This window comes from Lissotriton vulgaris, chromosome 5 (assembly GCF_964263255.1).
Source record: "Lissotriton vulgaris chromosome 5, aLisVul1.2, whole genome shotgun sequence".
Taxonomy (NCBI): Eukaryota; Metazoa; Chordata; class Amphibia; order Caudata; family Salamandridae; genus Lissotriton; species Lissotriton vulgaris.
Genome location: NC_141693.1, coordinates 1,651,574,362 through 1,651,646,450, shown reverse-complemented (window position 1 = coordinate 1,651,646,450; position 72,089 = coordinate 1,651,574,362).

The window sequence follows — 72,089 nt, the reverse complement described above, 5'->3', positions numbered from 1 at the left end:
GGCAGAAATTCCATGCGGCAAACCACCATCAGTCAGCAGGTTTGGTAGAGTGCTATAATGGCACCCTCAAGCTCAAACTGGCAAAGATTCAGGCCAGCACGGGTCTTGCTTGGCCTGATGCTTTGCCTTTGGCACTTTTATCTACATAGTTGTACATTCCCGTTTAGGTTTCAGTCCATAGGAGGTCGTTTTTGGGCGCCCAGTCAATGTCTGGGGAGTCCCTCGACCTAAAAAGTTCTCTGACATTCCGTATCCTATGTTGATTTACTACTTGCATGACCTCACCACTAAATTGCGTGTTCTTCACCGACAGGTTTAAAACACTTTGCCAGAGGCCTCCACAAATCTAGGTCATTCCATCCAACCCGGAGACTGGGTTTTCCTGGAGAATTTTCAGAGGAAAAATAATTTGGACCCACCTCTGCAAGTTTTGCTAGAGACACGTACAGCAGTGAAAGTCGTCGGAAAGAAGAGTTGGATCCATGGTGTGCACTGCAAAAGGGTACCTTTGCCTTTGCCATTTAACCAGTGGGTCCGCAAGGGTGTAGGTGATAGTGTCCCTCGGTGGGTACCTTTCAGTTGTGCATGTCTGGATCGGACGAGGTCTGAGAAAGAAGACGACAACGTGTTGCAAGAAGCTGTACCATCACATTTGTGATTGAATACAACAAACTCAGAGACTTTGTTTCGAGAGCAAACGGTACCTGACAAGACCCTTTACAACCTAAGACCTAGACTGATTAAAGACAATTGAACTTTCTACATTTTTAAGAGACATTTCTTTTCACTATCCATCAAGTTGCAGGGTCACCGTAGGAGTCTTAGGCTGTGACCTGCGTAGTGACAGTAGGTCTGCAGGACTTGCAGTGTCATAGGATGGCTAACAACCACAACTAAGTGATCTAGGAAGATTACCGTGAGCAACGCTTTAGAGAATGGATATTAAAGTGGAAAAGAATGATAAAAAGAAAGAAATGAAAAGTAAATATAAGAAATTGTTGTTTAGTCCATGTGGCATAACCTTATGTATTTTAATATGTTCATGTATTTTATTGGCTTGTGTGGGTTGGGTTGTCCACACTATGCAGCAAGCACCTGTTTCTACTTCTTTGCCATTTTCTACTATTGCCTCTCCGCATCAGTTCCATACACTCCCAGAGCACGAGTAAATTAGGAGAACAGAATACTTTAATAATTCATTTATCCAGCTGTTGCATCAGCATGAACTGGTAGTCAATACTACTGACTGTTGGGTTTGTGGACTTATGCCTCATAACACAGAGAGAGGGATGCCATATCTGGTCCTTCCGTTTTCTTATGAAGGTTCCGCTTGGGCTTATTTGGCCATGTTTTCTAATGCATACCAGAATCAACTTCGATATCCTCCTGGTGGTTTATACGTTGGTGGAGGAGATTTTAGTCATAGTTCTTTGATAAAGGGAATAGTGGCCATGGCTAGAATTGCCTAAATTGGTAGATTCCCCTTGATGAGAAACAAGCGTATGACGGTTGGAACGTGACTCGTTACGTTACTAGCCTCACAGATAAGGCTAGACGAAGGAGATCCCCACCAATTTGAACTGTACCTCATCGAGGTAATTTATGTCTACAGATAAATGGACAAAATATTAAAAACCAACAGGAAAAGAGTGTTTGTTCTCAAACATACATCTATTCACCCCAGATTTCTTCACCGCTAGTAAAATCTCAAGACACATATTTTGTCTGCCACGACAGAGCCTATACGTGGCTTCCAACCTACTTTTCGTGAACATGTTATGTGGCTTTTCTTCTCCCTCCGACATACACTGCTCCTTCAGGTCATCCCAGAAAAAGATATGGCAGAGGGGGCATTGATTCCAAAGACACGACAGGACAAGAGGGAGGAAACTTTATCAAACGGTTTCTTCCTTTTTGGGGCCCAATGACCAATAGCAGAAATATTAGACAGTTAGTTTGTGTTGTTGAGGCTACCATAAATCTGACTTCTGGAGCTTTGAGTAATCTACCAGCCGAACTTCAGGCCTTATGACTTTGCAGAACCGGATGGTTCTAGATATTGTCCTTGCAGATCGTGGAGGAGTCTGTAAATTGATCGGGTCTAGTTGCTGCATTTATATTCCTGACAATGCCCCTACGGTATACCAAGCAATCGCTAAATTGCACGTAATTTCAGAGTCTATACACCAGGACACAGGAGATTGGTCTGTGATTGGATGGTTTTGGGAACTACTGTCCACATGGGGATGGAAGGTTTTAGCCATCATTTTTTTTTTCTCTTTGTCTTTGTTTACAGTGTGGCCCTGCCATCTGCGGTCTTTGTGCCACCATGTGTGTTCCAAGGTCTTTGTCACAGAAAACAAAGAACATTAAAATGATGTTGCAGCAACAGCTCGACGACCTAATGGCCATTGACATCGACTCAGACTAACTTGAGTCCTTTGTGTTTTGCCTGAGTAATGGCAAAAGGAGGGTCTGATGTTCTTTGGTTTTCGACTTCGTCCCGTATTCGGCCACCATTTTGTGTTCCATCGCCATTTTGTGTTGCCCTCACTCAGGCAGCACGGCGAACGCAGTGTTTTTGCCTTTTCCAGCTGCTTCGTGTCTCATTTGTTAAAATGTAACCTCCTGCCCTTGTTTACGAAACCAATGTCAGGGTCTGGCCGAGTTCACTAATCCATGTCTGGGTTGATTGATCCCTGTTTCGACTGACTATTTGGCTTCCCCTATTCTTTCCTTACTTTATCTTATCCGATTGGCCTTCGCTATTCTCTCCTTGTCTTCTCTTGTTACATAACTATCCTTTGAGTCACACAAGTACGTCCTGCCACCTGCAAATTGGATTGTAGGCACTAGCACTGATTAACTCGAGAGGAGGGGTGAACACAGGGTCTGAAAGAAGGGCGTATTTGAGACACTTGATAACTTGTTTTCCAACTTTTCTTATTGGCTAGCCTTGTATGTATTGGGAGTATACGTTGTAAATATGTGTGCTATAAAAAATTGTGCGCCACGGAAGAAAGTGGCAGTCTCCTGAAAACGTACTCTGTACTTCTGTGCAACTGTGCTTAGCTGCAGCTAATAAACCTGGTTTCTACGCCTAACAGAGTGTCTCATGTCTCTGTCCAACAAGGCAGGTGAACTCGGAGATTTAAGGCGTGCCCTGCGCCGCCAGGCCCATAAGGCACGGTTCTCCAGATTTTGCAGTGGTTGATACCCCATATTGAAAGGAGCAAACTAAATTCCACTGACACAAATTAATGACCATTATCTGTTGCTATGTCAGCAGAGCAACACCCTTTTCTGAAAATGTCTTCACAAAAGCTTTTCACATTGCTGGATTTTACTTCAGTCATGAATGCTAGTTCAGGACATTTTGAAAAATAATCTATCATCACAATCACACCCTGACCCATAAATGGCCCACAGATGTCCATCCCAACCTCTGCCCATGGGCCTTTGGGCAAAACCACAGGACTGATTTGTGTTTCCTGCATCATACGCAATTTGTTGCTGCACGCACAAGAGATTCAGTCATGCCTATCAATGCCTGGCCACCAGAAATCCACTTGTGCTTTCCTCTTCATAGCTGTCATGCCTCCATGCCCTTCATGAATCAAGGCCAGCAACTTATCTTTCAGGTCAACATGTACCACCAGCCTTCCTTTCCTAACTCATGATAACATCCTCTACTGACAACTCAACCCACACCTGCTTAAACATAATCAGATCCTCATTTCCTCACTTAGGTACATGCGGTAGAACCTCCATCAATTTGACTAGAAATGAATCAGCCAACACAGCTTCATTCCCCTCTTCTCACCAATAGCATCACAAACACTCCGCTATTACCCATTTTTTTTTTTTTTAACCTTTATTATTACTTCAAGCAGATACAAATATGGGCCTAAAACCATCCCGGCCGGCCGCTGGCCAAGTCATAAGTACAGCAATCAATGTAGAAAAAACATAGCAGCCCAAGAACCGGGGTCTAACAAACGTCCAGGATATGACTCGTATTCAGGCGTAGTGGCCGGTATTCAGGATTCATGAAGGTTCATTTTATGATAAGAAAAACTAAGGATCAGTGCCGTACAGTCATACATGGTCCTACACTAAAGCCTGAATCAGGGAATCTGCAAATAATGCATACACAATTTAAGTATTGGGAGTAAGGTATAAGAGTCAGGACAAATGTGACCACAAACCCATTCCATAGCAAGCTGCGCCCCTCCCCTCAAATCGAAACATATTGCAGGAAATATGAAAAATGACGACACCAATAAGGAAGAAAGACAAAAGGGCCATAGAAACAAATAACGGACAAAGTAACAACCCCATCCCCCTACCCCCCACCCTGCACGCCTGCAGAAGGCCACGGCCTACCCCCCCCCAGCAGCGTGCCTGTCGCCCTAAATGAGAGACCCGAAATATAGTAAAGCAGGAGAAAGAAGAAAAGGAGGAAAGAAAAAGTGGAGAAGGGCCCTCGATCTCGCCACTCGGCCCCATCCCCCGCCCCCGCATCCGGAAAACATCCTAGAAGCACAATCAGAATAGCCACGGAAAACATTAAGCATTGAAGGCACCATCAATAAACTCCCCTCCGAATGTCCCCCAAATCACCATCAGCCAACAATAAGTCCACCGGATCATAGGCAGTGTCACCCTTGGCCTTTCCTATCAATAGCACCAACATACATCCATTTCACAATCGGCAGACAAAGCTGCGTGTAGGGTCCAGGCGATCCGGGCGGACCGAGCCGCGTAATTACTCCATGGGTCTGCAGCAACCAAAACCCAGCCGAATGTGCATGAGGAAAATCCATCTGAGCCGGTATCGACACCGAAAAGAGCTTCAAGTCCGAACACAATCTCACCATCCAAGGAGAAAGAGTCTTACCACACGGCAAGCACTGAGATGTCACCTGGGCAGCCCAAGACATAGACCGGCGTTGTTTCCCCGGCCGCTGATCAGGTATACGCCCCAACGAATCACTCATGCGTACTACAAAGCTGTCCAAGATGATGTCTTGAGCCGGGTCTTCCAGCGTCTCAACGAACATAGGCATAGCAGAAGCATTCTTCCATGACATTGGGGCAGGCACATCGGCGTTTCCTTGAGATCGAGATGTGTCTGTGTGGAATGTCGGGACAACAATGGCGGCCATCCTTCTTCCCAGATCTTGGGCGCCATGGATCAGGGCCGCATGCAGGGTCGTTAGAGCAACTAATATATCTTGGGACGAGGGCTCAGTCTCGTGCCGCCAGACCCCTGAACACTCCCGCACAGCGGCTTTTTCATTCAGATGTAAGCTGTGTAGGAGGGTGACAGCCGCCATCTTAGCTGATCCGGCCTCGTCCTTCTTCACCTCACCCCGGGACCAGGCCCTACACCAGGGCTCAAAAGGATGCACAGTGCGGACCCAGAAAGTCTAGGCAGGCCATCCAGCGAAGAACCACCAAAGGGCTCAACAAATTCGCTGCCGCTCCTCGGGAGCCGCCCGCCGATTCCGGGGGAAGCCTTTTGTTATGCCTGGACACAGGACCGAGAAGGGGGCCAAATTTCACGTGCCCCCCTCGATCCTGCACTGCCATGCACCCACACAAGGCACTCCGCTTGACGGACTGAATCGCCGCCACCTCCATCGGCCCAGCATACCTCCGGAGCCCACCGTCCGACTCCACACCTCCACCAATGGCCGCTGTTGTGACAGTAGCGGCCGGTTGCTCCTCTCACTCGACACCCCGGTCCCAGCTCCGTGAAGGCCGCAGAACAGTCAGGGACATTTCTTCGGGTCTGCCGCACGATAGAAGCCCCAAAAGCAAACGGTAAGGGAGAGTTTTCCTTTGTCATCTGAAATATGCTGTTACGGCTCAGGATACGTGTCAGGATGTATGTGCGGGGCGAGAGGGCTCCGGGAGCCGAGCGTCTATGCGGCCATTTCGGTCACCCGCTTGGCTCCTCCCTCCCATTCTTCATTGTTATCCGGGTTCACATCAACAGTCGGCAACCTGGGCGAACAACCAGAATTAATATTTCTTATGCCAGGAATGTACTTCACAGAGAATGTATACTCTTGGATACAGCACCATCATTTGGCAATTTGAAGTGTGGCTCTCCCAGCTCCTTGTGTGGTGAACAAATCCACCAATGGTTTGTGGTTTGTTTGCAGTACAAAATGTATCCTACAAACACAGATGCAAAAGTGTTGCACTCCCACCCAAGCTAGAGCCTCTTTCTCCACCATGGAGTACATGCTCTCCGCTCCTTTTAAAGTGTGTGAAGCAAAAGCAACTACTCTTTGCTTTCCCTCATGCACCTGCATAAGCACAGCACCCAATCCGCAATTGCTTTAACTGGCCACAATTATGGTTTTGTCACAGGGGTCAAAACTTTTGAGAGCTACAGCCCTTATATCCTGGCACTCCTTGGACAACTGAAATCAAACACCCTTTTATTTTTCACCTCGCGCAATGAATTCACCATGTTAGAAAAATGAAGAACAAACTTGTCATAGTATTCCGCAAGACCAAGGAACAAACTTAACTGATCCCTGTCTTATGGACCAGGAGCCTTCCCAACCGCCTCAACTAATGTCATTTTGTTTTCACCTCTTTGAAGGACAATCTGTGACCCAGATAATCCACTTCTGTATGCTAAATAGGAGTTTTTTCTAAAATGATGTTAAGCATTCGACAAGTCCAATGTGGTGAAACATCGACCCACCTTCATGCTCGCCAACATTTCACTTATGTAGGGAAGAAGGTGGCTGTCCACACACATGCAGATGAGTGTGAGGTCCACACACATGCGGATGTTCCTAATCAGCTTTCTTGCGATTACAATCGGACTTACCCACTCCAAAGCTTTAATGAGTTCTATCACTCACTCACTGCATAGCCTTGCCAATTTCTCTTTGAGTTAACCCCTTAAAGCCAAAGGAACATTGCTCACCTTATGCACCTTGGGTACGGCCCATCTTGTAACACAATTTGGTGCTCAAAACCCTTAAGACAGACTAACTGCATTCTGAATAACTTTGGAAACATGCTAAACAATTGTCCACTACACATGAACCAGTCAACTAAGCGTGGGTGCAAAATCCGTAACGTTCTTGGAATTTGTGGATTTTTTACAAAATCGCAGTCCCCGAATCACGCGAATTTGCCCCAAAATTAGCAAATTTGCAAGCTGGGGAATTTTTCTGCTTGGTCACGCTTGAAAAATACAGTATCGCGCGTGCAGCGTTGACTCGCCGTGATTCTGTGTTCGCCGAGTGGTTTTTCTCCCGGTTTGAGTGTGCTGCGCCATTTTTGAGCTTGCTGTGTGATCGCGCCAGAGTTTTTCAACCGCGATTACGTCATCGCGGCCCGCCATCTTGCACAGCGAGAGTTTGACAACGCAAGTACATCATAAGGGCCCGCGATCACGCATCGCCGTAGATGCGGCAAGCAGTTGACTTCCGGCGGGAGATTTGAACAGCCTGCGTTCCCGAACTTGCAAAAATTGCAATTCTGCACAAGAAATCCACCACAGGCACCATAAACCTTCTGAAATTCATGATTTCGATCAGAATAACTCCTCAGATTGACATTTGGGTGCACTTTTTTGTGCAAGGAGTCCATTTTTGGGGGGGTGGGAGGAAGGAAGTGCCTAGAGTCTCCAACCTTCTGTTCCTGTCCAGCAAGCACCTCCCAGTGCTTTGTCCATGTCCTGGTCACTGTGGCTGGGGGACAATGAGCCATTTTGAAGCCAGGCAGTGTGCTTTGAGCCATAGGCCCAGCCTACTCTGCTTTCACCCATTATGCCTAGTGGTAGTGAGTGGTTCATGGACCAATGCTTTGTGTGGGGCCTCTGTCTTGAATTGAAACATCATTGAGGGCATGGATGGCATTGGATTGTGGTGATTTTTTTGTGTTTTTCAACTTTTTGGGGTGTTGTTGGGGCCTGGCCATGTGGGTGGGGCCCATTTTGAGGCCTGGTCCAGGCAGGGCCTGGCCATGTGGCTGGGGGACAAAGGGCCATTTTGAAGCCTGGCAGTGTGCTCTGAGCCATAGGCCTGCACCCAGCCTGCCCTGATATCACCCATTATGCCCAGGGGTAGTGAGTGGTGCATGGACCAAAGCTTTGTGTGGGGCCACTTGAATTTAAACATCATTGAGGGCATGGATGGCATTGGATTGTGGTGATTTTGTGTGCTTTTTGACTTTTTGGGATGTTTAACTGATTTTCCTCTCGCTTCCTTTGCTTTTAGGTGCACAAGAGAACCACCAGTGACAGGAAGAAGTCCTGCAGCGGTGTGTGCAGCACAACGCCACATGACGTCACGTGTGGCCACAGACAACTCTGCAACTCGTGCAACTGCGGCCTGCTGTTCCTACATCTGAAGAAGATGGGTCCAAAGAAAGGTGGCCGTGGCTCCTCTACAAAGAAAGTTGCCAGTGCCACTGCCAGTAAGAAGGAGCTGAAGAAGCAAGTGGTGCCACTTACCAAGGAGACTGGTGTGCCCACAGACACTTTTTTCGGGAAAAAAAAACAAAGCCTGCAGCAACGGGGTCCGCCGGGGACCATGCTGGGAGCAAAACCTCCGCTTCATTGGGCTCAGTGCCACCACACCAAGTTAGGTCCAAGGCCATGAATGCTGCAGAGGCAGCCACTTTAATTGTTCAATCACCATCGAACAGTGATGTTGGCTCATCTCAAGAAAGTAGCATACAATCAACGCAGGGTGTAACTCAGCTGACCAGTGTTCAACAACCACAGCTGCAATGACAACCGCAAGTGCAACTAGTACAAGCGCAAGTACATGGGCAAGGAGAGGCACAAGTCCATGCGCAAGGAGAGGCGCAAGTACATGCGCAAGGAGAGGCGCAAGTACATGCGAAAGGAGAGGCGCAAGTAGAGGCTCAAGGAGAGTCGCAAGGAGAGGCGCAAGGAGAGGCACATGGGGAGGCGCAACTAGAGGCGCATGGAGCAGCACAACTGCCCACAATGCTTGTTCCTCCAGAAGTAGGGGCACATCAGGAAATTGAGATTCAAGCGTAGGTATCATCTGAGGAAGTCACTCCTCCTGAGGATGATCCATTGTCTTCCAGATCCCCAGCAAGAAATAGGTCAAGGAGGGCTACTGCAAGTTCTTCTTCAAGTCCCCTTCCTTCTGATGATCTTGATGTTGATTGGAACCCACCAATGCAGTCTGAGAGTGAGGCACGCCATGAGCAGACAAAGGTAGCTAAGCCTAAAAGGAAGGTTCCCACAAGGCTTTCAGTTATGGGTGTTGACGACAAACAAGAAGTGTATTCTGCTGCTGATGAACAGGCAGTCGTCACTCCAGCCCCTGCGGGCATGCAGCAGCAGACATTTTGACCCTATCCCGAATGGCTTCTGAGCGGGATGTGGGCGGCATGGCACTGGTACACCATCAACGCAGTTAACTACAACACCAATACAACCTACAGCTTCCATATTTTCTCGTCAGAAGGGACCTCCATCCAGCTCGACCTCCATTACCTCAAGCAGTGGTGCTGTAAGTGAACAATAGAGTCAAATTCAGCCACGCCCATCCTCCACTTCATCTGGCATTGAAACTAAAAGTAGCACCTCCACCACCAGCAGACATCTGCAGTCCCCAGTTTAGGACTTCTTTACTGTTAGCCAATAGGCGGAAAACATGGTCATTTGTTCGATTTGTAAACAAATAGTTAGTCGGGTTAAGCTTGGCACCAACTATGGCACCGGAGGCCAGAGAGGTCATCTGAAAAAACACCACACTATCGTTTGGGATGTGCACCTAAGGAAGATCCAGGGAGCCAAAAGTACAACAAATCCAAATATATCCATTGATATTGCATCTGATGATGATGATGAGGGGCTTATCGTGCAGGGGGGGGAAGTGAAGAAGCGACAGACATTTTTTCTGGTATACACAGTACCCCTAGCAGTAGCACTGCAGTGGTAGCGCCCACACCCTCCACCCCTGCAACATGTTTGAGGCACACTAAGAGTCTCGGAGAGACACCAATGCGAAAAATCACATCAATGAGCCTAACTGGTTTGAAGAAGTCTGCATCATCTTCATCACGTAAAAAGGTCCAGACCACCTTTTGCAGAATGTTTTGGTCAGATGCGCCATTTCAACGCAACCACCCAACGGCACGTCTGTATAACGCAAAGCTGGCTAAAATGCTAGCGCTGGACCTTCTCCCGTTTTCTTTCGTGAAAGGGGTGGGTTTTCTAGAATTTGTGGCAACAGTCTGCCCTAAATGGAAGGTTCGTAGCCTGTCCTATTTTGCCAGAGTTGCTGTTCCAGCACTACAGCAAGATGTGCTGGAGGTGATTGGCGCAGCTATTCAGAAGAGTGCTGTTCACACTATCCATCTGACAACAGACATGTGGACCAGTTGCCAAGAGCTTGATTACATGTGCATCACAATCACATACTTGTCACCAACACCCGGACCCATAAATTGTCCACAGATGTCCATCGCAACCTCTGCCCATGGGCCTTTGGGCAAAACCACAGGACTGATTTGTGTTTCCTGCATCATGCGCAATTTGTTGCTGCACGCACAAGAGATTCAGTCATGCCTATCAATGCCTGGCCACCAGAAATCCACTTTTGCTTTCCTCTTCATAGCTGTCATGCCTCCATGCCCTTCATGAAGCAAGGCCAGAAACTTATCTTTCAGGTCAACATGTACCACCAGCCTTCCTTTCCTAACTCATGATATCATCTTCTACTGACAACTCAACCCACACCTGCTTAAACATAATCAGATCCTCATTTCCTCACTTAGGTACATGCGGTAGAACCTCCATTGATTTGACTAGAAACGAATCAGCCAACACAGCTTCCTTCCACTCTTCTCACCAATAGCATCACAAACATCTGAGACCTCCGCTATCACCCATTCTTCATTGTTATCCGCATTCACATCAACAGTCGGCAACCTGGGCGAACAACCAGAATTAATATTTCTTATGCCAGGAATGTACTTTACAGAGAATGTATACTCTTGGATACAGCACCATCATTTGGCAATTCGAAGTGTGGCTCTCCCAGCTCCTTTTGTGGTGAACAAATCCACCAATGGTTTGTGGTTTGTTTGCAGTACAAAATGTATCCCACAAACACAGATGCAAAAGTGTTGCACTCCCACCCAAGCTAGAGCCTCTTTCTCCACCATGGAGTACATGCTCTCCGCTCCTTTTAAAGTGTGTGAAGCGAATGCAACTACTCTTTGCTTTCCCTCATGCACCTGCATAAGCACAGCACCCAATCCGCACTTGCTTTAATTGGCCACAATTATGGTTATGTCACAGGGGTGAAAAATTTGAGAGCTACAGCCCTTATATCCTGGCACTCCTTGGACAACTGAAATTGAACGCCCTTTTATTCTTCACCTCGCGCAATGCATTAACCATGTTAGAAAAATGAAGAACAAACTTGACATAGTATTCCGCAAGACCAAGGAACAAACTTAACTGATCCCTGTCTTATGGACCAGGAGCCTTCCCAACCGCCTCAACTAACGTCATTTTGGTTTCACCTCTTTGAAGGACAATCTGTGACCCAGATAATCCACTTCTGTATGCCAAATAGGAGTTTTTTCTAAAATGATGTTAAGCATTGGACAAGTCCAATGTGGTGAAACATCGACCCACCTTCATGCTTGCCAACATTTCACTTATGTGGGGAAGAGGGTGGCTGTCCACACACATGCAGATGAGGGTGAGGTCCACACACATGCGGATGTTCCTAATCAGCTTTCTTGCGATTACAATCGGACTTACCCACTCCAAAGCTTTAATGAGTTCTATCACTCACTCACTGCATAGCCTTGCCAATTTCTCTTTGAGTTAACCCCTTAAAGCCAAAGGAACATTGCTCACCTTATGCACCTTGGGTACGGCCCATCTTGTAACACAATTTGGTGCTCAAAACCCTTAAGACAGACTAACTGCATTCTGAATAACTTTGGAAACATGCTAAACAATTGTCCACTACACATGAACCAGTCAACTAAGCGTGGGTGCAAAATCCGTAACGTTCTTGGAATTTGTGGATTTTTTACAAAATCGCAGTCCCCGAATCACGCGAATTTGCCCCAAAATTAGCAAATTTGCAAGCTGGGGAATTTTTCTGCTTGGTCACGCTTGAAAAATACAGTATCGCGCGTGCAGCGTTGACTCGCCGTGATTCTGTGTTCGCCGAGTGGTTTTTCTCCCGGTTTGAGTGTGCTGCGCCATTTTTGAGCTTGCTGTGTGATCGCGCCAGAGTTTTTCAACCGCGATTACGTCATCGCGGCCCGCCATCTTGCACAGCGAGAGTTTGACAACGCAAGTACATCATAAGGGCCCGCGATCACGCATCGCCGTAGATGCGGCAAGCAGTTGACTTCCGGCGGGAGATTTGAACAGCCTGCGTTCCCGAACTTGCAAAAATTGCAATTCTGCACAAGAAATCCACCACAGGCACCATAAACCTTCTGAAATTCATGATTTCGATCAGAATAACTCCTCAGATTGACATTTGGGTGCACTTTTTTGTGCAAGGAGTCCATTTTTGGGGGGGTGGGAGGAAGGAAGTGCCTAGAGTCTCCAACCTTCTGTTCCTGTCCAGCAAGCACCTCCCAGTGCTTTGTCCATGTCCTGGTCACTGTGGCTGGGGGACAATGAGCCATTTTGAAGCCAGGCAGTGTGCTTTGAGCCATAGGCCCAGCCTACTCTGCTTTCACCCATTATGCCTAGTGGTAGTGAGTGGTTCATGGACCAATGCTTTGTGTGGGGCCTCTGTCTTGAATTGAAACATCATTGAGGGCATGGATGGCATTGGATTGTGGTGATTTTTTTGTGTTTTTCAACTTTTTGGGGTGTTGTTGGGGCCTGGCCATGTGGGTGGGGCCCATTTTGAGGCCTGGTCCAGGCAGGGCCTGGCCATGTGGCTGGGGGACAAAGGGCCATTTTGAAGCCTGGCAGTGTGCTCTGAGCCATAGGCCTGCACCCAGCCTGCCCTGATATCACCCATTATGCCCAGGGGTAGTGAGTGGTGCATGGACCAAAGCTTTGTGTGGGGCCACTTGAATTTAAACATCATTGAGGGCATGGATGGCATTGGATTGTGGTGATTTTGTGTGCTTTTTGACTTTTTGGGATGTTTAACTGATTTTCCTCTCGCTTCCTTTGCTTTTAGGTGCACAAGAGAACCACCAGTGACAGGAAGAAGTCCTGCAGCGGTGTGTGCAGCACAACGCCACATGACGTCACGTGTGGCCACAGACAACTCTGCAACTCGTGCAACTGCGGCCTGCTGTTCCTACATCTGAAGAAGATGGGTCCAAAGAAAGGTGGCCGTGGCTCCTCTACAAAGAAAGTTGCCAGTGCCACTGCCAGTAAGAAGGAGCTGAAGAAGCAAGTGGTGCCACTTACCAAGGAGACTGGTGTGCCCACAGACACTTTTTTCGGGAAAAAAAAACAAAGCCTGCAGCAACGGGGTCCGCCGGGGACCATGCTGGGAGCAAAACCTCCGCTTCATTGGGCTCAGTGCCACCACACCAAGTTAGGTCCAAGGCCATGAATGCTGCAGAGGCAGCCACTTTAATTGTTCAATCACCATCGAACAGTGATGTTGGCTCATCTCAAGAAAGTAGCATACAATCAACGCAGGGTGTAACTCAGCTGACCAGTGTTCAACAACCACAGCTGCAATGACAACCGCAAGTGCAACTAGTACAAGCGCAAGTACATGGGCAAGGAGAGGCACAAGTCCATGCGCAAGGAGAGGCGCAAGTACATGCGCAAGGAGAGGCGCAAGTACATGCGAAAGGAGAGGCGCAAGTAGAGGCTCAAGGAGAGTCGCAAGGAGAGGCGCAAGGAGAGGCACATGGGGAGGCGCAACTAGAGGCGCATGGAGCAGCACAACTGCCCACAATGCTTGTTCCTCCAGAAGTAGGGGCACATCAGGAAATTGAGATTCAAGCGTAGGTATCATCTGAGGAAGTCACTCCTCCTGAGGATGATCCATTGTCTTCCAGATCCCCAGCAAGAAATAGGTCAAGGAGGGCTACTGCAAGTTCTTCTTCAAGTCCCCTTCCTTCTGATGATCTTGATGTTGATTGGAACCCACCAATGCAGTCTGAGAGTGAGGCACGCCATGAGCAGACAAAGGTAGCTAAGCCTAAAAGGAAGGTTCCCACAAGGCTTTCAGTTATGGGTGTTGACGACAAACAAGAAGTGTATTCTGCTGCTGATGAACAGGCAGTCGTCACTCCAGCCCCTGCGGGCATGCAGCAGCAGACATTTTGACCCTATCCCGAATGGCTTCTGAGCGGGATGTGGGCGGCATGGCACTGGTACACCATCAACGCAGTTAACTACAACACCAATACAACCTACAGCTTCCATATTTTCTCGTCAGAAGGGACCTCCATCCAGCTCGACCTCCATTACCTCAAGCAGTGGTGCTGTAAGTGAACAATAGAGTCAAATTCAGCCACGCCCATCCTCCACTTCATCTGGCATTGAAACTAAAAGTAGCACCTCCACCACCAGCAGACATCTGCAGTCCCCAGTTTAGGACTTCTTTACTGTTAGCCAATAGGCGGAAAACATGGTCATTTGTTCGATTTGTAAACAAATAGTTAGTCGGGTTAAGCTTGGCACCAACTATGGCACCGGAGGCCAGAGAGGTCATCTGAAAAAACACCACACTATCGTTTGGGATGTGCACCTAAGGAAGATCCAGGGAGCCAAAAGTACAACAAATCCAAATATATCCATTGATATTGCATCTGATGATGATGATGAGGGGCTTATCGTGCAGGGGGGGGAAGTGAAGAAGCGACAGACATTTTTTCTGGTATACACAGTACCCCTAGCAGTAGCACTGCAGTGGTAGCGCCCACACCCTCCACCCCTGCAACATGTTTGAGGCACACTAAGAGTCTCGGAGAGACACCAATGCGAAAAATCACATCAATGAGCCTAACTGGTTTGAAGAAGTCTGCATCATCTTCATCACGTAAAAAGGTCCAGACCACCTTTTGCAGAATGTTTTGGTCAGATGCGCCATTTCAACGCAACCACCCAACGGCACGTCTGTATAACGCAAAGCTGGCTAAAATGCTAGCGCTGGACCTTCTCCCGTTTTCTTTCGTGAAAGGGGTGGGTTTTCTAGAATTTGTGGCAACAGTCTGCCCTAAATGGAAGGTTCGTAGCCTGTCCTATTTTGCCAGAGTTGCTGTTCCAGCACTACAGCAAGATGTGCTGGAGGTGATTGGCGCAGCTATTCAGAAGAGTGCTGTTCACACTATCCATCTGACAACAGACATGTGGACCAGTTGCCAAGAGCTTGATTACATGTGCATCACAATCACATACTTGTCACCAACACCCGGACCCATAAATTGTCCACAGATGTCCATCGCAACCTCTGCCCATGGGCCTTTGGGCAAAACCACAGGACTGATTTGTGTTTCCTGCATCATGCGCAATTTGTTGCTGCACGCACAAGAGATTCAGTCATGCCTATCAATGCCTGGCCACCAGAAATCCACTTTTGCTTTCCTCTTCATAGCTGTCATGCCTCCATGCCCTTCATGAAGCAAGGCCAGAAACTTATCTTTCAGGTCAACATGTACCACCAGCCTTCCTTTCCTAACTCATGATATCATCTTCTACTGACAACTCAACCCACACCTGCTTAAACATAATCAGATCCTCATTTCCTCACTTAGGTACATGCGGTAGAACCTCCATTGATTTGACTAGAAACGAATCAGCCAACACAGCTTCCTTCCACTCTTCTCACCAATAGCATCACAAACATCTGAGACCTCCGCTATCACCCATTCTTCATTGTTATCCGCATTCACATCAACAGTCGGCAACCTGGGCGAACAACCAGAATTAATATTTCTTATGCCAGGAATGTACTTTACAGAGAATGTATACTCTTGGATACAGCACCATCATTTGGCAATTCGAAGTGTGGCTCTCCCAGCTCCTTTTGTGGTGAACAAATCCACCAATGGTTTGTGGTTTGTTTGCAGTACAAAATGTATCCCACAAACACAGATGCAAAAGTGTTGCACTCCCACCCAAGCTAGAGCCTCTTTCTCCACCATGGAGTACATGCTCTCCGCTCCTTTTAAAGTGTGTGAAGCGAATGCAACTACTCTTTGCTTTCCCTCATGCACCTGCATAAGCACAGCACCCAATCCGCACTTGCTTTAATTGGCCACAATTATGGTTATGTCACAGGGGTGAAAAATTTGAGAGCTACAGCCCTTATATCCTGGCACTCCTTGGACAACTGAAATTGAACGCCCTTTTATTCTTCACCTCGCGCAATGCATTAACCATGTTAGAAAAATGAAGAACAAACTTGACATAGTATTCCGCAAGACCAAGGAACAAACTTAACTGATCCCTGTCTTATGGACCAGGAGCCTTCCCAACCGCCTCAACTAACGTCATTTTGGTTTCACCTCTTTGAAGGACAATCTGTGACCCAGATAATCCACTTCTGTATGCCAAATAGGAGTTTTTTCTAAAATGATGTTAAGCATTGGACAAGTCCAATGTGGTGAAACATCGACCCACCTTCATGCTTGCCAACATTTCACTTATGTGGGGAAGAGGGTGGCTGTCCACACACATGCAGATGAGGGTGAGGTCCACACACATGCGGATGTTCCTAATCAGCTTTCTTGCGATTACAAACCGACTTACCCACTCCAAAGCTTTAATGAGTTCTATCACTCACTCACTGCATAGCCTTGCAAATTGCTCTTTGAGTTAACCCCTTAAAGCCAAAGGAACATTGCTCACCTTATGCAACTTTGGTACGGCCCATCTTTTAACACAATTTGGTGCTCAAACCCCTTAAGACAGACTAACTGCATTCTGAATAACTTTGGAAACATGCTAACCAATTGTCCACTACCCATGAACCAGCCAACTAAGCGTGGGTGCAAATCCGTTCTGTTCTTGGAATTTGCGGATTTTTGAAAAAATCGCAGTCCCCGAATCACACGAGTTTGCCCCAAAATGTGCAAATTTGCAAGCTGGCAAATTTTTCTGCTTGGTCGCGCTTGAAAAGTACAATATCGCACGTGCGGTGTTGATTCGCTTTGATACTGTGTTCGCCGAGTTGTTTTTCTCCCGGTTTGAGTGTGCTGCGCCATTTTGGATCTTGCTGCGTGATCGCGCCAGAGTTTTTCGACCGTGATTACGTCATCGCGGCCCGCCATCGTGCACAGCGAGAGTTTGACAACTCGAATACGTCATAAGCGCCCACGATCACGCATCGCCATAGATGCGGCGCGCAGTTGACTTCCGGCGGGAGATTTGAACAGCCTGCGTTCCTGAACTTGCAAAAATGGCAATTCTGCAGAAGAAATCCACCGCAGGCAGCATAAACCTTCTGAAAATCATGATTTTGATCAGAATAACTCCTCAGATTGACATTTGGGTGCACTTTTTTGTGCATGGAGTCCATTTTTGGGGGGGGTGGGAGGAAGAAATCGCCCAGAGTCTCCAACTTTCTGTTCCTGTCCAGCAGGCACCTCCCAGTGCTTTGTCCATGTCCTGGTCACTTTTGATTTGGATCTGGAGCTGGAAGGATTACTTTTTGTGGCTGCTGCTGGATATTTGTATTTGAAGACTTTTTGGACTGTGGTGTTTGGATCACTTTTGGATTTGAGATTTTACAAGTAAGTTGGTGTTGTTTCTTTGGGGCATTGCAGTTGCTGCAACTAATATTTCAAAACTTTTTCACAACTTTAGAAAAAATATATTGTGGGTAGCCACAGTATCCAGTAGACCCAGGGTTAGTCATGGGTGCATGATACAACTGTTTCTGTGAGTTTTTTTTAACTTAAATCTCATTTATGTCATGGAATTTTAGCTCACTGTTATATGTGGCTTTTTATTATTTTTGTGTGGTGCCTCTAAAGCCTCACTAGCCAGTAGGCCCAGGGGTCGTGATTGGTGCATGGACCAAGTCTTTCTGTGGGCCTCCTGAATTTAAACATCATTGAGGGCATGGATGGCATTGGATTGTGGTGATTTTTGTGTGTTTTTCGACTTTTTGGGGTGTTGTTGGGGCCTGGCCATGTGGGTGGGGCCCATTTTGAGGCCTGGTCCAGGCAGGGCCTGGCCATGTGGCTGGGGGACAAAGGGCCATTTTGAAGCCTGGCAGTGTGCTCTGAGCCATATGCCTCCACCCAGCCTGCCCTGCTATCACCCATTATGCCCAGGGGTAGTGAGTAATGCATGGACCAAAGCTTTGTGTGGGGCCACTTGAATTTAAACATCATTGAGGGCATGGATGGCATTGGTTTGTGGTGATTTTGTGTGTTATTTGACTTTTTGGGGTGTTTAACAGATGTTCCTCTCGCTTCCTTTGCTTTTAGGTGCACAAGAGAACCACCAGTGGCAGGAAGAAGTCCTGCAGCGGTGTGTGCAGCACAACGTCACATGACATCACGTGTAGCCACAGACAACTCTGCAACTCGTGCAACTGCGGCCTGCTGTTCTTACATCTGAAGTAGATGGGCCCAAAGAAAGCTGGCCGTAGCTCCTCTACAAAGAAAGTTGCCAGTGCCACTGCCAGTAAGAAGGAGCAGAAGAAGCAAGTGGTGTCACTTACCAAGGAGACTGGTGTGCCCACAGACACTTTTTTCGGGAAAAAAAACAAAGCCTGCAGCAGTAGGGTCCGCCGGGGACCATGCTGGGAGCAACACCTCCACTTCATTGGGCTCAGTGCCACCACACCAAGTTAGGTCCAAGGCCATGAGTGCTGCAGAGGCAGCCACTTTAACTGTTCAATCACCATCGACCAGTGATGGTGGCTCATCTCAAGAAAGTAGCATACAATCAACGCAGGGTGTAATTCAGCTGACGAGTGTTCAACAACCACAGCTGTAACGACAACCGCAGGTGCAACTAGTACAAGTGCAAGTACATGGGCAAGGAGAGGCGCAAGTACATGCGCAAGGAGAGGCGCAAGTACATGCAAAAGGAGAGGTGCTAGTACATGCGCAAGGAGAGGCGCAAGTAGAGGCACAAGGAGAGTCGCAAGGAAAGGCACTAGGAGAGGCACATGGAGAGGCGCAACTAGAGGCACGTGGAGCGGCACAACTGCACACAATGATTGTTCCTCCAGAAGTAGGGGCGCATCAGGAAATTGAGATTCAAGCGGAGGTATCATCTGAGGAAGCCACTCCTCCTGAGGATGATCCATTATCTTCCAGATTCCTAGCAAAAAAAAGATCAAGGAGGGCTACTGCAAGTTCTTCTTCAAACCCCCTTCCTTCTGATGATCTTGATGTTGATTGGAACCCACCAATGCAGTCTGAGAGTGAGGCACGCCATGAGCAGACAAAGGTAGCTAAGCCTAAAAGGAAGGTTCCCGCAAGGCTTTCAGTTAAGGGTGATGACGGCAAACAAGAAGTGTATTCTGCTGCTGATGAACAGTCAATTGTCACTCCTGCCCCTGCGGGCATGCAGCAGACAGACATTTTGACCCTATCACAAATGGCTTCTGAGCGGGATGTGGGCGGCATGGCACTGGAACCCCATCAACGCAGTTAACTACAACACCAACATGACCTACAGCTTCCATATTTTCTCGTCAGAAGAAACCTCCATCCAGCTCGACCTCCATTACCTCAAGCAGTGGTGCTGTAAGTGAACAACAGAGTCGAATTCAGCCACGCCCATCCTCCACTTTATCTGGCATTGAAACTGAAAGTAGCACCTCCACCACCAGCAGACATCTCCAGTCCCCAGTCTTGGACTTCTTTACTGTTAGCCAAAAGGCGGAAAACATGGTCATTTGTTCGATTTGTAGACAATTAGTTAGTCGGGTTAAGCTTGGCACCAACTATGGCACCGGAGGCCAGAGAGGTCATCTGAAAAAACACCACACTATCGTTTGGGATGTGCACCTAAGGAAGATCCAGGGAGCCAAAAGTACAACAAATCCAAATATATCCATTGATATTGCATCTGATGATGATGATGAGGGGCTTATCGTGCAGGGGGGGGAGTGAAGAAGCGACAGACATTTTTTCTGGTATACACAGTACCCCTGGCAGTAGCACTGCAGTGGTAGCGCCCACACCCTCTACCCCTGCAACATGTATGAGGCACACTAAGAGTCTCGGAGAGACACCAATGCATCAATGAGCCTAACTGGTTTGAAGAAGTCTGCATCATCATCATCATCACGTAAAAAGGTCCAGACCACCTTTAGCAGAATGTTATGGTCAGATGCGCCATTTGAACGCAACCACCCAACGGCACGTCTGTATAACGCAAAGCTGGCTAAAATGCTAGCGCTGGACCTTCTCCCGTTTTCTTTCGTGAAAGGGGTGGGTTTTCTAGAATTTGTGGCAACAGTCTGCCCTAAATGGAAGGTTCTAGCCTGTCCTATTTTGCCAGAGTTGCTGTTCCAGCACTACAGCAAGATGTGCTGGAGGTGATTGGCGCAGCTATTCAGAAGAGTGCCGTTCACATTATCCACCTGACAACAGACATGTGGACCAGTTGACAAGCCCTTGATTACATGTGCATCACTGCACACTGGGTCTCTTTTGCAGGGGTTAAAGGCAAGTTAAAAGCAGGTGTTGACACAGACACAGTTTTTCAAGCTACTCAGAAGCATGCAACAGTAGCCATGTTTGCCATGGAGAAAACTCATACTGCACCTAACCTTTTGGAACAGTTTGATAGGAAGGTGTATGAATGGCTGCATCCAACAAATCGCATGATTGGTTATGTTTCCACGGATAATGGCAGTATTATAGTTAGGGCCATGCATCTTGGTGACTTTTTCAGAGTGCCGTGTTTGGCGCACAGTATTAACATTGTTGTGCAAGATTTCTTAAAAAAAAGAAACCACAGTCAACTAGTTACTGACCACCTGCCGAAGAATCTGCACACATTTCAGCCATTCTTTTAAGGCCCGGAAGAAGCTGAGGAGCATTCAACATGAACATAGACTGCCAGTCAAAGGACTCATCCAGGAGGTGGCAACACGTTGGAACTCAACCTTTTACATGCTTGAGCGTCTGTCTGAGCAGTGGGTGGGAATCAATGAGTATGTCTATAAACTGGGTTCTACTATGAAAGACATGAGGCTAGAGTTATAGGAATGGAAGCTGGTTGCAAGCCTGACAGACATGCTTCGTCCTTTTGAGGTCTTCACGTGTGAAGTCAGCAGGGAGGACAGTTCTATGGGCAAAGCTATCCCATTGTTGCGCATGCTAGAGCACCAACTGAAGGCGGTGTCTTCAACATTCTGAGATGATGGTGAAAAGCAGGACGCATATCAGTTGGCAGAGAGGTTATTAAGCCGCCTAGTTAACAATGAAAGGCTTAAAAAAATACATACAGAACAACATTACATTTGTGCCACTATTCTGGATCCATGGTACATTCATTCCTTTTCATGAAGCAGATGTTTCAAAGTACAAACATTGGCTAGCTGTGTCAGCCACTCGGTTCGAAAAAGAGCGGCAGAAAATTGAAGGAGCTTTCAGAAGTACAACTGAATCAGAAGGCCATCCGGCGTCAAGTTCCACTTCTGAATCTGTGGCCGAAGGGAGTCACTTTCCCTCACAGCCGTTAACGACATCAACAACCGTATCATCATCCTCACCTGCACCAGGCCCAGCCAAAATATTGTCGGAAGCGGATTGGCTAACTCATCAAGGGTTTGTTCGTTCCAATGATGCAAAGGCCACAGATGGTAAGCAAAGTGGAGCAACCCTGGAGAACCTTCAGTCCATGGTGCAGGCCTATCTGGATGACACAACAGAGGTCTTCGTTAATCAGAACCCATTGCTGTATTGGTATAGTAAAAGGGCTCTATGTCCACTGGTCACCAATCTGGCTATACATTATTTGTCTTCTGAATGTGTTTTCAGTGCTGCTGGTGCCATTGTAACTTCAAAAAGGACCCGCCTCTCACCCAAAAATGTGGAGAGGTTAACATTGATCAAGATGAATCAGTACTTCATACCACCAGATTACAAAATATGCGAATGCACGCAGGAAGAAGAGGACACCGACTTAGGTGACGGAAGTTCTTCTCTGTTACCTGATCTACTCCCGTCTCAATTCATAGAGTTTGAGGACAAGCTATACTTCCCTGATACCGAGGCCTGAAAATGACTTCCTTTTTTTTCGTCCTTATTCACTTTTATTCCTGTGTGTCTTTTTTTGTTTTTCAACTTTTACCACAACAAAACTCTAATACCTCATCACAACAAGTCCATCAGCAGCACTGTCTTCATCCTATTTCCTTAAAGATTTGAAGGTGCAGCAGTCTGCATTCCAGAGGTTCACAAGTTCACAACTCAATCATGCTCCTATATCCTCCTCCTCCTGACTCCCCCTATCCATTTCCCTCAAGGCATATGGCTGGATTACGCATAATAAAGAAACTTTAGCTTCGTAGACGAGTCCCGTCAAGTGGGATTGGAATTACAGACTACATGCTTGCTGATTGCTGACAGTTACTTCTGAAATCAACAGAAGAGGCTGCCCTGTGGTCCCTCACTTTCAGAAGAAGATGTAGACAAAAAAAATGGAACAGGTAATGAATAATGAGAAGAAGATGGCATGCAGTGAACAGCAAAGGCTGTCTGGCTCTGATGAAAGCAATTGCTGTTTGTTTGTTGTGCATGAAATTAATCATATGTCTTCTGTTATTATTTAATCTTTTACACGCTAAATGTAACTCAAGTCATTTTTTTACCTTGTTTAATTCAAATTATACTTCAACTGCAGGGGCCACTATGTTGCCTTTTGCAATATGCAAAATGTCCTTGGACTTACTGTTTGCCAATATACCATGATGATTGATTAAATAATATATATTTTTTCTTTACAGTCACTCACTGGGATGGATGGATGGATGGATCATCAGCGTCGGTTTACGGAAGAACTATGGCCAATTCGTGAGTGGCAAACAGATAAACAAGTCTACAACAACTACTCCAGCAGAACTACTTGTCTGTCTAGTCGTGGCATGGAGTGGTTGAGGTAGTGTAGTGTTGTTATGCCAGGCAGAGTACAGAGTACAGCAGTTAATGTAAAATTGGGGGTATGTGGCTTGATACATACAGTTAGATATGCTTTGTCTGTCTGTGTCAAAGAGCTTAGGTATTCTACATCATGTTGCTTCACTCAGTGGTGCCTGCCTTGACCGTCTGCATGGCCCTGCCACAAGCATGGGCCAAAAATCTGTTTCGCTCAAGAACTTGCGAAATTTCGGCAATATTGCAAGATTTGCGGATTGCAAATTTGCTGCCGAAAAAGAGCAAATTTCGTGAGCGGAACAGATTTTTGGCACATGCTTGCGGCAGGGCCATGTAAACGGTCAAGGCAGGCACCACTGAGTGAAACAACCTGGTGTAGCATAGAACTAGGGCTTTAACCATTTCTCACATGTCCAATGATAGTCGAGGAGATCAAATTACTAACTGTCTCCTTATTAACGCTAGATCCCTGGTAAAGCACAGCGTTGAGTGTGCTGAGCTTATCTTGGATAGAAACATTCAAATAGCCTTTATCACCGAGACGTGGACGGATGCAGCGTCCGGCCCCGATCTGGTCAAGGCTACTCCTCCGAATTACCATAACTTTGTTCTGGACAGACCTCGCAAAAAGGGTGGGGGTCTGGCCATCATCTATCAAGCTTCCCTTCAGGGAACCTTTTTCCCAGTGAGCTCTGGGGCGTGTGAAGCTCTGGGATTCAAGCTGGAGCTGTCCAGCCACCATTCCTTTAAGGGGTGTCTCTTGTACAGACCACCAGGGACGAAGTCTACCTTCCTGGAAGCAGTCGGTAGTATCCTGGAGGAAGCCATGTGCACCAATTATTTCACAGTTTTGGGCGACTTCAATTTCCACTTAGAAAGAAACACCGATACAGACACTATTGCCCTAATGGAATTGATGACCACAATGGGTCTGACCCAGCGAGTCGTCGGGGCAACGCACATGGCTGGCCATACATTAGATGGGATTTTTCAAATCATCCCAATTTGATATTTAGTAAGGCTGAACCTATGCCTTGGTCAGACCATGGAGCTGTGCTATTTACCATCCTTAGTCCATTGGTTAGAAAGAAGTTGAAAGAGGGGCAATCATCCAGGATGTGCAGGGCCTGGAAAAACTCTGATGGGACAGCGTTGGAAGGCTTGCTTATAGCGTCCAGGCCACTCTCACAAACTAATGTGAACAAAGCCTCAATACACTGAATGGCTTGATATAGCCTGTCACAGGTTAGTCCCACCCAAAAAATGTCGACCTACTAGGCAGGTACCCTCGTCCCCATGGTACTCAGCAGAGCTTAGAGAAAAGAAAACAATATGTAAAAAGCTAGAAAGGACTTGGCGAGTGAATTATCACGAACTGGACAAAGAGAGATTAAAAACTAGCCTTAGCTCATATAAAGAGCACATTTGGAAAGCCAAGAGCGATTTTTACACAGAGAAAATCGAGAAAGCTAAGAACTCAGCAAAGGAACTTTTCGACACGGTGGTCAGTTTAACCTCCCGGAAATTGGTGGCTGTACCTCCTAAGATCGAATTCGTTCAGTCACTGGCTGACTTCTTTTTAAATAAAGGTCAAGTAATTTTTTCCACACTTGAACGGAACGTGACTTTGAGCAGGGCAGAGGATCTACAAGGTGTCCTCCCGGCCGGAACATTGAAAGAAACTTTTGCGTCCTTCAACCCAGTAAACTCAGATGAGGTCTTAAAACTTTTGATGGAAACCTAGTCCGGCTCACCTCAAGATCCTTGCCCTACGTCAATTGCAAAGCTGGCAGCTGTCACTATTGCAGACTCTCTAACCGGTATTTTTAATTTAATGTTTGAAAAAGGTGACTTCCCCTCAGTATGGAAGCGGGCATCCATCAGTCCACTACTCAAAAAACCCTCACTGGACACTATGGACCCGAACAGCTATAGACCAATTGCCAGACTTCCCCTACCTGCAAAACTGGTTGAGAAAATCATGAACTCCCAGCTATACTCCTTTCTGCGTCACGCAATGGGTTTAGACCCGGCTCAACACGGGTTTAGAGAGGGACACAGCACAGAGTCCGCCCTGATTAAATCTACAGAGGAGATCCAGAAGGTGCTTGATGAAGGGGGCCAAGCAGTGCTGATCCTCTTGGATTTGACAGCGGCCTTCGATACGGTTCACCATGCTTTGCTGGTGGACCGGCTGGAGGGCTGCGGGATCCAGGGGCAAGCACTTAACATCTTGAAGGCCTTCCTGAAAGACCGGGTACAAGTGGTGGCTATGGGGGATGTCGAATCAAGACCTTTCAAACTCCCCGGGGGGGGGGGTCCCTCAAGGATCCTCCCTTAGCCCCACTTTCTTTAATATCTATGTATCCTCCCTTGCTCCGTTGATTAGAGCCTTCGGGTTTGAGTTAACCTCGTACGCAGACGATACCCAGATCGTGGTCTCGGTGCATCCGGAGAAAGAGCTGGGGGTGGCAGCCAGGTTTCAGGAATATATGTCTGCTGTCAGTTCTTGGATGGCAAAAAGTTGTTTAAAACTTAACTCCTCCAAGACTGAGGTGATCGTCTTTGGGTCCAACTCAAATCTCTGGAGTCCAAGATGGTGGCCAACAGATATGGGAGACTCGCCCCTCCGGCTCAAAAGGTAAAAAATCTGGGAGTCATCATAGACAGCCAACTCTCTTTCAAACCCCAAGTTATGGCGTTGACCTCGTCCATATTTTGGCTCTTGAAGACCATTAGGAAGGTACTCCCCTTTTTACCTGAGGGAAGCATAAAGACGGTAGTGACGGCACTTGTTCTCTCGCGCTTCGACTATTGTAATAGTCTTTTTCTCGAGGCCCAACGGGGAGTGTTGAACAAGCTGCAGGTTCTTCAAAACCCGGCAGCCCGCCTTATTGGAGGTCTGCCCAAATTTGCCTCAGCTACCAAGGAATTGGAGAAATTGCATTGGCTCCCGATGCGAAAGAGGATCATGTTTAAAGCCCTCTATATTGTCTTAAAGGCACTGCACGGAATGGGACCAGTGTCTCTTCAGGATCAATTCCAATGGTACAGACCTGAGAGACAGCTGAGGTCTGCCAGTATGGGACTGATAAAAATAGCTCGGATCAGGAAGGCACGCTGGGGGGGTAGGAGTTTTGTCTGAGGAGTGGCAAAGGCTTGGAACTCCCTCCCCCTGACCCTTAAATCAATCACCAATCTGTTAGCGTTCAGAAAACATCTCAAAACATGGCTTTTCACCCTTTAGCCGGGGAATCTTAATCTCAGGGAGTTACCACTTCAGTGCCAGGACACAGGTTGGTATTAGTGCGCTTTATAAGTGTTAAAAATAAATAAATAAATAAATAAATAGCTAGAATCTTTGACAAAGACAGACAAAGCATATCTAGGGTTTAGGGTTCAGTGCAGTTTACTAGGGTTTTTGGGTTTAATTAATAATTTGGTAGGGTTCCCGGGGTCTAGGGCTCAGGGCCCGATGCATAATGATGTTGGCAAGGTTTTAGGGGGGTTTGGCGTTTTTTTTCAGAATTGGCCGAATTTATGGCCTTTTTTGGTGTTTTGCAGGCGTATGTGTTTGGGTGAACTAGTCGTACACTTTCAAGTGGATCGATTTTGTTCTGCCTGGCTGAGATTCTTAGGAATCACTGGAACAAGTGTCCAGGTAAGTTTCAAGAGGATCGAAGTAGTGGAAGTGCTGAAAACAGCAATTTTCTGTAAAGGCACGATTTGCCATGTTTTGGGGATAGCAGTATTGCATGTTTTGGGGGGCTGCTTGGGGGGTTCTAGATCTTTGGGGGTGGGTTGAGGGGTCTGGGGACACTGCTGGGTAGGTCTAATTTTGATTTCAAGTGGTTAGAAGAAAATCCATGGTGGAATTTTTTTTTTTTAGCAGTATTGCATGTTTTTGGGAGGATGCTTGGGGGGGTTCTAGATTTTTGGGGTTGGGTTGAATAATCTGGGAGCACTGCTGGGAAGGTCTAATTTTGATTGCAAGTGGTTTGAAGAAAATCCATGGTGGGAAAGGGGGGTTTGGGCCTAGTTGCAGACAACATTTTGGCACGATTTAAACAGAGGCCTAGCAGTATTGCATGTTTTTGGGGGGCTGCTTGGGGGGGCTAGGGGGGGTTCTAGATTTTTGGGGGTGGGTTGAGGGGTCTGGGAGCACTGCTGGGAAGGTCTAGTTTTGATTGCAAGTGGTTTGAAGAAAATCCATGGTGGAAAAGGGGGGTTTGGGCCTAGTTGCAGACCGCGTTTTGGCATGATTTTAAGTTAGGCCTAGCAGTATTGCATGTTTTTGTGGGGCTGCTTGGGGGGTTCTAGATCTTTGGAGGTGGGTTGAGGGGTCTGGGGGCACTGCTGGGAAGGTCTCATTTTGATTGCAAGTGGTTCGAAGAAAATCCATGGTGGAAATGTTATTTTTTTAGCAGTTTGGCATGTTTTTGGGGGGCTGTTTGGAGGTGTTCTAGATTTTTGGGGGTGGGTTGAGGGGTCTGGGAGCACTGCTGGGAAGGTATAATTTTGATTGCATGTGGTTAGAAGAAAATCCATGATGGAAAAGGGGGTTTTGGGCCTAGTTGCAGTCAGCATTTTGGCACGATTTTAAGTTAGGCCTAGCAGTATTGCATGTTTTTGGGGGGCTGCTTGGGGGGTTCAAGATCTTTGGGGGTAGGATGAGGGGTCTGGGGGCACTGCTGGGAAGGTCAAATTTTGATTGCAAGTGGTTTGAAGAAAATCCATGGTCCGAAAGGGGGAGGTTGGGCCTAGTTGCAGACAGCGTTTTGGCACGATCCGCATAAATCGCCCATAGTTACTAATTACTATCCTTGAAAAGGAGACTCAGAGTACGCACTTTCGAAATGATGATTATATGTAATACTATCACCTCTGAAACTGAAAGTGTTATTTTTGCACTACACAGCGTACCTTATATTTTTTTCACCGTAGTGTTTTAATATCACTTCCTGTTTTTACATCAACAATTACGGGCCGGCTTTCACCCTGTGCCCTGGAACAAACGATTAACTCAGGCTTACCATTAGCGATCCGCAATTCCACATCAGGCAGGCAGTGGACAGTGTGTCTGGTCACCAAGATTGATCGACGGAGCGTCAGATGGAATTGAGGAGTACTGCGAATAAGAGGAATGGCTGGATGCATGCAACTTTTCAAATTCAACAGGACAACTACAACATACAGTTAAAGTATCCTCTTAATTTCTCCTTAACTTTTAAATGTTATTGTTGTGAACTTGAACTTCTACGAGTGCGTTTTTTTGCTCTCTGCTTCAAATTCATCCCTCCAGCTATTTGATGAGTTTCTTTGCTATTTGTAAAACTAATTTAATGTACTATAAGTGTTTATTCTTTCTGAGGGCAGAGAGGCAAGTGAAATTGGGTAATTATAATAATTACTGCAGCCCTGCACTGTCAAATTGTTTCTTCATAGTTACTAGTAAGATGCAGTAAGTACTACTTTTCAGTAACCTAACTATCCATTTAGCAAACAACTTCATGCATGCAATAGTGCACTTCCTTTATGTCCCTTAAAAGATTTATGGATATCTTTGAATCCAAAGATTTGTTTTTCTTCATTTGTTGTTTGTCCATGCTGTGTTTTTTTTCCTCTCTCCACAAAACATTCCCAAAAACCCCCATTCCCATCCAATTTTCAAATCCTAACCCTCTTCCCCCGGGCTGTGTGGTTTTTCATTGAGGTGTGACTAAATGACAACAATAAATTCCACACACTTGCTGGGGAGGATAAGGTCAAAGCAACAGAAAAATCATTCTAAACAGAATTTCATGTGCGCCATCGTGGATTGATCATCAACAACATCCTCCTCCTACATGTGATGAATAAAATGCTTAATGCTTACTTTGCTTTCTCCTTTGCCTTAATACTATTTCTTATAGTAGCCATACTCCACGCAACTAGTACTTAGTTATCTTTTGAATACTTTAGCACTGCTTAGGCTACAATTTATGGCACTGATCTCTACCGTACTATCTATTGTACTGTTTCTAATGCTATGCTCAGGCCACTCAATGTTTCATTTCCTTTTTTTTCATATGCTGGTACTGCCAGTGTGTACCACTACTACTACCAGCACAACAATGATATTTCCTCAATCCAGGATTCAAGTCAACTCGCCATTTGCTATGCAGCCAGCCCTGTGCCTAGCCCTATTCTCAAACATGAATCACAGGTAAGATAAGCATTTTGGGGATGTAGAATAATGGACTAGGACTCGGAGGAGAGGAGAGACTGACAGTGTCACAGTAGTACTAGTAAAGTACTAGTAGGGCATTTGAATTCACTTACTCTGTTAGTGGCACTTTTGTACATGTTTAGATAATTCATGCGGGTAAGTTTGAAGAAAGCAAACGTACTGTAACCTCCGCCCACCACCACACAAAATAATATGAACGCGTATACTATGTTTAAGTATGTAAAACAAATAAATATATTTCCCCTAACAAAAATAAACTAACCCAACTCACCCCCTCCCTAACCACAACCAATGTCCAAATGGCCTTCAAGTCCCTTTCCCCACCGCCCAATTCCTACCCCCCAAACAGTCTTTAAAAAAGGGGCAAGAGAAAGTCACTTCCTCCGGCGATGTCCTCCTTTGGACAGGTCCCGCACCTCTTTGCGGAGGTCCTGGAGATGGCGCTGTTGCTTTTCTGCCAATCGCTCCAGATAGTCCACTCGCTTTCGGAGGCAGTGCAGACGTGCCATCCAGGCTCGGGGGGGGCAGCTGTTGTACTTACTGCTGTGCGGCGGCGGCTGGAGGCTGTCGGGCCACGGCGCCGTTTTGCTGGAGGCTGCTGGCTGTTGGACCCGGGGGCACTGGAGGAGGATGCAGTAGTTGCCGTCTCCTCCTGCTCCCAAGCCCACAGCCGCCGATATTGACGCAAATGGCCTCCAGTTTATGTGCCCTGGCCTGGACAGCACTCTTGTTGCGGGTGAGCTTTTTTGGAGCATCTATATGAAGAAAGAAAGAAAAATACTGTAGCCAATAGTCTTTAACATTAAGTCAAAATATTTCAACGGAAAGTTGTCTCACAGTAACACTAGCAACTTGCAAGTACAGTATAACATTTTGACATGTATCTTTCCGCAGTTTTTGTAGGCCTGTGACATTAGTGGGAGTTTCAGAAATCTACTAGCAGAACTATGGATACACTACTACATAGTCAGAGAGTCAGAGACTACCCCAGTCTTCTTCTTTTTTTCTCTTGTTTTGCAAAAGAAATTGCTTGTACATGGACTCGTGGTAGCCGGCATAATGCCAGCTCAGTCAGATTGCACCCAAGAAAAACATACATAAGCCATGATGACGCAGACTCGCATTACTTTAAGCAGTAAATGCAGGAGGGGATAGGAAGCTCTTATTTTTCTATAGGGGTGGCACTGGCCATACTCGGTTACATCCAGGGTTACTGCTTAATGTAATTTATATTTCGCATTGCCCCCCCCAGGCCTTGACTACTACAAAAGGAAAATGAAGATTAATCATTTCTGATCATATATCCTGCCGATCACATGATCTTTGCTTATATGATAGATTACTTTAGGTGCTTTGTTTTGATAGATTGAGTGAACAACAGCAATAGTCCACCCATGACACAGCTGAAAGAAAATTATTACCATAGGGAGTGATTGTGGTACCCATAATTGCCGGACTTAATATAATGTCAACTATACAATACATACACAATATATGCTGTGCTTGCAAAGTTAACTACTGTACTGTTAGTCAAGGCAGTATTTAGATTTTATGAACAATCACAACTTCTAGTATTTGGATTTCCTCAGCTTTGCTACTCTGGCACGGACATGCTGTTCAAAGTAACACTGTTCATCCGCTGAGCGTCTACTCTACTACGTACACCTCTGCTATCTATGAGGAAGAAGAATATACCATGCAGTCTTACAAAGTAAACGTCTATCATTCTTCTTAATGTCTCAACTTGTACCAAGTTTACTTTTTCTCAACAACCAACTAACTCCCTTTTCATTTTATTTGGTAAACCACCGTCTTGACTTGCATTTGAGGTTGATCCAAATGATATATTGCAATGCACACCACACATTCATTTTCTGATTCACCCACACAGGCATTCATCTTTTCTTTCTCCTCCAACCATCCTTGCTTCAAGCAGCCATGCATCTGATTCCTTCCTATCAGCCATCTCTGCCTGCATTCAAAAACACGTATCAATCTTTACAGTCATAAATGTTACGACTAGCTCGTCCTTCCTTTCACCCTTCTTTCCCTTTTCGTTCTTCACATCCCTCAAGATCATCTGATATGACTTGCCTTCACGATAAAGGTTTCCCAGCTGAGTTGAAGTCAAATAGAGGGGGCCATTGCTTGCCCGAGAACTACCGCCGCTAATGCTATTACTAAGTCAAGGTTGACTGTCTTCTCCGTGATTGGCAAAAATGTAGGGGCATATTATCAAGGGGGTTTATCTCCGTTTTTTTGGCTTTAAAAGCCAAGAAAGCGGAGATAAAATTATCTCCCTATTACCTAGCTGTCGCTAACACCAGTTAGAGACAGCTAGTAGGTGATAGCGACCATCTTGGGCCCCACTTTGCATGTCAGTGATATTTATCACTAATGACATGCAAAGTGGGCGTGCCAAGATGTTAGCGACTGAAAACAGTCGCTAACATCGCTATCTCCTAAGCGCGAATATCTCCAAAAGCTAACACCTGCCCTGAGCAGTTCTTAGCCATGTTATCCAATGGGAGGTGGATAACATGGCTAAGAGCATTAGCTCGGTAATGCTTGAATATCGCTGACTTTTCAGCGATATTCATGCATTGCGGCCGATTTTTATCGCATTTGCGATAAACCTTGGTAATACCAAGGTTTATCTGCGATAAAAATCACCGCAGCTCAGCGTTGATTTTTTCACGCTAACCAAGCAATAACGATAATTATCACTATTGCTTGGTAATATGCCCCGTAGTTCTAAATTAGTAACTGTTCTTAACAGTTCAATGTACTTGTACTCGTGTACTGTCTACTGTACAGTACATCATACACTCCTTTGCAAGCCTACTCTAAAATGTCAATAAGTGTGGAGTATAATAACTTACCACCGTCCGCCACTGCTGAGCCATCCCCCTCAGCTCCTCCTGGTGGAACTTGCGGCGCCGCCGCATCCGTCCCTGGAGTGGACCCCAACGCGCTGCTGGCCCCGGAACTGGTGGTGGGTAGTGCCGCATCCGATGTTGTGACGCCTAGAAAAAACATGTCATATTTTTAGATGCCATACACCACCCCCTATTTCGTCTCATAATGGAAGAGAACATTTTAATACATATACAATTTTTCAATATTGGGAAGTCACGGGTTTGGGGAGGGTGTTAACTTATATGCTTAGCCATAACATGCAACACTTTTTTGCACAACTGATGAATGCTTGCTTTTTAATGTGCAACATTTTTCTCATTACAGACAGAACCAACTACTCCTCATCACCACCAGGAGGACTTGAAGTTCCAACAAGGTGAGGGCTCCTGAGTCCCAGACAGTTACTTCTGACTGAGGTATGTGGAAAGTCGAACTGCACCTATCATCAACAAGGTCCTATTTCTCTTGTCCATACTTCTGTATGTGCAGAATAGTCCCTGAAACACTAGCGGTATGGTATGTGCTACTATCAAATCAAAAAGCCAACTACTAGCTTATTCTTGGTTGACATTGACATTTTGTTGTTGGAAGTTGTCAAAGCACTAACATTAAGAAGACTTGAATACACAGCAAGGGAAACCCAGAGGACTGCACTCAGTGCCTCTAGAGCTATTGCTGGATCAGAGTTTTGTTAACACAGTTTGCTGACTGTGCAAGCTTAGCTACCTACACAGACCGACTCATAATAATAGTAAATAGTAGTAGCACAGAGAGTGATGGTAGTGAGGCAGGATAAAAATGTAGAAACAGTCTACAAGAAGATCAAAGACTATTTTGTAAAAAATAGAATTAGGAAACAGTTTGGAATGAATAGGAGCTGTAAAAGTTAGAGAAGTATAATTATATTAACAACAGAACAACTTACTGGGGCCAGCAGAAGAGGCTGCAGAGGACCGTTCCTGCCCACTTTCTTCCGCCGGAGTCTGGGGTGTACTCTTCTTGCCCCTGGGAGGTGCTGAATGTGAACATGAAATAAACTCAAACATGGATGATTTTTTTTTGCAATATTTGATTTCTTTGACCGCAATCTAAAATTATCTCAGGGAAAAAAATTACCAACAATTGCACTACATGTATTGACCTATCTGATCTGGTCAACTAGGAGGATTCGCAGACCGTCTACTTGGAAAGTTATGTACATCACTAACTAAACCAACAACAAAAAGGTTCTACTATGACTGCCAGCACTCACCAGCACGCGACGTGACAGACACAGTCCGTCATCATGATTGCAGACCACTAAAAAATGTCCTACTACTAATAACAAGTCATAATATACTCAACCTATCAATCCACCACTATCTCTTCTTCTTAGTGGCAGCAGGAGTACAAAGGAAGTACTAGACTTGAGTCTCTAGTCTCTCTAGCATTACACAGTTCTGTAAAGTACTACACTCATACATATTCAGGCCAAATGAGCACAAAGTTGCAAACAAGTAAGCATAGTAGCAACGCTACTGAGGAGGCGAGCACCTGCAATCGCAGAAGCTATTTAAACATTATTTTACCTGCAATGTAATCGAATCGGCAGCATTCTTGCTCTTTGGGAAAAACATATATTAGCAATATAACACAGAGCAGAAGAAAACAAAGTAGTTATTAAATAGCTACTCACCAAGACCAGGGGTCTCCACGTCTAGCAGGTCAAGCAGGTCCGGCTCTCGGTCGAGGATGTCAGCCCACCAGTGCGTTGCTTGGTCATTGGTGCGCCGGACCCCCGACTCCCTACGCATGGCCCGGCACACCTTATCCCACAGCTGGCGACGCTCCCGGAGGCCATACACTTGACTGGGCCTGCCCCCTGCTGCCACGATCTTTGGGAGGTGGCGCAGAACATAAAATATAAGTGCGGCCACCTCCACCGCTTTGAAAACCTCCCTGGCCACCACATCCTCCCCCCTCAATCGCCTGCAAGGGGGACCGGGTACGGGGTGCAGGACCCTTCCCCTTGCTCTTCCTGGCTCCCTTTGCCTTGGTCCTGGACAGCTGAAAAAAAAATAGGAAAGAATATGGAAAAAGTAAAGAAAAGAAAAGAATTTTAAAAAGTAACTTTAAAGAAACCAAAAGTAGAGAAAAAACACAAAATATAGATGTAGAAAAAGAGAGGGATAGATAATGAGTAAAAAAGATCCAAAAAAAGTTCAAAGAAACAAAGGATTGCAAAGATTAGGGGAGGATTGCAAAAGCATGCCCAGAACCATAGCAATGAATGAAAAACAAGATGGCCGCGCCCATTGAGGACCGCGTGGGTAAGTTTGCACGATATTTCCCCGCAAAAACGCACGCGAACACGTAATCGCACCCAACGCACAACGCGAGCTTGCAAATAGCACCCGGAAACGGAAATATGCAACGCGGACAAGTTGGCCGCGCCGATGTACGACCACATAGGTAACTTCGCGGTCGGTGCGCTGCAAGCGGCCCGCGAACACATAAAAAGATCACAAATTCGCTTTCGCGTCCTGCGAATTTGCGCATTTCGCCCATACTTACAGTCAACAACACCTGCATGGAAAGATTGGAATCTAAGATCATTCCCAAAATGCGCTGCTCTTTCCACCCCAGCAGGGATCTTCCCCTTTCCACGATATACACCTTTCCTTGAGACTTTCTGCCACGGAATCCCAGTTCTGTCAGACAATTTCCTATGATCTGTCTTTTTTCCCACAGTAAACTACAGGTTTCACACCTGCTGGCCACGACTCCCCAGGATTACATTTTTCCCATGTGGTTTTGTCAATTAAGGTAAATGAAGAACACAAATCTGCCCACACTTACACCTCTTCCCATGAATAATGATGCAACATTTCACGGGGTGATAAGCTTTCTTCCTAGACTCTGATTCACTCACTACCAGTTCCTCCACTTTATTGTCATCACTTTGTAGTGTAGTTCTTATATTCCCAATAGGCTCTGCGCATTGGAATAATATATTCAGCAGTGTAGACGTAGGACTGAGGTCGACTAGGTCTCTACTGACTATATTAGACTTAAGGTTTGCCAGCTAGCTCAGAGGTCTCTAGAAACTTTCTCGACTAAACGAGGATGAGTTTAATCTCCCTGGATAGACAAGAAGGGATTAGCTTCTGACAACCATATAACATGACAACTTTGCTCCCTCAGAATAAGAGTGTATCTCTAGAGTCGTGTGAAAACAATAGACAGCTATTTCACTCAGTCAATCGTGCGTACTTAGTTTCACCAGAGTGCAGAGAAAAGAGAGACGGGCATTTTCAATAAAAGGTGTAATTTATTAAGCTGTCTTCTTTCTCATGCAAGAGAAATGAATTGCCATAATTGCAATACTTAATGGAAAGTAAAGTGCGTACAGTAAAAGGAGTATTATGAAATAATACTGTAAAAGCATTGATATGGTTGCTTAGCCATACGATACTTTAAAATGGATAAAATATATACATACATACATATATACATTGACTAACGTACTCAACTGGTGCTTCTAAATACGCCTATCCCGGTGTACCTGACCTAAGCCTAATACGTGGGAAGGAGTAAGTAAGTAGCAGTTTAAGTTAAGTTGGTTTTGCCAAGAATCTGACTCAAGAATTCTCTTTAAGGGTTTAGTCAGTTCCGTACCTGGGAAATAGAATTCCGGAGGTCTGGTATCTCTCTTTCAGGAATCGATATCCCAGCAGCCCGCGAAGGCGGCTGAGAACACCTGAGCTGGATTTCTGGACAGGAGAAAAGACAGCGTCTCTCTCAGTGCATCAAAAGGGAGGGGCAGCTTCCGTGGGCTCTCGCATCAGCTGGGCTCTCGGGCAAGTAGATAGCTGCTCGGCTCCAAAACCACCACCATGTGTTTGCTTAAGGCAACGTTGGTATATTTATACCTGAAAGGTGCCGGGTTTGACGTAGGGTTGGACATAAGACGTCAATAAAGCTGTCACTAAGAACTGGCCGTTCTTACAGTGCTTCACAGGAGTTCTAGGACGAAATCAAAACAAAAGCAAATGGGGATTTCCCAGGTTGCTAGATGTTTGGTTTGTTTAGAGAACTCGTTGTGCTTTCTAGGAGTCCGGGGAAGACTGCATGGGCTACAACTAAATATGGATATGATTCCTATGCCATTACAGGGATATTATTGATTATAGCCGTACAAGGGCATAAAATAGAAATATTGATTTAGGTTCCTAGATAAAAACACAATACCCACTCCATGATCTAATGTCCATCATTATTAAAACTAGGCAATAGTAAACATTTAAAGGTGCATGTGTATTCCAACCCACCCCAAAATACATTTTTTGCATTTGAAATGGTGTATGCGAAATACACGAAAATTATTATTGGTACTGTACGCTTTTCAAGCAGTGTAATCATTCAGTTAAACATGCTTATATATATTAGCTGAACGATTTGTGAAAATTACACATGAAATGGCTCTTAATACAGAAAAGAAGGTCAAGACCATTCCATCACATATGAATACAGTTGCCGTAAATGTGCTAGAGGCTGAGGTAAAATATTGTCTCTAGAGTTCCTAAAAATAGAAGCTCCGTTCTTTAAGAATAGTTCTACTTTAAGCAGAGTACATCTGCCAGAAAAAGGAAAATATTTGGAAGTTTGAAAAAAAATTATTTCGCTTTCAGGGGAGAAAATAGTTCCAAATGTTTTCAGTAGCTTTTGTTTATCAAAGCTGAAGGCCGAATTCAGAGTTAAGGGGAACGCTGTGTGCTTGTTGCTTAAAAAGTTATTCTTTCTGTTCAGTGGAGAACATCATTTCAGATAGACTCGCAAAAAATTGGTCTATGACATCAGGTGAAAGTTTGAACAAGTTTGAAAATGCCGCAACAGTGCAGTCGTGAGAATGATTGCTATCATCGATGTCAGGATCAGCAATGCTCACAGAAGGTTGTACCTGGGTGATGCTGCTCTCATCTCGTACTTCACTGCCACCTAATCGTAGTGGTGAAGTCTCAACGTATGTCGTCATCAGAATGGGTAGCCGCTGGGGACAACACGATGCATGAGCCGTTACAGGACTTAGCAAAGTATCTGTATCTAATGGTACTGCTGATGGTATTGTAAGACAGACGTCCAACACGCATTCTTCTCCGCATAGCATACATCGAAGCACAGGTAGGATGCAAATTTGCCAGATTGGTCTGAATGAAAGAAACCAGGTCATATTCAGATCTCTTAGCCGGGCTAACCCAAGGACTTTAGTTATGCGGTCCCGATAGAGTATAGCTAGGATCATTTTTCCATCGTTGCTCGAGTCTTGTCTGCGACTTGGCTTGCCATATCGGAGCAGAAGGATCAAAAATAAAATTCCTGCTACGAGTCCCACAAGTAGTGGTAGGCCGCCAAAGACAGAATGGACAAAATTGGGAAAAATGCCCAGAACAGTTTTGAAGGGTGTTAACAGTCCCGAAAAAAATGTCTTAAATATATGTGGGATACCACTGGTATCAGACATATTTAGGATTTGGCTTAGCATTTCTACGAAATGCATGGGGCAATTTGTTGATAAAAGGGTATGTATCTCTGCCATTGTCCTTGCAACCAGAAGATCATATGTTTCTTTTTATGACGTTAAAGGCACGGTTGTCTGTAAAAGAACAGACTTCATTCTGCTTAAAGTATCAAATCGAATAGAAGAGATAATCAAAGAAGGCCAAATCGCCGCCTCCGTATCTGGAGTGCTGTTTGGATACAATACTTGGAACTAACGCTTACGAGATAGGCTTTCCCTGGCACCATGCCACAACAGCTGTGGTCCACTATTAGAATATAGCTCCCGTTAGAAAGCCATCTAAAGAATGGCTCTATTTGTGTTGCAGGTGTGCCGTGCTGGTGTCATGAAAGGTTATTTGAAGTCCCCTCACAGGCCCCATGCAAATTAATACCTTGGCACAGAAGTATACCGCTTAGTGATTGTTTACAATTGTTACCACTAAGGAAATACATTCTGTTTCTTTTCACTATAACATGTGTGTGTGTGTAAGGCAATTTCTATGATGACTTAATGTACCCTTTACCCAACCTTTCATACTGGCCCGCTGGTATATACTCTTGGCAGTATTTAAATTGGAAAGTTGTTATCGGAATAGTAATTATTCTGCGTATTATCCATTCAATAACAGGTCTTTCTGACATTGTCAATGGTAATCTCTCAATGCTCAGAACCGTATAGTCTGCTCCTTTATATGCCAAACTGATTTGTTTATCAGTAAGGTTAAAGATAGAGAATAATAACGTTGTGTTTATCAAACGCCATGGCACGTAGCCTGAACGCAGATTTTGCAACATCCAGCTGAGCTGTACAATAGAACGTAATTGGGACTGACCGTGTTGTAACATTAGTAAGTCCTGATCTATTATATCGATAGCAGATGATACAATACTGTCCAGTGAATATATTCTGGAGGACAGAGTCATTAACCCATTGTCCACAACAGAAAGTGATTTTTCTAAATTAATACGATCAATTTCTCGTATTTTTTCTGCTGTCTCAATTTGAGTTACTTTCCAATCTTCGTTGTATGCAGCGCATATACCGGCCGCTATGAAACGTTTTTGATGCTGTTTGCGTGGTCCTATTATGAAATCATGCAAGTCAGCACCGTCTTTAAGTAAAGTCAAGTGTTGCTTAATTTCAGCGAGGGTGGATTTCTGTAGCCACTCAAGGCATAGCTTCCCTACACTGTATGTTGTTACTATCCCTGGATGTTGTCTCTGGGAGTATCTAGGGTCTGGTCTGGTCATTTTGAACCCCTGTATTTTGTTCAGGAATCTATCTTGACAGTTATTTGTGTCTGTTGGCCAGATCAACCACTTTTTCCAATTAGGATGTGTTCTGTTTTGGTGTAAAATATGGGATACGTCTATCTCAACATCTGTAGTGGTATTACTATCAGGTATTGGCTTTGGAATAGACGGTTTGTTTTAGTCTTTAATCTTAGCTAGGCCAAGACAAGTAGTCTGTTGAATGGTGTCTTTCAAGAATATAATTTGTTCTGGGATCATGCAGGCTCTAAATAATGCTTCTAAACCTTGGACCTGCCAATTTTTTGTACCCCAGATGGTTTTCGTTTCAATGTTGGGTTTCCAGAATTCAAAACCAAATGTAATCATTTTTTCATAAAATGTTTCAGAATAAATCAATTTAGTATTTGTCAACATTGTTTTTATCCCTGTCTTATTTAACAATTTAAAATAAAACGTTTCTGCATCACTTGTGTTAAACCCTGAGAAGTATGGGAATTTCTCATAAAATGTTTTCGAACTGCTTTTAGGTGGAGTTGCACAATGTTCCCATTGATTATACTTAAAAACATTTCTAGGTTGAGTAGATTTATGTAAATAGTGATGTGCAAAGTGATTGTAACAGTACATTTGTAAATAATTCGAGAAACCCTGTAAGTAATCATGTTCTGTAAATTTTGCTGACATTACTAAATCTGACATCATATTATTTATGCTTTCAAAGTCCCAATCATCAGAGAATGTACTTGGTTTTAGAAAGTCACTTAATGAAACCTTGAACTGATGTGGATAATTCAAGAGTTCAACCGGGCCATAGATTTCGTAATCCGTTTTGTCCCAAGCTCCCCCACCGGGTATTGGAATGGCTGTGACATTCACTGATGATAGTTCTCTTTTCTCGATGTGAGATGACTTGTGTGGCTTTAGGACCAAGTTGATGTTTTGACTTGCTGTGTCTATTGTACTGTATTTTCCCTCAATGAATTTTCTCAAACAAAGTACCATGATGAGCCAAAGCAGGAGGAAAAGTACACCTAACACAATCCAAAATTCAGTCCATGGAGAAATCAGATAGGTTTCTTTGAGTTGATTAAAGAGTTTAGTTAATTTGTCTTTGAAAGTTTTTGTTGTGGGCGTTTCTTCAGGTTCGCTTGGATCTTCAGAAAAGTTATCGAAATTGATGAAGTAGCCAGATGCAGTTCTGTCAATTGTTGGAATTGCTTCCAAATTTTCCTTTGCCTTTTTATTTTTTCTTTCATTAGCATAGTCTGAGGCTACATCGTTGTAGACAGGTGTTTCTTGACGAACTGTTGGAATTTGGGTTTTAAGAGGCACAAGTTCCATGCCATTGTTGCATAGTCCTTTTTTATTCACTGCAGGTTTATCAAATGTGATTAGTCTCTCAGTTTGAACCTCTTGGATTGTAGCAAATTTTGGTATTCTGCTATTTCTTGGTAGTCCACTGGGCCTACTACTTATTATTGGCCACATGATTGTGGTTTTACCAGGTCGATGGATACAACTCGGTTCTCCTTTTTACCAGCAAGGGGCGGTAGTACAACTGATCTTGTTCCGCTGACAGCTAAGACAGGTACGGCTTTTCTGTAAGAAGGCCCAAATTCCTTCTTCACCGCGATCTTCTCTCTGACCAGATCCCCAATCTTTGGAATCCAGACAGGCCTTGCTGGGACAGGTGGTTTATCTTCAGTGGCGGTTGGCTCCTGTTTTAACTGTATGTTGCTCAGGGCTTTTCTTGTTTCATTTAAGTCCTGTAAAACAGCCAAACGATCTTTGATATCAAAGCATTTTTTTTCTACCACTGAAGTATGACTATCTAAGTCCTGAATATGCATTCTAGTACCGAACAATAGTTCGTACGGACTGAAACCTTTAGAGAATTTCTTGGCAGATTATTAAGACTACGTTGGACACTTGTTAAATGTTGGACCCACCCATCACCCGAACCTAATACCCTCGCCGTTATAGATTGCTTTATGTCCTGGTTTTTTCTTTCCACAATCCCATTTCCCTCAGGATGTAAGGGACAAGAGTACTGCAATGCAATGCCATTGCTGGTCATGGCCTCCTTATAAGCTCGAGAGCTAAAAGCAGGACCCTGGTCAGAATGTAGCATGCCAATTGCGTATGTACCGATAAAGACTCGCAAATCTTTTATAACAGTTCTGGCGTCAGCCGAGCGCTGGTGTCTGTATTTTTAAGTGAATCTAGTCTTAAAAAAAAATTCATGGGACGCTGGATTTTACGCATAGATAGCCTTATGCTAACTACAAGAAGGGCCATGGCAATACTCCGGTCGTTTCGCTACTGCGATCTCTGTTGCAGTTTGGACAGCTCTTAGCAAATTTGTAAAGTTGCTGGCTCATCCCCGGCCACCAGTATTCTGATTGTAATTCTTTCAGAGATTCCTTGATCTCTTGGTGCCTTAGACCCAATCCCATGTGTGCGTCCGCTATTAAGAAGATTCTCCTGTTCGTGTTTGGAATTACTCTATCCCCCACTTCAGGGATTCGAGCAAAAGCAACGGAGTTTGCATCAATTATGTATGTATAATTGAGTGGATAGTTCACGGGTAGTGCTGCACAGTGGCCTTTTGAAGACGTTTTTACCACCAGCATGGTTTCCCCGTCTATGTATTTTTCTGAACGCTTTTCTGCGGCTACGGAATACGGTTGAGCTGCTTCCGCTGTGGCTGTATTAGCCAATGAATTCCCTGAAACGTGAACGCCATCACGTTGATGACTCAGTGTATGTATCACATGAGTCTTTCGGAGTTCTTTCTGCAAAAGAACTACCTGTTCCCAAAGCTTCTTATGCTTTATTGTGGCACCTGTGTCATCTTTGTAATCGTTTTGAACCCAGTTCTGCAAGTCATTATTGTAAGATTTGATGCAGAAATGTGAATCGCACACTATTAGTGTCGGGAATTCACGATCGGCATTTTCAAGCGCCATCTTTAAAGATCTGATTTCAGCTCGCTGAGCCGAACAGTTTCTCAGTGTTTCAGTTTTTGTTATTTTTGGTCTGAATTTACCACAGCGCCAGCGACCTTTAACAATCGCGCACGCTGCATTGTAGGATTTATTATCCACATCGTAATGTTGTGCAAATCTGTCCATATAGATTACACAAGAGTTGTGTTGGAGAGGCAGAATTTCGATTGGCAGAGGTTATTCTTCTTCATATTTTAGATCTTTCAGTTTTTTCATGTTCGGGTCAAAATAGTATTTCATGTCTTCTGCAGCAAGATAATTTTCCCACTGTATCCATTTTGGATCTAATGCCACCGTTTTTAGATTAACAGGGCTTAATAACGCCTCAAGGGCTGATTCTGCTGTATAAACAGTTTTTATTTTGCCTTGGGCTTAGGCTCTTTCTTTTGCTACAGCAGTTTGAACCGCATTTACAATATTTTCTGTAAGACTGAATGTTTTTTCAGCTTGTGTGTACAAATGTGATTTGTAAGCTATTGGTACCGTTTCTCCCTCATTAGAGGTCAGGTACGTGAATCAGCATCTTCCTGGGATGACTCGGATTACAAGGTTGCGTGTGTTGTCGCGAGTTTGTAATTTTGTTTTAGATAACATGTCTGTTTGCAATAATCTCAAAATTTCTATGTTTTTTTTAGTCCAATTGATTGGTTTAAAATCAGGTTTTATTAATTCATAGAGAGGTTTAACCCTCTCTGCATAATTTAGAATGTAAGTTCTTCAGAAATTCAAGAAACCTAGTATTGATTGTAAGTTCTTCAGCGTTTTTGGTGCTTTGAGTACAGCGCACTTCTCTAAGAAGTTGTCTGCTAGGCTTTTGCCTTCTCTTGATAATTCATATCCTAAAAGCAGAACAGTTAGGTGGGCAATTCGTGACTTTTTAAAGTTGAATTTGTAACCCTCTGCTACGAACCCAAGTATTATGGTGTTCACTCTTTTCAAGTGAGTATCCAGGTCATCATCTGTGAGATAGATGTCATCGACATAAGATAATGCCTCATCATCATATATTTGTAGTAACTCTGTTACCCTTGCTGAGAATAATCCTGGGCTATTCTTGAATCCCTGTGGGAGTGGACAGAAATTTTTCTGTGACCCCATTATTGAGAAAGCGGTTAAATACCTGCTTTCAGGTGCAATGTTTTGACAAAAGAATCCATTAGAGATGTCTAATGTTGTTTTGTATTTTTTGTGAACGATGTTATTCATTAGTGCTGCACTGTGTGAGTTTTGTACTGCAAATGTCTTGCAACATGAGTTAAGGTGTCAGTAGTCCAAGACTAGATGATATGAATTGTCTGGCTTGGAGACAGGAAACAAAGAATTGTTCATTTGAGAGGTGCATGCTTCGATCACCCCTTGGTATTCAAGTTGATCTAAGATCTCCCTGACTAGTTTTTTAGCTTCATGCTTAATTGGGTACTGCCTTTGTGCAGTGGGTTGACATTTTAACTGGATTTTGTGAGGAGTGGAGTCCTCATCCCATCCTACATGATTTTTATATAATGCAGGAGCTTGAGCTACTGCCCGTTTTCTTGCATATGTGTATTTTCTATGAATTGGAATATGATTTGAGAAGGCAGGCATAATCATTTCTTCGCCATGAGGGCACTCCCTGACAAACTGTGGTGGCCAGTCTTTCTCAGCTAATAGGATGTCATAGCCTTTTGAAAGGTTATCCCAAAAAAGACCCCTTACTTTCCTAGTCTTATCTCCCTCTATACGCAATGTTATTTCGTAGATTTTATGAGGTTTGCTAACTCTGGTATCTGCAGTTTCCACCTGAATATATTCATTCCTGTCCACTGTCTCCAGATGATTCATCAGGATCTTGCGAGCTATTGTCACTTCTGCTGCGCTGTCTAGCATTGTCTGGGCCCACTCTCCGTTTTTCAGCTGTGTCCTCAGTATCCTCGGCTTGTTTGATGATTTTAATACTGGCTACCTTCTTTCTTGGAAATTGTAATTTTTTACTTTGAGCAGGTTCCTTGTCTTTGGACTTGACGTGCTCTTCCCTGTGTTCTGACCGTCCTCTTCTTTCCGATTTCTGCGGGGGAAGTCTGAAAAGATCGAGAGGGACGTGTATCAATATCTTGATATCTATCAGGCTTTTTCAAATTATCCCTATTTCTAAGGTTGTATCTTTTCTCAGAGGACTCCTTCTGGGGAGACTTATGTCCTTGGTCCGGAGACCTTCCTCTGGACTGGAATCTTTTTTTTTGGGAGTGGATTGTTTATTTCCATCCTAGCTCTTTTTTGGAGTGTTTAGATTATTTTTAATAAATATCTTTTCAGGATTTTCAGTTAGTTGGGGTTTTACCGGTTTCCGACCCAAAATACCTCTACCTAGTTCTTCATAGGATTTTTCTATGATTCTGGCAAGTTCAATTGGTTGGTCTGCTATATCTGTTTCTTTCAATATCTGGCGGGTCGCCACAGATGCTGCTTCTCCTTTTATGTTGGCTAATAATATAGCCGAGACCTGCTTTAAGTCTTTCAGTAATTTCATACCCAGAGTTAAAGCAGGTTCTGGACCGTATTCATTTTGAATCTGTCTTAGTACATCTGGTATTACCGCCATGGATGGAACACCATGTGTTTTTGTGTAAATGGAAGCAAAGACTGTGCCCCAAGTGTCACAATCCTCCACATGTGGTGCGATCCCCATTGGAAGGCAGATAGTCAGAATTCTGTGTTTCTCACTAGGGGTAGTATCCGGAAATACTGCCTCTATTTGAGTTATCTTTTGTGCTAGCCAGAATGGAATTTGTTCCCGTTTTGCGGGTGTTTTACCAAGGCATGATTGTATGTTCTGTGGTGTAATTTTGTTTGTGTTTCCCTGATAGGGGTCAGCTGGGGAATGTTAATAGCTGGTTGGACTGTTGAAGTCCGCATTACATATTGGACTAATTGTCTATGTATTTTAATGAGTACTTTTAGCTGGGCTAAAAGTTCCCGGTCTGACATTTTTTCGATGTCTGGATGTGGTGTGCAGCTGGCTAGAACCGGCCACGTTGCTCCTGGTCTACCTAGTAGACCGAGCCTGGTGATGTGATTATAATGTTTTAGGGCGCCTTTAAACCAGAGCAGGTGCTCTTGATATTTTAATGGGATTTCAATCTCCTCGAAAGGAGTGTATTCATCCGGAGGTTCCTCTATTTTGTAATAGTGGAATTCGTGTGTTACAGCGTTTGCTGCTGGAATATTTATCCATGAATAGAATACCTCTGTCTGCCGATATTCATGAGTCTCTACCACGAATATGACTGTACCACCTCGTGATGTCAGTCCGTTTTCTATAAGTTTAAGAGTTTTACAGCCTAATTCATGAAGCTGAATTCGGCTCGCAAAGGGCCAGATTCTGAGAATCTGGCCCTTTGCGAGTGAGGATTTTGCATTTGGGATTCATCATCCCAAATGCAAAAATCGGTAATTGCGTTTTCGCAAATTTGCGATGGATTACATTTAAGGAATCTCTATTTGAGATTCCTTAAATGCAATTCATCATCCATTAAAAAATTGCGAAATCGCAATTTCGGGCCGCTATTTTCCGCGAGGTCAAACCTCGTGGTAAATAGCGATAACTCAGAAAAATGCTTTTAAAAGCATTTTTCTGAGTTGCATGTTGCACACACACATGTCCTTTGGACATGTGTGTGCGCAACCCCTGTTCATATTGGCATTTAAGGGGTGCTACAGGGTGTCCTTTGGACACCCCTGGCACCCTTTCAATCGCTATCTTATTTGCGATTAGCTAATTGCTAATCGCAAATAAGGAATACCCCCCATTCATTCCTATGGGCCTTTTGGCCCATAGGAATGAATGGGGAGTTATTCCTTATTTGCGATTAGCAATTTGCTAATCGCAAATAAGGAATTAGTAGGAATCGCATTTTATTTGCATATTCCTACATGAATCCCGTTTTGCGAGTCCTTAATAGCGATTCGCTATGAATCGCTATTAGGGGCTCGCAAAACGGGAGTATGATGAATCAGGCTGATAGTTTTTCTTATGTTGACCGGAATGAGTATAGTATTCGGGTCATTTTGTAGGAGACTCGTGTCATCCTCTAGGAGTCGAGCTGCTATTCTAGCTGCCTCACCTCTCGTCTTTACTTTCCCCCATTTTACTGGCAGAAAAGTTTTTGTTGCAGATCAAGTTTCAAGGAAACAAAGATTAGGTGCCCAATATTTTAGAACACTGTATCCTTCAACGTTGACTAAACCAAAAACTATACATAGGAATCTCTTCCTACTAAGTTCCGGCGGATTTTAACCTCTTACCCACTCCAGACGTCTTTTGGAGAATTTACGGGAAAAAGGGTCTGTGTGAAAAAGCACGACTGAGTTACTCTAACGTCTTGCGTTAGATTTATCACCTTACCAAACGTTGGGCGCCATGTAGTGTAGTTCCTATATTCCCAATAGGCTCTGCGCATTGGAATAATATATTCAGCAGTGTAGACGTAGGACTGAGGTCGACTAGGTCTCTACTGACTATTTAGACTTAAGGTTTGCCAGCTAGCTCAGAGGTCACTAGAAACTTTCTCGAATAAACGAGGAGGAGTTTAACCTCCCTGGATAGACAAGAAGGGATTAGCTTCTGACAACCATATAACATGACAACTTTGCTCACTCAGAATAAGAGTGTATCTCTAGAGTCGTGTGAAAACAATAGACAGCTATTTCACTCAGTCAATCGTGCGTACTTAGTTTCACCAGAGTGCAGAGAAAAGAGAGATGGGCGTTTTCAATAAAAGGTGTAATTTATTGAGCAGTCTTCTTTCTCATGCAAGAGAAATGAATTTACTTACTTAATTTAAAGTAAAGTGCGTACAGAAAAAGGAGTATTATGAAATAATATTGTAAAAGCATGGATATGGTTTCTTAGCCATAAGATACTTTAAAATGGATAAAATATATACATACATATATACATTGACTAACGTACTCAACTGGTGCTTCTAAATACGCCTACCCCGGTGTACCTGACCTAAGCCTAATACGTGGGAAGGAGTAAGTAAGTAGCAGTTTAAGTTAAGTTGGTTTTGCCAAGAATCTGACTCAAGAATTCTCTTTAAGGGTTTAGTCAGCTCCGTACCTGGGCAATAGAATGCAGGAGGTCTGGTATCTCTCTTTCAGGAATCGATATCCCAGCAGCCCGCAAAGGCGGCTGAGAACACCCGAGCTGGATTTCTCGGCAGGAGAAAAGACAGCGTCTCTCTCAGTGCGTCAAAAGGGAGGGGCAGCGTCCGTGGGCTCTCGCATCAGCTGGGCTCTCGGGCGAGTAGATAGCTGCTCGGCTCCAAAACCACCACTGTGTGTTTGCTTAAGGCAACATTGGTATATTTATACCTGAAAGGTTCCAAGTTTCTTGGCTGTGTTGTTTACCCAAATCACAGATCTCTTGTACCTCGGTGTTATAAACCCTCAAGAATGGCCCAATTTTTAACACTTAAAACCTCTACTATTAGCAGCAGGACAATTTCTGTCCTCTGCCATGTGCCTCGTGCTGCCACATCTGAAATACTTTTTTTGTATAACCCTCTTGGGCCTATGCTGTTTTTATTCTTTTTTGATTTCGGCACACCTCATTTACTTTCCCTGCAATGTCGGTACCTTAGATTGCTGCTCCTCCCAAGTCCTTCACATATCGGGAGATATATATTTTTTTTTTTTAAATTTTTGAAAACCTTTATTGCGCATGGTGCAGGAATACAAATACGGGCCTACAACCGTCTGGCCGGCCACATAACATTTGAGCGCAGGTGTCAACAATACGGTCCCCCCAATGACATCAGGCAATATAGCAACAATTAAGAACATGTACACTGAAAATTATGTCGCCAGGGGGAAGGAGAAATAAAGGTAAATTTTTAAGTTTTGTCGAATTAAACAAAAGTCAATAAAGGATAGGTACAAAGGAGATCCGAGCCCGAACTGTAGTACCCACATGAGTAGGCAGCAAGTATAATAGCAACAATTGCGTGAAGTACCTCAACAGAGTAGCAATACAATAGAAAAGCAAGCAGACGACAGGAACTAAGCTCGTGCCACTCCCAGTGCCACCCACTCCCTACCAACCTCCATCACAGACCCAGAAAGAAACAGTACAAGAAAGCGCAGAGAAATGAAAAAAAAGGCCCATAGAAACTAAATGAAGAAGTAAAATCTACCCCCCCACCCTACACCAATGCGGAGGCTACGGCCTACCCCCCCGACAATGTGCCTGTCGCCCCATAAAGAACCCGAAATGTAGTAAAAGTAAAGGAAGAAAAGAAAAAGTAGAAACTCTGAAATATAGAGAGTGAGACCAGACCATTCTAATCCGCAACTCCCCAAAACCACCAAGGAAACGGGAGGAGGAGCCAATCCGAACAGTCCCAGCCCCTCAACCAAGAACACCATCCCCACTCAATTTGCGACAGCTTGTATCAGACATCAATACAACAACAGTTAGGGGAAAGTCAATATATCGTGTGCGACTGAATCAAATCTATATCAATCCCAGTCCCGGTCCAACCCGCCAAGCAACCGACTGCGTAAGGAGCATTTAGCCCTGACCCGATCTAGTACAGACCCCAAAACGAGGCACACAAAGAAAGGCCACCCCCACCCCGACCAAAGACCAAAATGGCCGCATAATGAAGGAGAATACAGTAGTCCCACAAAATGGCCATCGAACGTCACCACTAGATCCTCCGTCCTGAGCAATCGAGTTCCCAAGTCCATCCGGAAAATATGGGGTCTCCGGGGCGCAGACTGAGGGCAACAATAGGAAATCCGCCGAAGGGGCCGGCTGTTGGGAGTCCCAGGCATGAGGCAACAACATAGTTGCAGGCGGCAGAGTGTTAAGCTCCGGAGACAAAGGAAACAAAGTATCACGAACACATTCACTAGTCGGCCGGTGGCAGGCTTCCACTGAAACAGGGAAAGTCACGGATTCTCCTCCAATACAAAGCAACACTGCACCCCTCATAGGCTCAAACGTAGATAGTTCCATGGGCAGCTGGCCATCAACTGTACGGTCCCTCCGTAGATCGGCCGCCATTGTGTCGAGACTAGTGCTCAGCGCTCGAAAACCCACTCTCAATTCCGACCTAAATTCGGTCAGGGCGGCCAGGATAGTCTTGTAAGACATCGGCGGTTGGGGCGCCCCACAGTCCCGTTCCCAGAGAGGAATGTGCAAACTGGCCCCCGGTTCCCTTCGGGCACCATCACCGGCAGACAGGGACGGGCGCTCGCCCCCATTCTCCAGGGCAGCAGACCCCATCCCAGTGGTCGAGGCGCAACGCTACCTAAATGCAGGCGCAGCGCACCGTAGCTGCGATACAGGGCTCCATGCGCGTACAGGCAAGGAAGGTCGGGCCGTCAGAGCGGAGGGCTGCGGAGCCACCGGCCGCACACCAGGTCGAGGGGGCAGGCAACAAGCCACATCACAACATGGCCGTGCAGTCCTTCCCCCTCTCCACCGGCCGCAAACAAAGACGCTCTGCCGAAACGTCTCCCGAGGGGTTACAGCTCGCAGGACGCTGGTCGCGGCGTTCCTCAACAGGCTGCGTGACAATGGGTCCGAGACGGGAGGAGAGTACCACTCCACAGTATCGGCGATCCCCGGACAGGTCAGCCGCCTCTCAGCCGCATAGACTCGGGGACGGGCAGCGGCAGTGTCCCGGGGCCAGGGCTCGATGTCATCACTCGGTTACTCCGGCTGCCGGGCGAGTTAGGAAACCCGGGAAAGTCGAGACGAGTCAGCACAGCATGGCACGCATTTCGCCTCCAGAATTGCAGGATTAGGTGCAGGATAATCAGCGCGGAGGAAAGGCAGCTGTAGGAGCCGGGAGCCTACACGTCTTCACTCGTCGCCATCTTGGCTCCTCCCCCTGTCGGGAGATATTCTTGATGAGTTTTGTCACCTCAACAATTTTGCCCAGAGAAGGATCTAAGAGACCTAGTAATTTCTGCTGAATTTTGTAACTGCGTGTTCTATTGAATAACTTATCAATGGTTTCACCTTGTACTTGTGCACGAGAAATAAATATGTACATCTCAATCAATCAATCAATTAATCAATAAGAGGCTTTTGTGAGGCTCCTGCTGCCCGGAGCTTTTATCCGTCTATTGATCCTGCTGACCATCATTGCGCCCTGATCTGACCCCATAGGACTGCTGGACTGTCGATCGACCACCCACGGTCCAACTCCTGTGTCATTCGGAGCTTGCTGGCCGAAGTTACGAGGGCTCCAAGTTTCCCCGACTCGCGCCCTGGATGTCAGGTGCTCCGTAGCCCGGCGTCACTTTTCACGCTAGCCCGAGGCCTCGCACGTGGGGTGGAGGCCCGGATCTCTCTCCCTCCTCCGGACCTGATAGCCGACCGGGCACGCTGCGGAGCGCTCCCCTGCGATGGGAATGGATATCGGATTCCACTTCTAGCTGTCCTGGAACTATTGACTTGCGGAGACACCGCGGATTGTCATCTGGGCGCTTAGGTAGCGAACCCTTTGGCCTGAGGGGAGAGGCGGCCATTGTTTCGCTGGGAGTGGCGGGGCGTCCATGCCTGCTCGTGCCCCCAACTGCGGTGAGTGGTCGCGTGATTGGAACAGCCTGCGGCCTGGCCCTTATTGACTTGTGTCCCCCATTGTGCTGGTAGCGCTTTATCATGGGGAAGCCGGACACTAAGCAGTCCAAATTGTCCTTTGATTCGGGGGGGGGCAGGAGGGGGACGCGCCTGGTGCAGGTAGCTGGGACTTCGCAGTCTCCCCCCCCACCTGTCGCTGATACTGGGCCGCAGCCACAAGTCCCGGACTTTCAGCAGATGTTGCAGGAGATGAGGCAAGGGTTTGCCACGATAGTGGACAAAGTGGACAAACTGTCATCACGCATGGATGCGGTGGTGCAGAAGCTAGATGTGCACGAGGAACGCCTAACAACGGCGGAACAGCCCATCTCGGACCACGACAATACTGCTGCCACTCATACCACGCAGTTGGCGAGGATGGACAATATATTGCGGGTGATTGCCGCTAAGAATGAGGAGTTGGAGGCGAGGAGTAGGCGCAACAACGTTCGTATAGTAGGTGTGCCGGAGTCGACGAATGTTGGGAAACTTATGTTGAGAGACTCCTGGTGGGCGCCATTGGTGCGGAGGCCTTCTCATCGCAGTTCATCGTCGAGAGAGCGCACCGTTCACTGGGGCCTCGGCCGGCCTCTGGGGCTGCACCGCGCCCTATCATTGCACGACTTCTAAATTATCGCGACCGGGACGCTGCCCTCCAGGCTGCCCGCACTAATCGTGCCCTCTCCTTTGAAGAGGTTTCCTTCACCGTGTACCCTGATTTCACGCCGATGGTGCAGGACCAACGTCGTAAGTTCCTAGGGGTGAAGAAGAAACTTCGAGAACTACAAGTGGACTATGCTTTGCTTTACCCTGCTAAGCTGAGGGTGACGCATCAGGCTAAGCAGCACTTCTTCACTAACCCACAGCATGCTGAGGACTTTGTTAAGCGCCTCAAACGTGAACGAGCTGCTGCGGACCGGGGAGATGACCGGAACCCCGAAGGCGACCATTCGGCGGCTGAGGAGGAGGTCGCATGACTGGGGTGATCTTGCATTTATGCGACATTGCTGGTACCTGCCTCGCGCGCCTACGCGCTTGACTGTTTCGGTGGCCTCGGTGCTACCTTCCCTTGTACTGTGGGGAATTATAGTAACTGCTTGCTGATTTATGTTTGAGTAACGGCTCTTGGGGTCAGTATGGGACCGTTGGTTGGCGCCTATTTGTTCGCGCTCTGGGCACCCACCCCCCGCGCTGCGCCTGGGCCGTGTGTGACTCGTTGGCTCCGACACTGGCGTGGTGTGTGGGAGTGGTACTGTGCACCTCTAGAGGGTTCCTCATAGGGTGTACCCCACTAGTACCTTTGATTTGGTTTCTGGTCCTTTGCTGGTTGACTGGATGGGTGTTGGGGAATGGAGGGTGGTTGGGGTTTGAATGTCCTGATAGTTGGGGTTTCATCAGGTGGGAGGTGGGGGAGGGAACAATGCGGGCGACACAGGCTTGGCCTGGTCCCTTGGACCATTGTGCTGTTTGCTTCTGCTGTCTGTTTGTGCAAGTACGGCTCCATATCCATTGCTCAGTCTGGTCCTTTGTCACCTTGGACGGTATTGGTCCTGGGACCCATGCCTTCGTGCTAGTTAGGCCTGAGAGTCATAGCTGCTATCTCCGCTGGTTGGATAGTAGTAAGCGCGCTACTTGGGGGATGCGTGTGCGTGTTGAGGGCCGGTTGGGCTGTGTATGCTGCGCGTTGCGTGATGTACTCCTTGCGTGCCTGTTGCACGGAAGGTGCTGTTTGGGGGTGGTTGTTGGGGCTCTGGTTGGTTGGTTTGGAGACTGACACTATAGACAAGATATCAATATTGTCCTGGAATGTACGGGGTCTTAATGATGCCAGGAAATGTCGAAATGTGATACAATATTTGGATAGGCATGGTATTCATGTGGCCCTCCTGCAGGAGACGCATCTTCGGCCTGGACCTGCCCCCAGCTTTGGTGGGCGGTGGGCTGCGGCTAGGATGTTTGCATCGTACTCCTCGTATGCACGTGGGGCTGTTATCCTTGTTAAAAGATCGCTCGCCTTTCCGGAACTGGGATCTATGGGAGACCCTGAGGGGCGCTATGTGCTGCTATGGGGGCGGCTTGGGCAGGTCACTGTGCTGTTTGTCAATTGCTATGCTCCTAATATTGATACACCAGCCTTCTTCCTTACCCTGTGGGGCCATGTGCTTACCGTTGATGCCTCTCACATTGTATGGGGGGGGGATTTCAATTTTGCGTTTCAGGCTCAGGTGGATAGGTCGGACGGATGTCCTCAGTACAATGTGCAAGCTAGAGATGTTTTGCGGGGTATTGTGGAGGAGGCTGGACTGATTGACAGCTGGAGGTATTCTCACCCTGCTACTAGGGAGGGCACTCATTACACTGCGCATGCACGCTCATGGGCGAGGCTGGACTATGTCTTTCTTTCCAGGGGGCTGGTGGCTGGTCTGCGGGAGGCGGTACATCTAGCTCGTACATATTCGGATCACTGCCCGGTGAAGGTTGTGCTTTCTGTGCCCGGGCTGCACAGGCCGCGCCCACCTTGGCGCCTTTTTCCTACTGCCTTGCTTGACCCTGTGTTTAAGGCGGAAATTGGCGAGGAGGTAGAGGCATTCTTCCCGAGGAACAAAGGCTCTGTAGACAGTGTCGAGGTGATATGGGAGGCTTTCAAGGTTACGATCCGGGGAGTCACTATCTCCAAAAGCTGTGGGATGCTCAAATTGATTGTTCGAACTCTCGAGGGCTTGGAGGGGGATTTACGCGATTTGGAACGCAGGTTGCAGGATGGCTCTGATCCTGATCTGTTGGGCCAGTTCCACACCAAGCTCTCCGAGTATGAGGAAGAGGCTGCCAGGGAGGCTAAGCATAGGGGGAAGTACTGGACGGCGAGGAGGTACTGTGAGGGGGAGAGGCCGGGGAAGGTCCTTGCTGCGCTTACTAGACATCAAAGGTATGGTTCGGACGTGCTGGAATTGGTTTTGCCGGATGGCACTCGCTGTCGGGACACTGCGGAGATTCAACGTACTTTTATTCACCATTACACCCAATTGTACACGACACAGCAGTCGGGGGAGACACGTTATGGCGGATTCCTGGATGAGTTGGCGCTCTGTTGGTTATCGGACAATCATCGGGCGTTCTTGGGTAGACCACTAGAGGTGGAGGAGGTCAGGAATGCCATCATGTCTCTGAATAACGGGAAGTCCACAGGTTTGGACGGCCTTCCTGCTGAATTCTATAAATGTTATGTGGACATTATGGCCCCCGTTCTCCGCAAGGTTTTTGAGGAATCCCTGGAGGAGGGACGGCTGCCGTGCTCCATGAGAGAGGTCGCTATTACATCGTTGCTCAAGCCGGGTAAGGATCCCCTGGACGTGGGTTCCTATAGGCCCCTCTCATTACTTAATTGCGATGTCAAAATACTTGCGAAGGTCTTGGCGGTGAGACTGTCTGAGCTCATGCCTATTATTGTCTTGCCCGATCAGTCGGGGTTTGTACCTGGTCGCGCTACATCTCACAATCTTCGGACTTTGTTTTCCCTTATCCCGACCATTGCTCCCGATCTCCCGGTCGCCGCCGTTTTCCTTGATGCCACCAAGGCGTTTGATTCCGTTGAGTGGGGCTACCTCATTGATGTCCTGTGCCGGATGGGGTTCCCTCGGATCTTTATCTCATGGGTCAAGCTCTTATATACCGACCCGGTGGCGAGAGTGGTGGTGAATGGTGTGCTCTCCCCCCCATTCCCTCTTACTAGAGGAACCCGACAGGGGTGTCCCCTTTCGCCCCTCCTATTTGCCATTGCCATAGAACCCTTGGCCTGCAGGATTCGCCAGCTACACCAGCAGAGCGCTTTCAATTGTTTTCAGCGTCAGGTCGGGATCTCTTTATATGCGGATGATGTCACGCTCTATGTGAAAGATCCTCAGAACAACCTTAATGCGCTATTGCGTGAGCTGATCGCTTTCGGGGGTGTCTCCGGGATACACATCAACTGGCAGAAATCCCAACTCTTCCCGCTTACTGCGGGGTGAGTAGGTTTCCTCTTGATTTCCCTTTGGAATGGTGCGATTCAGAGCTGCGGTACCTCGGCATTGTGGTGTCACTGGACAGGGAGGAGACTGTCAGGCTTAATTATGGCGTGGCGATTACCAAGCTGGCAGATGACGTCACTAGATGGATGTCGTTGCCTCTTTCCATGGCTGGTCGGGCGTCCCTTATCAAAATGGTTGTCCTGCCCCGGTTTTTGTACCTGTTCCAAAATATTCCGTATCACCCTGGGGCCTACTTTTTTCGCAGGCTTCGTTCTGAGCTCATTCGGTTGTTTTGGGGGGGGCAAGCAGTCGCGGGTGGCTTGGGCTACCCTTACGTTGCCCTATTCTGATGGAGGATTTGATATCCCTGATTTTGAGCTTTACTACCTTAGCGCTCAAACGCATTATGCTTACCATTGGATGCGCCCCACGCCGTTTATGCCCCCGGTCGCGGCTGAACATTGGGTTGCCCATCCGCTCCCACTGGAGGGGTTGGTACTGGGCAATGTGTCAGATGTGGACACGCATCAAACGACGGTGACTTGCACGGTAGACGCCTGGAAGCGGGTGGCGCGGTTGTTAGGCGTTTCCTTTCTCTACTCGCCGGCACTGCCTCTATCTTATCATCCTGATTTGTCTCTGTTGCTGGAAACGGGGTTTCGGCGGCTGTGTAAGCGGCTTGGAATCCTTACGTGGGGTGACGTTTTTCATGAAGGTGCTTTCCGTACCCAGGTTTTTTGGGGCTGTTGCCTGTTCCCCTTTGGAGCTGTTTTATTATGTGCGTCTGAGACAGGGCCTACGCGCCTTGTTACCGGATTTTCCTTCGGAACCGGAGGTGACCCTCCCTCTCCATGTTCTCCTGGTCTCAGATGGTCATCTAGTTTCGAAGTTGTATGGTGCCATTCGGCGGCAGCGCTCTGTCCCGTCCAGTCGTGTACACGAGCAGTGGGATGCTGAGTTGGGCGTCCCTATTACTGACGAGCAATGGAAGTACTGCTGTGGTCTTACTGCTAATGTCTCATCTAGTTGCCGTCTGAAAATCATACATTACAAATTCGTCCAGAGGTATTATTACACCCCGGCGAGGAAACTTCGGTTTCATTTAGCGGAGGATGACAGGTGCGCTAGGTGCCGAGCAGAGGGTGCTGACTTTCTGCATTTGGCGTGGGGCTGTGTGGGGGTTCTGGAGTATTGGGCACAAGTCCATGTGGCCCTTCAGGTTATGACGGAGGATGGTGTGACGTTCGACCCCTTAGTGATGTTGCTGGGTTATTCCAGAGACGTGCCTGCCCCCCACCGTAGATTTGCTGATGTTGCCTTGTTGTTGGCCAAACGTAGGGTGGCCTGTTGTTGGGGTCGTGGCAGGGTGCCGCGATTCAAAGATTGGTTGAGCGATCTCATTTATTGTCAGGACCAATATAATGTCTACTCTGAGCTGATGCCCGTGAGGTGTAGGCCCAAGGACTTTTGGAGCCCGTTACAGGTGTACCTCCTCACTAGAGCTGTGCAGGACTCTGATACTGAAAGCGAGGACCGGGTTGGGGTTGGTTGACACCGACGTAATAGCTGAGATATGATACTGCATTTGCTGATCCACTGCTGTTGGGTGGGGGGCGGTTTGTCTCCTTCTCCTGCTGAGTTAAGGGGGTTGTACTCCCCTCTGTGACACTCCTGTGGTAGCGCTGGTGCTCCGATGCCCGTATGCTTTTAGTTAGCGGGCAAGGGGGGCCTGTATGGACTATATCATGCGCGGAGGTTGCTGGTATCATCTGGCACGGAGAATCTCTCCCTTTCATTTGGAATTCTGCACTGACATTGCCTGTCCATGCCATTGTATATCATCCTGTTAGTGTTTCCTCTGTACCGCCCATTTATGACTGAAATATGTCTTCATCCGATATTAACTGCACTGATGTATATGTTACCCTGTCTTCCGGACTCATTGATTGACTTGCTGTATTGTATTTGCCATGTACGACTGTATGTATCATGAATGCACTTCCTTTTCTCTTGCTTATCTCCGAATAAAAGGTTTAAAAAAAAAAAAAAAAAGAGGCTTTTAAGCCTGCTACTCTCCTGCGAGGGTCATAAGGCACTGGGGCGGGGCTTCAGTGCTGCTCCAGGTCAGCCGAACAGCCAGGTCTTGAGGCTCGTCCTGAAAGTGTGCAGGGTAGGGGAGCTTCTGATGGGGGCTGGGAGCTAGTGCCAGACTTTTTCTGTGACAGGAGAAAGTTCTTTGTCCTGCTCTGGTTTTGTGGATGTTCCGGGTTTCTGCCAAGGCAAGGTGCGCGTAGGGGAGGTTTCTTTTCGGTGCATAAGAAGACATTATTTTGTTGAGGTATTTGGGTCCAATGTTGTGGAGGGATTTGTAGGCATGGATGAATAGTTTGAAGGTTACTCTCTTCTTGGTTGAGAGCCAATGGAGGTCTCGCAGGTATTGGGTCATGTGCTCATGTCATTGGGTGCTGAGGGCTAGTCTAACTGCTGAGTTCTGGATGGTCTGGAGTTTATGTAGCTGAGAATTGTTGATTCCCGCTGATAGAGCGTTTCCATAGCCCAGTCTGCTGGTAATGAGACCATGGGTGATGGTCTTTCTGCTTTGGGGGGGATCCACTTGAAGGTCTTGCAGAGGATGCTGAGAGATGAAACAGGTGGAGGAGACGGCGTTTATCTGGGGAGTCATGGTGAGGGCGGAGTCAAGAATGATGCTGAGGTTTCGGGCATGGTCCGTAAGCGTGGAAGGGTTTCCAAAGGCAGAGGGCCACCAGGAGCTATCAGAATTGGTGGGGGAAGGTCCTAGGATGAGGACCTCTATCCTCTCAGAGTTCTGTTTTAGGCAGCTATTGCTCATCCAGGCTGCGATGTCTTTCATTGCTTACTGGAAGCTGAGTTTGGTGTCTTTGAGGTTCTTCGTAAGGGAGAGGATGAGTTGGGTGTCGTTGGCATAGGATACTATGCTGAGCCCATGCTGTCTGACAATGGCAGAGAAGGGGGCCATGTAGATGTCAAAGAGCGTGGGGCTGAGTGATGATCCTTGGGGTAATCCACAGTTGATCTCTGTGGGTTCAGGGAGGAAGGGGGGGAGTCTGATCTGTTGGGTTCTGCCTGTGAGAAAGGAGCAGATCCAGTCAAGGGCTGACCCCCGTATGCCATCGTTGTGGAGTCTAGCTGTAGAGTGCGATGGGAAACAGTGTTGAAGGCTGCGGAGAGGTCTAGTAGGATGAGGGCCACAGCGTGTCCCTGGTAAAGTAGCATGCAGAGGTCAGCGGTGGTGGTGAGGAGGGTGGTCTTGGTGCTGTGGGTGCTGCAGAATCTGGACTGGGAGGAGTCGAAGATGGCGTTCTCTTCGATGAAGGTGGTCAGTTGTACGTTGATGAATTTCTCTGTGACTTTGGCTGCGAAGGGAAGGGGAGAGATGAGACCATCGTTTTTCAGGTCCTTCGGGTCAGCCGAAGGTTTCTTTAGGAGGGGGTTGACCTCAGCCGGGTTGTAGTGGTGGAAGGTCGGAGATCCAGGGTCCCTGGTACTGTTTGTGCTCGGGCCGCATACAGGGGCAGATAGGCTTACCTTTGGCGTGCCTTTGGTGCAGCCGCACAGCGGCCTCCATTAAGTAGAGGTAGGGAAGGGTGGGACAGCTGGGCGGCAGGAACGTAAGCAGGAAGGAGAATGCGAGAGTGGGATGGGCAATGGGGGCAGCAGTGGCAGGAAGCGGTGGGAGGCAAACGGCTGACAGCTGCATAGGAGAAATAAGTCAGGAAGAAGGAAAAGCTTATTTAAAATAAAGGAAATGAATCAACCTGGAAATTGGTTCAGAGAATAAAAGAAAACTGACGGCTGGAGACTGGTGCAGGTCAGGGGAGAACCACGGGCTAGAACCATGGTCTGATGCAGCCTGCTGCGGGGGGTAGGGGCAGAGCACTGCACGATTGTTCCACTGAGCTGCGCGCTGGAGGGCAGTGACCCAGGAGGGTTTTGCCCTCAACAACAATGCTTGCTTTCTTTCCATAATTGTCCTCTAATGCACACAGAGCCATGGCATATACATCTTTTTCAGTACCAAAACCTGTATCTCCTTAATAGTGTTTCAGCATCGCCAGTTTCCTTTTTGCCACATAAACATCACTCCCTTTGGCTTCTAAATATGTCTCGAAAGCTCCTTTCCAAACCTCTCAAACCATGTAAGGTTGACCAGGATTCTTCAAGAATGCTGGTGGGGCAGGTATACTTCGTTACAACACAACCCTTGATAAAAACAAAATCAAGATAACTTAAATACATATCACAAACTGTGATCCAGCACTTATATCTCTGTGCATGTTGCAAAATACCGAAGGCTCCTGGCAATTTCTAAAACTGATGATAATTGGCAACTGCAACCCCCTAATTTAGCACTATAGTAAGCTTTGTCCCTCAAACCCAAGTCCTGTACCTCAGTTTTGGTGTTCCTGTCACTGAGGATTACTGGCAACTGTGTCCTTACTGCCGATATATACAACAGGTAAACCAGGAAGCAGAATAACAGCAGAAGGATGTGCCCGTCTCCAAATACACAAGAAAGATGTGACTGTCACAGAACACACAGGAAAGGTTTGCCCATCACAGAACACACAATATCTGATTTAGTTCCTGTCCATGCAAAGATGAACTTTGCCGTTCCCGTAATTGCCTGCTTGTCCGCTTCCCGATCTATCTCATGAAGAAAATCCTTCTCTTCAAGATGATGCCAGAACGTGGTGAATGTATTGATGTCACACAAGCTTCCTACGTGACACATACTAGACACTGGAGCTCTTACCATTGTGGGCCATCCCACAATTCCATGAACGCTGAAGCTCTTTGTTGTAGTGGTTAATTCCCCTCTTCTTTCTTCACATCAATGCTCTCTCTGTTCAGCCTGCATGGCAGGAGATTAATGTATGATGTCATGGAATGTTGGTGTGTGGATTAGTGCAGAGCGTCAGTTGGAGGATGAGAGGCTGAGCAGAGGGAGACTTCTCCTGGTGGGGCTACTGTACATCTTTACTTCTATCCTATTTACCATCCTACCTTCATCTTCTACAACTATAACTGAAACTAATAAAGGAACTACTTGGAACCTACCACTTGGCCTACACCTTGGACTATTTATTTACAACATTTTGGCGACGTTTGGACTCTTGAACCTACAACCTACAAACTTGGAATTTTCTTTCACAAGGAACATTGGAACTGCAACTAAAGAAAAGAAACATTCAAACTGAATAAGTACAACTTATGAATTACAAGCTTCAAGCAATCTACTTAGAGAAACTGGCAGCCCCAGCCCCACCAGTGACCTTGATACCGGTCAGCCTCCAACTTGGGCGTGCCAGATTCTTCTTTTCTGACCTGTGTCCAGATGTGACTGCCACAGTGCTTATCAGTCATCCACAGAAACCTGCATCTTTCATTGAAGGTACCGACTTGTTTATGCTGATACAATGTCATTTTCTGTTTTTCCTTACAAATGACTCGTGTTAAGTGAGATTTCATTTTCTCAAAGGAGCCGATTTTATTTGGATATGCGTTTATTTTGTGACTTGGCAATCATATTTTTATTTCCTGGAATAACGCTTTTTACCTGTTCAAGTCTGCAGGCCAACTGCTTTCTCCTTGCCAGCATTTCCGTTGGTCGGGAGCTCCTTTCTCCTCCACTGCCTGTGTGTTCTGGTGACGCAATGGAACCTTGCAATTGGGTTCTCTCTAGTGAATGTTACGTCATTTCGGCTATTTGTTTCCTTGGTGCCGCCGTGATCCATCCGGAGCAACGTGATGTGCGTGCAGGCTATCGCTACCATGGCAACGCTGTCAGCTCTTTCTAACGTGGTGGAAGGCTCCCTTTCAGTTGTGCATCACGTAATTATGTGGAAGAGGCTGTGCGCACTCGAGCGAGTATACATGGAGTTAATATTCAGCCTTTCGTGTTTGGGAAATGCTGCGAGCTCCGGTGCCTGCAGTTTTGGATTGCAGTAACATCGTTTGTGCTCATAGGGAAGATTGTCATGAAGATCGAGCATGACACCAGCTGCGCCCTTCTTGTCACCAAAGTTCTGTTTCTTGCCCCGCAGTAAGTTGCTGTTACAATATTCAAGTTTTAGCCAAGAGCATATGTGGAAAATGTACCACAGACAGAGACTTCTTCAGAATTACGTTGCAGTTCATGTCTTCCTGAGAACTGTTCCCTCTTCGTGGATATGTGTGAAAATGCTTTTTAAAATACAAGGAGTTACTTTTTTCGTTTTGTCTGCCGGTTATTTGAACACTCCTTTTTGATTCCTGATTTCCAGTTTGGCACAGATAAGATTTTGCATTATTCGGAAACTTTCATTATTCGGCCTTTATTCTTTATAATATATTATTGTATGATGTCATGGAATGTTGGTGTGTGGACTAGTGGAGAGCGTCAGTTGGAGGATGAGAGGCTGACCAGAGGGAGACTGCTCCTGGTGGGGCTACTGTACATCTTTACTTCTATCCTATTTACCATCCTACCTTCATCTTCTACAACTATAACTGAAACTAATAAAGGAACTACTTGGAACCTACCACTTGGCCTACACCTTGGACTATTTATTTACAACACTCTTTACCATCAAAAACAATCCCACAATGCCACGCATGCATAGTGCGTTCTTCTCCTACAGGCTCCGGAGCCTACTGCGGTCACGACTAGGTAGCTACCACGAGCATGGGACACAAATCATGCCTTGATTTTGAATGTTGCCGCAGTACTGGCTCATGGATCTGAAGCCCGAGACATGACCAAGGGCACAGACCAATTGCTCACTGTAATTACTGCAGGTAATCTACTGCATCAGCAAAGTTAACGATACATTATGCTTCCATCCTTTGCTTCAATACCATGTCTAAAGGCAGACACAACAAAGTACTGCTTACCTTCCTTCCACCACACAGCTTGTATTAAAAGTTCACCTGGCTCCCTTGGGAAATAGTCTTTCACTGTACCTAGGTCCTGGCATGAACAGACACCTTGTCTGCAGAGCTCTTCAACACAGCACTAGTGGGGGGGAGGCCTGGCCGGTGTCACTGCAAGACCGCTGCATCCAGCTGAGGCTCTGCATTTCAAGCGGGACCCTCATTGATTTCTGGAGTTGTTCTTCTTGGAGAGATATGGACTGAGACAAATATAGAGCTGATGCAGGGAACAGGTAGCTGTTTTTTTTTAAACTTGTTTTTGTCTGTTTTCCCCCTTTCTCCTTACTCCTCTTGGTGGTGCCTGCCATTTTGTCCTCAGCGGGACGTTACCTCTCCTCACGGGCTTCCCGGTGCTGCTCGTGGCACAGCTTTTGATGTCGCTGCGGCAGCTAATTTTTCGGAGCTCTGTGCCTTGCTGGCAATAAACGACTTTGGCATTTCTTTAAGATTACTGGTTAGCAATTGGCAGCCAAATAATTTTTCCTTCATGAATAAATCACTCCTGATATAATGTGCTTCACAGGATACATGTACCTTGTAAATCTTACCTTAAGACTCACCATTCAATTTCAATACTTTCAGAAGGTGGTCACCATTATTACTCCATGCCCTCTTACATTATATAACATGGCTGTGGTCTTCCTTGACTATTTTTTTTTATTCCAACTGCTTCTTATTGGACAAAGCTTTTCTACTTTGGAATGTCAGTGTTCCTCAAATGGGTTACCTCCCTGGTAAACAAATCGAAACGGACTGAGCCATGCTGTCATGCTGTATGTGCTTTCTATATCAGTCAGCGGATACCTTTTACTGTATGGAGGTTGCTACTAAGTCTGGTTAGTGGGCACTAATTCTGTTCTCTGTTTGGGTGCTAGTAGAATCCGACTTCCACTCCAGGAGTGGTGAGGCTAAGACCGGAGGAGCTTTTTTACTGCTACTTTCAGCTGCTTTATACAGGAGTCTTATTCTACTTATATTTGTCGCCTATTTTCTGAATATTTCAATACACCTCTACAGCCACTCATATGGATCCTTCTTCCTCCTTTGGTCAGATAACCACTTCAGCAAGTATGTCTTCTCTTCGCAAGGATTCCAACCCTGCTGCCCTTCCTAAACATCATAAGAAGTAGCCTAATTCACCTACTAAGTCTCCACTTCCCTTCACACTGGAAGATCTCATGGAAGAGATAAACCGATTAGACGTTTTGTGATTGAAACCAATTCTACCATTCAGAGGCTGGATGAGAAATGGTCGAACTTAGATTCAAGAGTGTCGGTGATGGAACAGAGGATCAGTGATACTCAAGATGTGATCTTTCAAGTTGCAGCCAAGTCTAAAGAGATTGCTCTCCTCAAGATGCAAACGGAGTGTTAGACCTGGTAGCATTGGTGTGAGTCTCCCTTCAATTTTGATGGATTGCCTCCTCTGTTTTGATATGTTTTTGCTGGTTATATGCTTTGGGCACTGTGCCACTGCTAATCAGTGCCATAGTGCAAGAGCTCCCTAAGTTAAATTGATGTACTAATTAGTGATTCCATGACTGGGTTATTTGATTTACCTGTCAGCCCCTAGTACAGTGCACCATGTGTGCCCAAGGCTTGTAAATCAAATGCTGCTGCTGGACTTGCAGCACTGGTTGTGCCACCCACAGAAGCAGCTTGTAAATTGTGTCACAGGTCTGCCATTGCAAGGCCTGCGTGCAGTCTAGCACTGCCATATCGACTTGGTCAGTGCACCCACTTGCCAGTCCCTAAACCTTCATATTAGACACCCCTATGGTAGGCCCAAGGGCAGGGTGCATTCTAAGTGTAAGGTAGGACATGCTCTGGTGTGTGTAGCATGTCCTAATAGTGAACTACAGCCATTATAATTTTTCACTATTGAAGACTACCTGTTCTCCATAGGCTAGAATGGGCAGTTAGACTATTACATTCTTAAAATCCCAACTGACTCATAGAACATGGTAGAAATTTGAATTTAGTATGCCTGAACTCAGAATAATAAAATACATATTTTAGAAAAGCTGGTTTTAATATTCTGTGTTTGAAAATACCACTTTTAGAAAGTAGGTATTTTCTTGCCTAACTGTCCAGGCCTGCCTCTGCTAGGTTGTGTGTTCCTTGTCTGGGTTTGTGAGTGATAGGGCTGGGGGATTCCGGGAGACAGGTGGGGGCAGCCCAGTGGTGAATAGAGAGATCTGCAACTAGATGGGAGTGAGGAGTTGCACCTGGGACCTGAAAATGACTGGCCCTTCCCTCTACAATGCTGGCTCCACCTCCTGTGGCTTGTCTGATGTCTCTGCCCTGCACTGTGAAGGAGAGAAGGTATCTTGTCAACAAAGTGCTCCAGAGCTGTATCTTCCCTCCCCTGGGCTGGCTTCACCTCCTGTGGGGCGGCTGATGTCTCTGCCCTGCACAGTTAAAGGAAGAAGAGAGTCATGTAACAGAGTGCTCAGGAACTGGTTTGGACTAGGCAAAGCCTCTGCCTTCAGAGAACAAAGGATTTTGGGGTATAAATATTGTGAACCGGATCCCAAGAAATTAGATCACTTTGGGAACAGGAAACCTTTTGCCAACGAGAAGAACCAAGGATGCTGCAGGAGTTTGACTGCCCCTCTGCCAGTGTGGTGTTTGTTGGGTTGGCCTGCAGTGGTTGCTTCATTGCCAAGGAAAGGAGAAGGAACTTTTTAGGGACTTTCATCATCTTCAAAATATTCTCCAAGGGCTTGAATTGTGCTTGCCTCCTGTTGAAGTCTCAGGGAAAAAAGACTTCTTCTCCAGCTCCCCTCTGAATTTCTGTGCTGGGAATTCTCAACTCCAGACATTTGCATGTCGCAGGGAGCTGGAAGCGTGCCGCATCGAGTTGAAGCTTGTCGCCACTGCAGCTGAAATTGTCGCATCGCCGGAGGAGCGAGTCTTCGCCGCATCTCCCTGGAAGCGTGTGTTAATCGAAGCTGCCTGCTGTCGCATCACCGGAGAAGCGTGACACCATTGAGAGAGTCGCCATAGCATCACCGGAGAAGTGTGTCGCAGGGCCTGTTGAAGGTCCAAAGTACAGAGTCGTCGCAAGGCTGTCAGGGCGTCTACGCATCATCATCGCATCGCCCCATCAAGGTCGCCATATTCTCGCATCGCAACCGGATCATCGTATCGCATCAAGGCGCCATTTTGCGCAACGGGCCCGCAGACCGAGAATCTACGTATCACCTCCGCACCCGTAAGGATTACGATGCATCCCCTACTCTGCGCAAGCATTGAGGCACGACACATCAACTCCCCTGGATCACAAAACCGACGCATCTGCCCTTTTGTGAGCCTTCTGTTTACTTTGCGTTACGCATCCAGGTACTTTGTTGAGAACTTTGTCACATTTTTCATCAACTTGAACTAAGTAACTTTTATCATCTCTGAAGCAATCTTAAGTGCAGTATTGTAGATTTTTGTCGTTTGTGGTCTTATGTTAAGTCTATATAAAGAATAAAGAATACTTATTAGTATTATTATCTATACTACTATTATAAAGAGAGAACTGTGTCCTTTGAGCCAGGTAAACTCTAAAAGTACACCACCAATCCAAACACCCAATACATCTTTGAAAACGTCAGGGCAAGCAGATGGACATAGGCTATATAAGAAAAAATATATATGTTAGAAGGGCAAAGTAATTTTTTAGACAAAGTAGTCCCTTCGAAGTAGCGCCAGCTAACGACGTGCGTGCTGACATCACTGGTCGGCGGCCAGTAGCGCGGGGAGGAGCGGCCAGGAGCGCGGAAGCCGGAAGCAATGCATCACCCACGAAAGCGGGGGGGCCAGGAGTGCGGAAGCCGGAAGCAATGCATCAGCCCCGAAAGTAAGAAGCACACATTAAAAGGTACATTACCGCACAACCTTTCCATTTCTCTGTATAACAGCAGCCCTCGTCCTGCTCACATAGCACTCCAAGGGCCATCCGTCACAGCTAAAGCGAACATGCAGTCAACATTCTTCATTAGCGCTGATGCACTCTCCTCCTTGCCCCCATCTGTCACAAAGACTGTTTAAAAATCTAAGTTATTAGGCTTTATTTGGGAGCGGGTCTGGTTAATATCTCTAGGGGCTGAAGTCATCAACCGTCCACGGTGCCCGAATCCACATAATTCCTAGCCCTGTATGCGCGGCTGATAACCACTGCCCGCGCACAGCCACAGGGCCATAAATCTAGCAGAGAGCAGCTCACACGCAAACTGGGTTGATTTTGTTTACTATATAGCCAGTGAGAACGCGGGCTTGACGCGGAGTGGGCTGACACAGGATTAAATGTGTGGGAAAAACAAGAGCTAAAACCATAAATCAGGGAGCAGAAAAATAAAACAAAAAGGGTCTGAAAGACTGATTTTCATATTGGAGTTTCTGACGCTATTTATAGAGAGTGGTGTCATGGAAATAAAGACAGCATTCTGCAATTAATTCTCTCCGTGAAGGGATTCAAGTGCACGCCAGCTATCTCTAGGCTACTTTATGAAATTCCTTCTAACATACATGGGGCATTATGAGAGTGTTAAAGATGTATAGTATTTATGCAAAGGAACAATTTTACACTACACTGAGGCTGAGCGGCCAGGAGCGCGGGGAGGAGCGTCCACATCGACATGCCCAAGGGAGCGCAATGCTGGTGAGTACCTTTCACCCAGCAAAGCCTACCCGGACAACGTCGGGACGGGCTCCTAGTTATTATTATATAATAAAAGCTGTGCTGTGTCCATCTGTAGTGTTTTCACTGTATTACTGTGTATATTTACAAATGCTTAACACACTGCCTCTGAGATAAGCCTGTCTGCTCATGCCAAGCTACCAAGGGGGTGAGCAGGTGTTATTAAGGAGTGTAATCCCCTTATTCTGACATAGAAGTAAGGGTCCCTATTTGGACAAAGGTGAATACCATTGCGAACTAGAGACCCCCAGATCTCACACGTAGGAATTAGAAAATCGTAGTCAATGCAAAAATCTTTAAATTTATGGCATTCTGAGGGTGAGGAGGGGTCTGACAGGCTCGCCTTCTTAAAAATCCACATTCCCAAAAGTGTTGGTCTCAAGGATGGCACTAATCCTAATCTGCAATGTGCTTACTGCATTGGTTTTATAACAAAAGCTTCATCTTCTTCATCTTCAGTCATCTGTCCCAGAGGAATAATCGTTTTATTATTGGAATACACTGAGTTGTTACTAGTCCTTTCAGCGGTAAAACAAAGAAAGCAGATGTTATGGTCTGGTCACAAAGTTTACTTTTCTCAGGATGTTGCCCGTGCTACTGCAGCCCTTTGTAAGGAATTTCTTTCACTTTGCCCGGCTCTTCGCTCGTTGAAGTCCAGATACGGCCTAGTACATCTTTGCTTCTTTAAAATTAGATATAAGGAGATGTCTTACTCTTTTGATCGGCCTGAAGATCTAAGACAATTCATTTCTCACCATAAATGGGACGCGATGGACTTTGGAGGGACCTGATCAACTTTGTTGTTTCTATTTTGTCTTATGTTCTCCGAGTTCATCTTTTCTAATCTATTGTTCTGAAGATATTGGTTTTCTTTCACTGTTGTTGGTTTTGGTTTGTTTTTGTTGTATTTTCTAAATTGTTAGGCCTGTTCCTTATCTTGGTGGGCTATTTCATGTTAATGTTTCTCTTTGCCTTTCTCCACAGATGTTCTCTCCTCCTGTACAGACCCATTCCCCAGATTTTTCCCTCTTCCCTGCCTTCCTACCTTAATCTTAATGTTCACAGTTACCCTCACTTATGGTTGAGTATTCCTTCACACACCCTTTTTGCTGTTGCATCCCTATTTTATGTTTATCTATTCAGGTTCCATTTGTTGTTTGTTTCTCTCATTGAACTATCTCATATTAGGCTCCTTGTTTTTATTTCTATTTTTCTCTTTATTGGTATCGGTCATTCTCCGTTGCCGTTGCTGGCTTAGCCATCTGTCTTCCCTCTGCGGCTTCCCGCTTACTCATGTTATTTTCTCTTTTCTGTATATTTACCCTGTCTTTCTTGACTGGAATCCCCCGTCTTCTTGTCAACTTTTCTTAGTCTATCTTTTACTTTCTCTACCTTTTCCTTCTTTCCTTTCTCTTTTTTTGTGGTTTTCTTTTTTATCTTCTCTTCATTGTCCTTAAACTTTGCATTTCCTTTTCCCTTCAGTGCTCCATTTCTATCTATTTCCATCTCCATTTCTTTTCTACTTGGTCTTCATGTTATTATTCTTTTTTCTCATTGCTCTCTACTATTTATTCTTTGGCACTCTTTATTACAAGTTTTCATATGTTTATTCTACAGTTATACAAACTATAAGTTGTCTCAGCTGTTGTTAAAATGTATCATTCACATACCTTGTTGCTTAAGGTTGTCTCTCTCTGGTTATCATGACTGATAATGTTTGTGTTGTTTAATGGAATGTTAAAGGATTATGTAACCTTATTAAGAAACAGAGGGTTCTCACTCATTTGTGCAGGCTGTAATGTAAGGTAGCAATGCTCCAGGAGACCCATCTTACTGAAAAATAGATTATTTCTCTTAAAAGGCAATGGGTGGGCCATGTTTTTTGTTCCCGGTCCAAAGATAGGAAGAATGGAGTGATTACTTTATTCCACAAATCTCTTTTTCTTATTGTGGAGAGGGAGGAGAGAGATGTTGATAGAAGATGGCTCCTTTTACATCTTAATATAAATGGTTCTCCTATCTCCCTTCTCAACATCTATGGCCCTACTGGTGCTGATGCACAATTTTGGAAGAATATGTCACACACCCTTCATTCATGTCCTGACACCAATTTACTGGTGGGAGGCGATTGCAATCAGGTTATGGATCCTTTCACAGATAGGAAGTTCAACGCTATGTACATTCCCAAAAAAATACAAAAAACCTCCATGACAACAATTTATTCGAAGGATTTGGTTGATGCATGGAGAATACCTCATTCGGACACACTCTCTATTGCTCTACTCATAAATCTTCTTCTAGAAGAGATTATATTTTTTGAGCCCTAATCTCCTTCCTAACCTAATCCATGCTGATATTGGGTCTATTCTTATTTCTGATCATGCCCCAGTTTTGATTAGTCTGGACCTCCCTTCCGAACCATCCAAGTCACACAGATGGTGCTTCAATATTTATTTACTCAAGGATCATATGTTTCTAGGGCACATTAAAGAATTCTTGCTAGAGTACGTCCTCAAGAATGCTACCCTTGATATTCCTTTTCCCACTATATGGGATGCTTTCAAGGCAACAGCCAGATGATTCATCATTGACTATGTTGCGTCTAAAAAGAACCAGTGTAGATAGGATTCCACTTCTCTGTTAAATATCTTGAACACACTTATTTTACTTCTCATAATAAAGATGCTTTAAAATATTTAATTCAGGCTAAGTTGTCTTTTAATAAGAAATCAACTGAGGAGGCTTCTGACACCCTACTCAAAATTAACACTAAATTCTATGGGGGTCACAATAGAGCTGGCAAACTACTGGCAACATTTTTAAAGGTAAAATCTTATCGTTCTAAGGTAGATAAAATTACTGATAATGGTGGTGTTGACCATTTCACGGATGATGAAATATTAAACAGTTTCACAGATTTCTTTAAGACGGCCTACACTCCAGAATCCTCTCTTTCTGATCAGGTATTGGACTATTTTTTTGAAGCATTCCCTCCACGTCCCTCTTCGCTTCCTGATTGGTCTGTATTAGAAAGGGATATCTCTCTTCCTAGTCCTCCCTAGCCCAATTACCAAAGGATGAATCCCTTGGCCAAGACGGCTTCACTGCCAAATTTTATTCTTGTTTGTCCGAAAATTTAAATTTTTCATCTTTTATCTTTATTCCAACAATTTATGTATCACAAAGAAGCTTGTGGTTCCTTTCTCAAAACTATGATTAGTCTAATTCCTAAGAAGGACAAGGATAGTTCTTCTTGTGCTAATTATCGCCCTATTTCTTTAATCAATTTAGACTGTAAGATTTTTGCTAAGGTCCTTGCTCTTCATATTAATAACGTCAATCAATCAATCAATCAATCAATCATCGCATTTATATAGCGCGCTACTCACCCAGAGGGTCTCAAGGCGCTGGGGGGGGGTCCGCTACTGCTCGAACAGCCAGGTCTTGAGTTGCTTCCTGAAGGCGAGGTGGTCCTGGGTCAGGTGGAGGTGGGTGGGGAGGGAGTTCCATGTCTTGGCGGCGAGGTAGGAGAAGGACCGTCCCCCTGTGGTGGCTCTACGGATGCGGGGGCTGGCGGCGAGGGCGTTGCTGGTCGATCGAAGCTGGCGTTTGGGAGCGTAGAAGTTGAGGCGGCTGTTGAGGTATCCTGGGCCTTGGTTGTGTAGGGCTTTGTGTGCGTGGGTGAGGAGACGGAAGGTGATTCTCTTGTTGACCGGGAGCCAGTGCAGGTCCCTCAGGTGACCGGAGAGGTGGCTGCGACGGGGGATGTCCAGGATGAGTCGTGCTGAGGCGTTCTGGATCCGCTGGAGTTTGGCGGTGGTTCCGGCGTAGAGGGAGTTGCCGTAGTCCAGACGGCTGGTGATGAGGGCCTGGGTGACTGTCTTCCTGGTCTCGGTGGGGATCCACCAAAAGATCTTACGTAGCATGCGCAGGATGTTGAAGCACGACGAGGAAACGGCGTTGACTTGTCTGGTCATGGAGAGGGAGGAGTCCAGGATGAAGCCCAGGTTGCGTGCGTGGTCTGTTGGTTTGGGTGCGCTGCCTAGGGTGGGGGGCCACCAGGAGTCGTCCCAAGCGGTGGGTGAGGATCCCAGGATGAGGACTTCCGTCTTGTCCAAGTTCAGTTTCAGGCGGCTGTTCTTCATCCATTCGGCTACCTCTTTCACCCCTTCGTGAAGGTTGGCTCTGGCGGTGGCGGGGTCGTTGGTAAGGGAGAGGATCAGCTGGGTGTCGTCGGCGTAGGAGATGATGTTGAAGTTGTGCTGGCGTGCGATGTCTGCGAGGGGGCTCATGTAGACGTTGAAGAGGGTTGGACTGAGCGAGGAGCCTTGAGGAACGCCGCAGATGACTTCGGTGGCTTCAGATCTGAACGGAGGGAGGCGGACTCTCTGTGTCCTTCCGGCGAGGAAGGAGATGATCCACTCCAGTGCCTTCTCCTGGACTCCGACGTTGCTGAGGCATTGTACTAGGGTACGGTGGCAGACAGTGTCGAAGGCCGTGGAGAGGTCGAGGAGGATGAGGGCCGCTGTTTCTCCGTTGTCGAGCAGCGCTCGGATGTCATTGGTGGTTGCGATCAAGGCGGTCTCGGTGCTGTGGTTGGCCCGGAAGCCAGATTGTGAGGGGTCGAGGGATCCGTTCATCTCGAGGAAGGCGGCCAGCTGCTTGTTGACGGTCTTCTCGATGACTTTTGCAGGAAACGGGAGCAGCGAGATGGGGCGTTAGTTCTTGAGGTTGGTGGGGTCGGCCGATGGTTTCTTAAGTAGGGCGTTGAGTTCGGCGTGCTTCCAGCTCTCCGGGAAGGTAGCAGTGTCGAAGGAGTTGTTGATGATGTCCCGCAGGTGGGGTGCGATGACAGCGTCTGCCTTGTTGAAGACGTGGTGGGGGCAGGAGTCGGTCGGAGATCCGGAGTGGATCGAGTTCATCGTGCGGACTGTGTCTTCGGTGCTGATCGGAGTCCAGGCGCGGAGGGTGGTGGTGGGGGCGGTGGTTCGGTCGTGGCGTTCATCGGTTGAGTGCTGAAGCTGTTGTGTATGTCCGCGATCTTGTTGTGGAAGCAGGAGGCGAGGGAGTTGCAGAGGTCTTGCGAAGGGGTGATGTTGTTGTTTCCGGCGTTGGGGTTGGAGAGCTCTTTGACGATGTTGAAGAGTTCCTTGATGTTGTGTGCGTTGTTGTCCAGTCATTCCTTGAATGCAGTTTTCTTGGTGGCGTGGATGAGTTGGTGGTGTTTTCGGGTGGCGAGCTTGAGGGCAGTCATGTTGTCCGGTGTTGGGTCTCTGCGCCAAGTTCTCTCAAGGGCTCGGCAGTTCTTCTTGGAGCTCTTGAGTTCGTTGGTGAACCATGGGGCTTTCTTGCTACTGGGTCTGCTAGGCGGGGTCCTCAGGGGGGCGAGCTCGTCTGCGCAGTCACTGATCCACTTCGTGAGGTTGGTGGCCGCCTGGCTAGGGTTTGTTGTGCTGGTGGGAGGGTTCATGCTCAGGGAGGTCGCGAGCTGGTCGGCTGTGATCTTGTTCCAGCTCCTGTGTGCAACCTGTTGCTGGTGGTGGTGGATCGTGGTCCTTCCGAAGCTGAAGTGGACGCAGCTGTCCCGATTTGGTTGCTTCTGAGCAAACAGGGTTTGTAAAGGGTAGAACGATTGCAGACAATTCTCAAACTTTTTTTAACATTATACATCTTGCTTCCAAAATCGCAACCCCGGTCACTGCTCTCACTCTAGGTGCAGCGAAAGCTCTTGACCGTATTCATTGGCTCTTTATGATGCGTGCCCTTAAGTGGCATGGGTTTTGGCCTTTTATTTTATCCCTTATTCGTTTGTGGTATTCCTCCT